Source organism: Periplaneta americana, chromosome 3, assembly GCF_040183065.1.
Source record: "Periplaneta americana isolate PAMFEO1 chromosome 3, P.americana_PAMFEO1_priV1, whole genome shotgun sequence".
NCBI classification, from domain to species: domain Eukaryota; kingdom Metazoa; phylum Arthropoda; class Insecta; order Blattodea; family Blattidae; genus Periplaneta; species Periplaneta americana.
The window spans coordinates 127,367,123-127,439,211 of NC_091119.1; the positions used below are offsets into that span (position 1 = coordinate 127,367,123).

Genomic DNA, 72,089 nt, shown 5'->3' on the forward strand with positions numbered 1-72,089 from the left:
AGTAAATTGTCAAGTTCCTATGACATACGAAACATGAGGTGTCAGAATTTCATGACAATTCTACAAATATGTCGAATTGTCAACAAATGAATTGACACTTTTCTGTTTCATAAAATAAAATATGTCAGAAAAGTTTTGACAACTTGTAAACTTTGCCTGTCATGGTAAAACTTTTATGAAACAGGAATCTGAAAAATTGTCGTGACAATTCTACAGTCGGAATGTTTTATGAAACAGAAATTTGACGATTTGTTGGGTTGTCATTTGTTACTTGTCAGAGTGACTTATTTACAATTATCAAGTTTTATGAAATATGCCCTAGGATGTGCTGGGAGTATGTTTTTGTTTGTTTGTAAATTTAATGTTGTTCTAGAATGTCAAGTTTCTGGTTTTTTGGATGGATACGTAGTATTATTATGTCAATGTCTATGTTACTGTAGTTGTGATTGGAGTTAGATCACACAGTACACCACATACAACTTGAAAGGAGCTATAATACACACAAATAAAATACACAAATAAACCAGAAAATCAAAAAAGGGATAGAGAAACAGAATAACATCACTAAAAGAACAACAAAGTAAACATACCACAAGAAAAACAAATTCCACCCTAGAATATTTAACATAACCAACCACGACGAAACCAAACTTCTTGAAAAGGGACTAAATAACACAGCAAAGAAGTTGAAAAGATAATTAGTGATAATCATATAAGTGTTGAAAGTGAGATTGAATTATGTGCTTAAATTGTTATATGTCTTTCATCTTTACTTTAAAATAACACTCCTGCATCCGATGACTGCTATGTCCGGTCCCAGATTCTAGTAAATAATATAATTATATTTTCTCTAAAAATAATAAAATTAGCCAAAGGTAGGGAAATTTTACGTGTTAATCACACTAGTCCATTCATTCATATTCTGACAAGTCCAGATGCGAATGTTCTTATCAAGAAGGCTCTGGCATTATACATTGTTGTAGTATATTTCTTAGTATATCAGAGTAAATTATCAACGGCCAATAAAATGAAAATTGTTTTCAAACCTGTTAAGCCTACATGTAGTTTTCGTACTAAAATTGTAGATGAATTCATATTAATAGTAGTAATTCAAGAAACATGAATTTTATGAAAATATCCATTTATACATTTGCCATACTAGGTTGTGTTTTCATGGTCTCAGGTAAGATATTTATAAACCAAATGCTCAATTAAAATATGGTATAGGTATGCTACATAAAGTGTTTTACTTTCTCATTATGCATATTATTAACTTATGAGAGGAATAATGAGATGCTGCAAAACTTCGGTTTTGAGTTTTTCTTAAAAAAACGCACAGTTCAATGTTTTGTGCACGTCTTCTCTGTGCACAGCAATTTATCCAAACCATTGAATATATTCTGTTCATATTTCATATATGTCAGTTATTTAATCGGAAACGATGCACCGCATATAATGATGAAATTGTTGAATCCAGTAACGGTGATACATGTTCTGGTGATTTACTAGAATGATTCACTCATATTCGACGTTAAAGCCCTAAGCGGCGCAAACTCAAGAAATAACTTATGTTCACTGCATATAAATAAATTTTCCTGAACCTAAGACTTCAAAACTACCTTCAGTTATCGATAGTTTGGATCCAGAGCGCATGCATTCTTCGTTGAGAGAGAGCCAGTCGACAACTTGCTGCAAAAGTTCAAGAAATAACTTATCTTCATTTCATTCAAATACATTTATTCATACTTTAAATATGGCGATTAATGTAACAATGATTTTAACGAGTTTTTTTTGTATAAATGCTTTGATTTTAATACATTTTATTCTTAATTTAGATTGAAAAACTGTAATATTTAACTATCGTGTTTGCTCAAGTAAAGTTCGCACTCTTTTTCCCTTTTGGCCACTGAAAAACTGGGATACATACAATATGCGGATTTTTTTTAGTGGTGGATTTAATCTAGGTTTTTCCTTGTATAATTGAAAGTTCCGAAAGTTATGTCAATTTATTACAATTTCGTAACAAATCTTGATTTAGCGATAATTAAAATTATTGTAACCATAATGAATGTATTGTACGTACACCATAATCTATTCTTGACCGTTATTTAAAATTATTTTGGGTCTTACAAGTCAGTGTCTGTAAAGGAGGTATAATTATTTTGGATCACACACGAGACTTTGACTATGGAGGGACTACCCTGGTGAGGGATCAGCTCGACACAGGGACCACTTTCTAAAAACAATACGTATATATATATATATATATATATATATATATATATATATATATATATATACAGGGCTTTCATTTCAAAATATTCCAGTCTAAATAACTAATTATTTAAACTGAATTCAATTTTAACAAAAAATACGTCAATTTAAATATTGAGGGGGAAATCTGAAACCAGGCTTAATTGCATTTTATATTTCACGCCCACTTCCAGCCAACTCCCTTTAGAAATTTCAAATGGCACGCCTATATTTTTATACTGAAATATGAAAGAGCATTCAATTATTTTTACAACTCATTCATTTATTTCACATCTCTTGTTTTATATCGTTGTCTGGCAACCTCGATTGTTGTTATTGTTGATTACAGTAGAAACTACAAATACCATTGAACATTTCCTGTAATAGTTGTGCATTATCACCTTCATCTCATTCGGACGCTAGATAATCATATCGGTTGATAAAGCGTCATAAAATAATCAATTAAAATAATGAACGAACGAATGAATAAATGAATGAATTTGGCGTTTTCACGAATTGGTGATGATGTGCTGAGCGTTTACCACAATATTTAACATAGGGATAATTTTACTTAGGCCTATATAAATTTCTGCCTTCATATAACCTAGCTAATCCATGCAGACCTTGAATTAATCATAATGTTCAAATCCATAATTATTTTCTCGTTATGTTATATTGTAGATGTTTTAAATAGTTAACGAAATGACTAAATTTTCCATATTTATTTATTTATTTATTTACTTACAGAGTTAAGGCCATAGGGCCTTCTTTTACACTCTACCAGGTCACAAAGTATACAAGCAGTGAAAATTTAACAACGTTAAAGGACAGAATACTAACATATTACAAAAAAAAAAAAAATAACATAACAAAATCGACAGTAAACAACATGAAAATAATACCATAATAGAAAAAAGGAAGTAAAATACAGATCTAAAGATTGGAATATAAGAAAAGATACTCAGTTAGTACAAATAGTTAATAGGGAAAACGTAAGGAAGAATACAACAAATTCAATGTAATAAAATAATAATAAGAAAGAAGACCAAAATACGAAAATTAAATAAAATCCACAATAAAAAGGGTAGGATAATAAATTTATCTGGTGATCAAGAGAGAAAAAAAGGAAAAGAAATGACAAGAAAAAAAATGTATATCTGTGTATATATTTTACAAAACTAACGCAGAGAAAAGGGCTTATAATTGAAAGAAATCTGAATTGAAAACGTGCAATTTTAGTTTATTTTTGAAATTATATAATGTCCGACAGTCTTTGACATGTTGTGATAGTTCCAGAAATGAACTGCAGAGACGGTGAAAGATGAAGAGTAGAAGGATATTCTGTGTTTAGGAATGGAGAGTGTGATAATATGGTGTTGTGAGCGAGTATCTATTTCATGATATGAGGACAAATGTTGAAAACGAGAAGCTAAGTAGCTAGGGTTAGAGTTCTGAAGAATATTGAAGAGTAAAGTGAGAGAGTGAATAGTTTTCGGTCTTTGAGAGAGACCGAACAGCATATTGAATGAGATAAAAGATAACAGCTATCTTTAATGTCTCTAGCTTTTCACTTAGGTTCTACTTAACTCTTACTTAAGTAACGAGCTTTGAATAAAACATTTTTCGACTTTCACCAGCCGAAGTGAGAGATGAATGAGCCTTAAGTTTGAGCGATGACTCTGAATACGACGTTTAATGCAACTGAAGATAGGGGAAAGAGATTTATAATTACTCTCTGGAAAATATTGTAATTTAGTATGTCTTTTATAGGAACACAAAGACTAAAGTGTAAGATTCATGGGTTATTATCTCTAAAAGAATTTGGATAAAAATAGGACATCATGATTTTTGTGTCTGGAATATGATTTGTTATATATGAAAAAATCATTCACAAGTTTTCTCATAACTATTCATGGAGTTACAGTGCAGGAATCTACACGAACATAACGATATGGATTTGCATTGGATACTTTAAAATTTAGTTGAATTAGTTGTTGCAACAGAATTCCAGACAGCGGTTACATATAAGAAGTTTCGATAACACTAATGCTAAGTAAATAGCAATAGTCTACTAATAATAACGACAATATAGGGTTGTTTCCGATCTCTGATAACGATTTTAGAATGACGCCATGTGCGTGAGGAGTCACACGACAACTACTGGTCTGTCACCTCTGGCCACAGACCAGTAGTTAGTGATTTCATAGTCAGAGTGCACGGTGTCTCACAGCACCAATGCCCAAGAAAATCGAGTCTTTTTACGAGGGGTACATTAAAAACCTTTCCGATGCCAAGTATCGTTAAATGAAAATCATAGGAGCCTGCAAAAAACGTGGTTTCGTTATTTCCAAGAAAGACATCTTCTGTGTACTTAATAAGACTGGTAAAGCTCGGATGGGATTAATTTGTATCATCTTCTGGGGTAGTGCGGCTTGTGACGAGGGATGGATTTCCTAGCTTTTTTATCTCTGGAATTAATCTCATTCAAGATTTGTCAGTCGTATTAAGTACACAGAAGATGCCTTTCTTGGAAATAACGAAACCACGTTTTTTGCAGGCTCCTATGATTTTCATTTAACGATACTTGGCATCGGAAAGATTTTTAATGTACCCCTCCCAAAAAGGCTCGATTTTCTTGGACGTTGGTGCTGTGAAACACCGTGCACTCTGACTATAAAATCACTATAGTCGCGACGTTGTTATTCCCGGCGTGATTCCTCCTCTTTGCTTACGTCTTAGGAAGTCAAGGCTCTATAATGTCTAGGTAGGTAGTATCGTTCGCCATTTTTGTTCTTTCGTTGCCGAGCTACTAGACGAGGGATCTATTTGCCACACCGTTAAAAATTATCATGTCGTAGCTCCTATGATAATAAATCAAACGCACTGTAATTCAGTAAATAATTGAGCGGCAAATAACGTCCTCGTGTGCTTTCTGCAAACGCCAACGAAAGAGCCAAAATGGCGGGCGATTATATTAAGTATTTATCCAGCCTTAGGAAATGCTTAACGTCTTCATCAGCGAATCACAAGACGCACACGTTTAAATGTAACCGACCTGCAACGTGATTGGCTGCCGGAAATTAGAGCGACAGGACTATAACTACTGGTCTTGTCACCTCTGACCACAGTTCAGTTGTCGTGTGACTCCTGACGCACATGACATCATTTAGAAATCGTTATCAGAGATCGGAAACAATCCTGTATATGCAATAAAGAGTGAAAATATTTATATTTCAGATTCTTGGGTCCCAATACATTATGCCAACGGTTCAAAGGAGAAACTTACCCATCTACCTTTCCAGAAAGTGGTCGGAGGTACAGAGGTGCATATACGTGATTATCCATTCATTGTACGTACGTGTCATTTATTACTATTACTTTTTAGACACGTGAGCGTTCACAATTTGAAAAGATGGCTTCTTTCACAGATATTTTCATAATTTCAATGCGAAACACAAATCAGGTTTTCGTTTACCCTTTTTAGTCCAAGTTGTTATAAAAATATTCACTATTCATGTATACTGGCCTTCGATGCACTGCCAAATTGTCTTAAAGCTTTGAAGGGCCAAGAGAAAAGGTTCAGAACAAAATTAATCAAAATCATACCTTCTACTCAACTGATGAATTAAGTTTCCACTGAAGAATTTCTCGATGACATTGGGCATCTATAAAAAATTGCTCTAGAAAATCTCTTGGGCGTCATGGTCAGCAAATTGGAATTTCATTAGTCGATACCAGAAATGTTTGGGATATAAAGGAAATTAGTTCCAACATTTCCTTGAGTGACACGGGCGAGAAGTGAATATGTTCTTTTAAATTACAGTATTATGTTTTTGTGATATTATTAGCCAGTGTCTCCAGTATTACGTTGTAGTTTGGTAAAGCGCGGAATCGTGTTGCCATGAGTAGGGGAGATGGAAGCAGGTTGGCTACAGAGGCACGTTGGCACACCTGTTTTATTTCGGTAGTTAAGCAACAGATTACAGCACCACGCAGACAATAGGATCCATGCTCTGTAAAGCACACTCCACGGAAGCGAAAGTTCTCTGTGGAAAGCGGTAGAAGAAGAAGACATACAGTTGTTTTTGCAGCAAGTTAAGTAAGTTTTCACCATCTCTTGAATATTTTTTTACAGGGTACATATGTAATATTAGGTGAACTTTAAATACATCGTTGAAAATTACATTTAAGTGGCTCTGTTTCATGTTAATTTCATTCCGATCATTCATTAATCTAATTCACAAATTAAATAACTAGACCTGAGGTAAGCTGGTACAATTTTGAGAGGTCAGATTGCTACTGTGTGTTAACCTATCCCGCTATATTAACTTACTTGAAATTATTACATAAATTGTAAAATATATTATTTATTTATTCTTAAAATTAGTTATTATATAACTTCAATTTAATTAATTATGAATTTTAAAAATATATTTTCATGCAGCGAATGAGAAAATGAGCAATTACAAAAGTACGAGTAAAACTGATAGAGCAACTACTTCTGCTGATGTGATGCTACGATGTAAAGTTAGGGCTGTAAAGTTAGAAAACAGAAGTGTGTCCATGGATTTTAATATCCCATTTCGGACTTTCATTCGGTATTGTAGCAAAGCTATGAATGAGAACATCATTATCTACTATGATACTTACTGACTCACCTGTTAAAAAAGCCTGTTAGAAGAGAGTAAATCGAAAAAAGATTGAATTTGTTCAACAAGAAATGCAAGAGGAGACTCTGTAGCCGTGAGAAAAGGAATCTCAAGACCAATCGAAAGACAAAGAATAATTCAAGAAGGGAAAGTAACGAATAAGATGAAGAGACATATTATGGTGTATGTTGTGTTGAATCCTAACTCGGGATGTGAACCAGGTGAAGGGCGGTTACAATACCTGGAGTGTAAATTATGGGCACATGAAAAGTGTACAGATGGAAACAAACTTTGTTTGCATAAACTGCTTTTCCGATATCTCTTAATAAGACAATATAATACGAGTATATAGTCATTTACAATTTTAAAATTAATTTTTCTACTTTGTTTTCTAGGATTTAGTTCTTTTATGTGAATGTTTAACTCCATGGCTATATTGGTATATGTGTATGTGTGTTCATAATCCTGAATCCTTTGCCAGTGTAAAGAAATAAATTCATAATTGAAAAAAATAAAATTATACAGTGTATGCAGTTTGCTCTTATTTAACACGTATCCAATTTACCTCACACCATGTCCCAACCTGCCTCCAAGACGGGGTAAATTGACTCAATCTGCATATTTCAAAATAATACAAAATGTAAATCGTGGTGAAATATAAATTCAAATATTTCTCCACACAGCCAAAGAACCACGTTTGAGAATATCATCAAGTATAAAGCTAATTAAAACATAAAATGAAACGCAAAATTTGAGCCAACCTACCCCCCTCTCTCCAACAGACTCCACAACCCAAGTAGCCCCGCGCGTAGCACGGAAAGCTCATGATCTATCTACCCAGTATAATGATTTATTGACTGAGATACATATGTTTAACAAAAATATATTAATAAATGGTTCATATTACGATATTTGAAGTTCTATTTCATTGAAAAATTATACATTAAGTACGAGATGGTAAGTTTTGTTAATTACATTATTTTTGTGTCGCTGCGGAGGTTTGTAAAAATTCCCTGAGTGGTACCGAGTTAATTTCACGCTAACAGATGGAAAGACAGACATTATGAAAAAATTATTTGTTTCTCTCGTGTAGTCTAAATATAGAATGCACCCAAAAATAAGATTTTTTTGTCATTAAGTCACTGCGTTATTATGTGACAATGCATAATTTGGATTTTCTCATTTTCTTTTGTAGGGCTCAATCCAAACACGGAAACGATTACACTTATGTGGGGCTACCTTGATAACTTCAAAATGGCTACTCACCGCAGCACATTGCCTTAAGAGTCCACAGTAAGTTGTACAAAAAGCTATTTAACAGCGAATTCAATGACAACAGAATGATATTCTTCAAAACAAGGTGTATATTATTCTCTGAGTTGTCCAATGCCAGATCAGTGCACTGCCGGCATTTTCGGAAAACAATCTTGCTCTTCAGGCATGAACTTTTCTCTGAGTACACGACTTAGTTCATACGTCTCATTTTCTCCATGACTATAACAGCCTATCTTATCTGGGTACATGTAGGCCTATTATTTAAATTACCACCATTAACAACGACTAAATCTTAACAATACAATAAGTTGAGGTTGCTTGAGCGCGAATGAATCGTGTTGTTCTGTACGGCTAAAAAGCCATGACCACCATGAACTAAGTCGCATGAAAAGGGGCAGTGGCGAAGCGTGTTATACTTACTATATGTACTTACTAGAATAAACAGTAGCATTTTAGTTTATTTTACCATCATTACTGAATATTTTATACAGGTGTTAAAAAAAGTATCCAATGTTTTACGAGGTGACAGTATGCATCAAAACAAGAAAATGTCTAATAAACATGGGTCCTACAACACATACTTTCTGAGATCTGAACACTTGTTCATAGGAGCTGCTCGATGTGACGTCCATTCATGGCAATGCATTTCTCTGCCCTACAATACAGCAGCCTACCAGATAATCATACTGTAGTTGACTCCCCTGGCATGGAATAATGATACGTCGCAAGAAATACTGAAAACAAAAGTCTGGTTGCGGATATGAGCGATGTTCAGCAGAGACGGTGTTGTGAATTTTCGTTATCACCATTTGTAGGCTGATGAAAATCCCCATGTAGTTGAAGAAACAAGGCATAAGCACCGATTCTCAACTTATGGGCAGGCGTTCTTGGTGATAGATTAATAGGGCCATACGTCTACCACAGAGATTAACTGGGGATCGCTATCAGGACTTTGTTAACACATTAAAATAAATTTTTAAGAGTGCGTGATTCCTTACGCCGAAGGGCAGAGGAATGCATTGCCATGAACGGACGTCACATTGAGCACCTCCTATGAACAAGTGTTCAGATCTCAGAAAGTATGTGTTGTAGGACCCATGTTTATTAGACATTTTCTTGTTTTGATGCATACTATCACCTCCTAAAATATTGGAGACATTTTAACACTGTATAGTGAAGTTATGATTAATAAAATCTATACTGCTACTGCTGCTGGTGCTACTGCTACTACTACCACCACTACTACTACCACTACCACTACCATACGACTAACACTACCACTACCACCACTACTACTAATAATAATAAGAATAATAATAATTAAGCTGCGGATTTTAGGCACTATAAACAGTTGAAATAGGCAGGCAAAATAGGCATTAAAATGCTAAAATAGGCATTTAAAAAGGCACTAACAATTTCTAATTCTTAATGGCTAACACGACCATAGTGTAGCATTATACACTAGTTTCTATAGGAATGTCATTATGACAGTGAATAACTAGCCTAAGTATTCGTCCAAATGTTGTAATGAGAACTGATGTTTATTGTCTGTAAGAATGTTCTTAAATTTGGAGAAACTCCCTTCCATTTCATATGAAGTGATGGGGCAATACTTCAGGGATCCAATCTCAGCTGGGAACCAAACCAGTGGGAACGCAGTAATGTCAATGTATTTTCCAATCAGTACTTCTGTTGACTTTTGCTTTAGCATATCTCCACGGTATACTTCACGTATTACAGCAGAAAAATCAACTCCATACTCAATTCACAAACTCACAAAACGGATACACAGTTTAAAACAACTTCCCTAGTCAACTACCACAATGATTCATGCGGCTTTCGAAATACATTTTTTTCTTATTGGTTGATTTCAAATTATTCGATTTCTCCTCGCTCTGGTGGCAGTAAAACGTAATACACAGAATTATCGATAGTTCTGCATTACTTCCCTCTGCTGGATAAAAAAAAAAAGCAAATTACAGGTTCAAAAAATATCGATAGAATGATAAGTAAATTCAAGTATAATATATAATACGGATATTTAGGCAACTTTCAGGCATTTATAAGCAAATAGGCATTTACTAGTGAAATAGGCAATTATAGGCACTATAGAATTCGCATATAATACAATGTCTCAAAATGGATATGTAACCTAAAAACTTCCGCCTTCAGACGATGAAGGAGTAATGGAACGGAGAAAAATTCTCTCCGGCGCCGGGAAGGATTAAAATAGGCATATAGGCATAAATCCGCAGCTTAATAATAATAATAATAATAATAATAATAATAATAAACTCGTATAATATATTGTAATTAATTTTAATTTCAGTGTTATGGTGCCGGTAATACAATTCTACTTATTTGCTTTGCTTACAGATTCTCAGTAAGTACTATAGCAAAAGGAAATGCAGAAATCTTTAGGGCCTATCTTTTAATTTTTACATTTTACATTAATTAATTCACTATTTAATAAAATAACTTCGATGATCCTCTCTTTCATTTCTGCAAAAATGTCTATTACTCTGTCTTTGAATTCTTGCAGTCTGCTATGATTCCACTGTAGTTCTTCTTCTATAGGGAGCATACTTAAATTCGAGAGTCTTTCGTTTATCACAGAGTTCCTTAAATATTCACTAGCCAACCTATTATTCATAATAACAAAACACTAACAGATAGTAGAGATATAGCAAACGCATTTAATAAACACTACTCAAACTCTCACAGATTACATCCCAATACCAAAAAAACTGACAAATTTATCAAAAGAGAATTACATAAAAATAATAAAAACAATATTACTAGTACAAAACCTGAAATATTTCATCAAAATTTTATTTCCAAAGAATTAACTCTAGCTTTACAAAATTTAAAAACCAAGAAATCTCCTGGCCCCGATAACATTCATTCCGAATTTTTTAAACATCTGGGAGAAAAAGCCAAGTCTGTACTTTTATCCATTTTCAATTTATCATGGAACACCTCAGTTCCTGCAGCTTGGAGAAAAGCAATCATTGTACCAATTCACAAAAAAGGGAAACCTGCTCATGATGTTAATAGTTATCGACCAATAGCACTATTAAGCATGATAGCAAAAACCATGGAATCCATGATCTCCAACAGATTAACTTGGTATTTAAAATCCCAAAATCTTTTATCACCAAGACAAGCCGGCTTTCGACAACTACACTCTACCAATGAACAAGTCATACGCCTCGGCCAAGAAATAAAAGACAGTTTTAACAAGAAAGAAGATACCTTGGCAATATTTATTGATTTCATGTTGTATGATTTATCCGATAAGCAAGCTGTAATACAATGTTAAAATTGAAATATACCGTCTATACTTATCTAGTATTATATGATTAATTATAACATAAACGTTTTCGGCACTAATGTGCCATTTTCAAATGTATGAAAGTTTGCCTAATTACATGTTCAAATAGGTGCACATGAACTGTGTGAATTAAACATATAATGTGTACCCTGGTAATTTCATGTCACAATAAAACACTCTGTTTGTAGATAATTAATGATTAAAAATTAAAAATTAAAACACACACTTATTACTAAAGATTTAATTTTTTTTTTTTTGTTTTCCTGCTGCAATTATCCGTCAATTTGTGGAACACTGACGTATTGTGTGGTCAAATGCAGTTATTCGTTTACTTGAAATGTTGTGACCTTACACTAAGATATTCACTGTTAAAATATTAAAATTCTTTTTGTTGATTCGTTATTATTGCACCAAGGCTCCTTGTTGTTTGTTCACTTTTCACATATTGGAGCACTTTACCATAACCGAATGTGGTGTGTAATATAAGTTACATTGATACCTGGTTGTTGTTTTCCTTTGGTTGCTGTAGTTGGATTATTACATATTCATGGTTGTCATCGTCCGATTATCAGTCAAGCCTTTACACTGCGAACATAAAATTTGTTGTTACGTATATGAATATGCTGAAAGTTAAATGCATTTAATTAAACTAGTGACTTACGTACAATGGCTGGACATGTTGCGTGCTCGACGTTGGCCAGGCTATGAATGAGAATCGTTCGATGCTCACAGTGGTTCTTATCTTAATGAACATCTGGCGGAACCGGAAGTAATGTGGGGATGGGGGGATGTGATGTCATAAGCTGAGATGATGTAGTCTGTTTTTTTTAAACTAATTTAAATAAATTGAATAATGGGTTCTTGGGGTTAACTATTTGCTCGTTTAAAAGTTGGTTCCCTTTATTAAAACTCTTTGCTATGTAATATTGTTCTGCCGTGTCTATTATGGGGCTGTTAGTGACTTTTATGATTTTTAGTGCATCTTTTATATTGCATAATTCATAGCCTTCTTCAATAAGGTGATGGGCATATTTCGACTTGTTTCTGTTATATTTAAAATCTGTAGCGTGTTCTTTGTATCTTATTTTGAAATTACGGCGGGTTTGATCGATGTACTGTTTGGTGCAGTTCTTGCATTGTAATTGGTATATACCACTGCACCAAACAGTACATCGGTCAAACCCGCCGTAATTTCAAAATAAGATACAAAGAACACGCTACAGATTTTAAATATAACAGAAACAAGTCGAAATATGCCCATCACCTTATTGAAGAAGTCTATGAATTATGCAATATAAAAAATGCACTAAAAATCATAAAAGTCACTAACAGCCCCATAATAGACACGGCAGAACAATATTACATAGCAAAGAGGTTTAATAAAGGGAACCAACTTTTAAACGAGCAAATAGTTAACCCCAAGAACCCATTATTCAATTTATTTAAATTAGTTTAAAAAAATCAGACTACATCATCTCAGCTTATGACATCACATCCCCCCATCCCCACATTACTTCCGGTTCCGCCAGATGTTCATTAAGATAAGAACCACTGTGAGCATCGAACGATTCTCATTCATAGCCTGGCCAACGTCGAGCACGCAACATGTCCAGCCATTGTACGTAAGTCACTAGTTTAATTAAATGCATTTAACTTTCAGCATATTCATATACGTAACAACAAATTTTATGTTCGCAGTGTAAAGGCTTGACTGATAATCGGACGGTGACAACCATGAATATGTAATAATCCAACTACAGCAACCAAAGGAAAACAACAACCAGGTATCAATGTAACTTATATTACGCACCACATTCGGTTATGGTAAAGTGCTCCAATATGTGAAAAGTGAACAAACAACAAGGAACCTTGGTGCAATAATAACGAATCAACAAAAAGAATTTTAATATTTTAACAGTGAATATCTTAGTGTAAGGTCACAACATTTCAAGTAAACGAATAACTGCATTTGACCACACAATACGTCAGTGTTCCACAAATTGACGGATAATTGCAGCAGGAAAACAAAAAAAAAAAAAAATCAAATCTTTAGTAATAAGTGTGTGTTTTAATTTTTAATTTTTAATCATTAATTATCTACAAACAGAGTGTTTTATTGTGACATGAAATCACCAGGGTACACATTATATGTTTAATTCACACAGTTCATGTGCACCTATTTGAACATGTAATTAGGCAAACTTTCATACATTTGAAAATGGCACATTAGTGCCGAAAACGTTTATGTTATAATTAATCATATAATACTAGATAAGTATAGACGGTATATTTCAATTTTAACATTGTAATATTTATTGACTTTCAGCTAGCATATGACTCTGTTTGGAGAAATAAATTATTACTAAAACTCCAGAAATTAGGTATCTCCAGCAATATGTTCAGAAGGATATCAGAATTCCTTAGTCAACGATTCATTGCCACTAAATTCAATAACTCACTTTCTAGTTACAGACAAACATATCGAGGTCTACCTCAGGGTGCTGTCCTTCATTCAATATTTATATAAATGGCTTACCCTCCCTATTTGAGGAATCAAACATGAAAACAGCACTATTTGCAGATGATATAGTTTTGTGGACTTCCGGATCTTACAGACATAGAGACAAAATTCAAAATTCTGCTCTTAAAGCTCTAAATCAACTACATGAATGGAATACATCAAATTTGATGACACTCAATTTAAGCAAAAGTAACTACCAAATATTTTCACTTGGTAAAAAAGAAAGAGAATTCAATATCCAATACAATGGCCAACACCTTCCTAGGACTTATGAATCCAAATATCTTGGAGTTATTTTCGATAGTAAGTTAACATGGAGCAACCATTTGAAATACATTTCTGAAAAAGCTCGTAAAAGATTCTCCCTTCTAAAACGACTAGCAGGAAAGAAATGGGGATGCTCTAGGAATACTTTGAACACTACATACAAAATGTTTATACAGCCAGTGCTGACATACTGCGGAGAAATTTTAATTACTTCACCTTTCATAAACGAAATAGAATATGTTCAAAACCAAGCTCTCAGACTCATTACTGGTGGAATCAAAACAACTCCAATAGATTCTATGAGATTCCTCATTAATATTAACAGCATCAAAATGACAATAGAAGAAAAAGCACTGATTCAATATGAAAAACTTATTAGATTACCAGGAAACAGTTGGCATTCATACAGTCCTCTCTGTAGATTGAAAACTCAAAAAAGTTTCATATCCATTGTTCAAGAATTAAAACAGAAAATCAATATCCCGAATTTAAAAGAAAACCTACAAATTAAACCAAACCCTTTAACTCTATTAAATATGGAATATAATCTAAATTTAACAGAAGAAATACTGAAATCAGAAGTAAACAATGAAATACTAAAACAATTGTCTTTAGAGACAATTAATATTAGATACCCTCCACAAAATTGGCTTCATTTATACACTGACGGATCTTTGATCTCCAGAGAACAAGGTGCCGGTGCAGGTGTTACGTGCTTTCTCTTCTCACTTTATAGATCTCTTGGGTATGGAACAACAAGTTTTGATGGAGAAATCATTGCAATAAGTGAAGGTCTCAGGAATCTTCTATGCCACATCAGTAAATTTAAAAATGCAGTTATATTGTCAGACTCCAAAGCAGCTATTCTATCAATAGTCTCTAAACACACACCTTCATCTCAAACAGCAGAAATAACTAAAATGCTCTCTCAATTAATATCACTCAATAAAAGAATTGTATTCCAATGGATTCCATTTCACTGTGGAATCCTGGGAAACGAGAATGCGGATGCTTTAGCAAAGAAGGGCAGCACTGCTACTTACAGACCTGTTACTAAATCTACATATTACTCTGTGAAAAGATTTATTAAATCTACATACTTAGACTTCAACAAACAAAATTTGATAACACAATCCCAAGGGAAAAAATGGAACTCTCTGCATCAAAATCCACAGTTAATTCCCGATTTACCACGAAAATCGTCTGTAGCTGCATTTAGATTGGCAACAGGCCATGATTGTTTGGCCAAACACCTGCATAGAATTGGAATATATCAGTCCCTTAACTGTCCATTGTGCAACTCAAACCAAGAAATGGATTCGGAACACCTCAAAATCTGTGCTTCAGTGGCTGGTCATGATAATATCTTTGAAAAATAGTGGAGTGCAAGAGGTCAAATGACTTTATTGTCAAACGCCTGGCATTAGAAAACAACAACAACAACAACATATTCACTCCTTGCACATTCATTGGAAGCAGAAGTAACCGGGATGGACAACAGTAACTATAATAATTTTGTGAATTCTTTGTAAATTTACGAACAGATTTTTCCATCTTTCTAGTATAAATTTCAACTGGGTGTATTATTATTATTATTTTTTTTTATTTTTTATTTTTTTACTTTTTAATATGATCTTTTATTTAAGTGTTAGATTATAAAAGCTGTTATTCAATAATTACGCCTCAGGATCTAAATCAGGACTGTTAAAATCACACGCCATTGCATAACCAATCATTCCACACATAAATGAAAATTAAGGAACTGCTCAGAAAGCTTGCTGTCAGTGACGAGATTGTTTAGGGGGGGGGGGGGAAACTAGTAGCGTCATAGGAGACAGGAGACACGTCCTTTGAGTGTCTTAAATCACGTGCTAGCAGTCTTGAGACAGCAGAGTTGTGTGTCTGTCCTACCTGCTTCTTCTTATTCAATAGGATTTGGAAAAGGATTGTGATTCACTCAAACGCGTCGTCTTTTCTCACCGGCTCACAGTAATAGCCTAATATCACAGTCTAGTATATACAGTCACGAAGTTTGAGTTGTGAGGGTACTAGGAACAATAGACTGTGCAGGTACTATTCGCATTGTCTGTAATGAGGCGATAGTAGCGATCCTAGTGGTTAGCAACTATCTATGGATGCATATTTACTACGTATTGAGCTTCGTGACTGTATATACTAGACTGTGGTGATAGTGAGGGATCTATTTTCATCGAAGCAAATAAAAAAGTAACAAATTAATAAATAAAATATTATTACGAACGCACATTCTACTTTACTTTTAGGCCTATATTAGCATAATTTTAATGTCTTAGACAACTACTACGGGATAGGTAGACTGCTTGCTATTGAAAAGGAGTACAATTTTGTATAACTTTTGTAGCATATGTTAAGGATACCACCTTCTGTGTTTTTCGGCATGCCATTTATTCCTTCTTCAATAGGGGAAATAATAACATTATCGCTTCTTTCAATCCCTACCTTACAGCAGGCCTATTTTCAATAAAAAGTTTAACAATTTAAGTTCCAATTCAAAATCTGTAATTGTCAATAAACCTTGTTATTCAAAGTTAGTGTTTTGAAAAAAAAAAACAAATTCAGTTCTGAGGATTACTTTTAGTAAATGATGCTAAGATGTGATATCGTAATATCGATGCAAAATGTATGAATAACAGAAATTCAATAAGTTTTCAGATTTAAATTGAAGGTAGTATACCAAGATTTATCCCAAATGTATTCGACTGTTTCCTGTAATGCACGCTGAAATTGAATTAACACAGACAACTCTAAAGAAAAGTCACGTTACATACGAGGGTGCTTCAAAATGTAAGGTAACAAGCGCTGTCATGGACAAACTTTATTTCACAGGCAGATATACTGATACACAGTAGTAGGGCACTGGTACGCATTACTTTTTCAACGTAGTCATTATGCTTATCCAAACACTTGTTCCAACAGTATACCAAGGCATCGATGCCGGCATAGTAGAAATCTGCGTCAATCCCTGAAGTCACGTCATGATGGCTTGCTGAGCAGCCGCATCGGTGTTGAATTACCACCCGGTTGCATCTCCAGCCGTCCGAAGAGATGTAAATCACTGGCGGTCGGGCTGTAGGGAGGATGGTCCAGTACCTAAGTCAGAAGCGCCGTTTCGCACCGTACACCTCAATAAGTTGACATGAATTTCTACTGGTGAGGTGGCCTTCAGACACAAAAACTCAATCACATTACGCACGTCCACGTTTGACCATGTTTCCGTGCGCGCAGCCATCTTACAACTGATATTGCAAGGGCTTGACGCAACATATGCGCCGTCTAATGTCTGTGTGATAAAGCTGTGATCTGCTGCTGCTGCTGCCCGGACGAAATATTCGAAGAAGAGGGAGCTTATGTCACCCGTGAGAGCTTTTGTTACCTTACATATTTTTAGTCATTCTCGTATCACGTGCTGTTGTTTTTTTATTAATTTGTTATTTTAGGACGCATTATCAACTGCTATGATTATCTAGCGTCTGAGTGAGATAAAGGTGATAATGCCAAATGAGTCCAGAGTTCAACGTCGAAAGTTATCCAGCATTTGCTCGTAATGGGTTGAGGGAAAACCCTGGAAAAGCCTCAACTAGGTAACTTCTCCCAACCAGGATTTGAACCCGACCCCGCAAGTTTCAGTTTAGGCAGGCTAATCGTTACTCCACAGAGGTGGACGCGTGCCTGTTTGTTAATATGTATCAAGTGTATAACTACTTTCATGTTTATTTCAGCTCCACGTCAACAACAAAACCCAACAGATGTTTGGTGGTGATGGGGACAACAGACGTGAGGAAAGGGCGAGAGTCTGGAACCGTGCAGATTCGGGTTCCGGAATCATTCATACTTCACCCGTCATTCTCCTCCTACGAATTCTATTGTGACATTGCGCTCATAATGGTTAGTGTCAAGTGCTGATTCTCATTAGGTTGTGTTAAATATCCAATATTGCTGCTTCACGAACATTCTTTTGTGTACCGGTATGTACAGTGTTCTGTAAGCGGTGATCAGCAGTGCCACAGCTACTAGCTGCTCATGTTCTATCCTCTGCACATTCTGTGACATTATTTCTGCAGTGCTTGGAAAAAGTGACACAAGTCAGTTTCCACAAACCTTTTTCAAAATTTATTGACAACTTACGGACATCTGCTCGCTTGGAAAAAAATTCATAAGTATTCCTCACAGAAAAAAAATCAAATCGACATAAATCAGTATAAGTTGTCAATAAATTATCAAAAAATATTTGTGGAAACTGACATATCACTTTTCACGAGCATTGCAGATTTCATATTGCAAGAAGTGGTGATTGAGCAGATTTTCCGAATATTTTACTTTTCTTTCTTAGTCAACTACTGCTCCGTAATGACATCCTTGTTCAGCTATTCTGAATAGCGTCCTGGTATAAAAGAGACGTTAATTATAAGGAATAGTCTATTTATTGATTTATTTATTGATTCACTTATTCATTGATTTATTGATTCAGTTATTTATTGATTTATTCACTCACTTATTTATTGATACACTTATTTATTGATTAGTTTACATATTAATTCACTTACTTATTCGTTCGCTTATTTATTCGTTCACTTATTTATTCATTCATTCATTCTTTCTATTTTTCATTTAATCAATTATTCCAGTCACTCATTCATTCACTTATTATTCGTTCACTTGTTTATTCATTTACTTATTTCTTCGTTCACTTATTTATTCACTTAATTAATGATTCATTTATTTTTTCATTCACTCATTTATTTATTAGTTTATATATTCACTTATTCACTTACGATCATATGCGGAGACTAAGGGAAAGGCAGAAAATATGAAATATTGGAGAAGGCTGGGTTTGCAGTGAAAGACCTGCCCTGGGCAGAACACTTATGTATGTATGTATGTATGTATGTATTTTATTTTTTTTCTTGGGTTATTTTACGACGCTGTATCAACATCTATGTTATTTAGCGTCTGAATGATATGAAGGTGATAATGCCGGTGAAATGAGTCCAGCACCCAAAATTACCCAGCATTTGCTCGCATTGGGTTGAGGGAAAACCCCGGAAAAAAAACCTCAACCAGGTAACTTGCCCCAACCGGGATTCGAATCCGGGCCACCTAGTTTCGCAGCCAGACGCGCTGACCGTTACTCCACAGGTGTGGACGTGTGGACGTATGTATGTAAGTATGTATGTATGTATGTATGTATGTATGTATGTATGTATGTATGTATGTATGTATGTATTTTGTTCGAAATGTTATTATGTAAATAATTTAAAATATTTTTTATTATCTTCACAATTCGTTCTCATTATTTCGTATAATAAGGTGAAAATGGAGAACAATCATTTCGAGAGATTGTCACAGTTTAGATAGCTGAAATAATTTGTTTCAATATATTAAATTTGTGCAGCTGTGTTTATATAATATACAGTTTTCTCCCTCCATTTCTTAAATATACTTTTTTGTGCCATATTTTGTGTATTTTAGTTTATAATTTCAGTGAAATAAAAAGGTTTGAAACCTTGATCATATGTGCCTAAAATGGTTAGTTTTACTAAAACAGAGCCTAATTTACTAAATTTTGAGCTTATTTTAGGCATGTAAACTTCAAATTTTAGTGCCTAAAATCCGATGTCCGCAGTCAAGACTCTACCGAGAATTCGGTGAATGATTGGTTTTAATTCATAAACTGTATGGTGACGGTGGTGGTGATGACGACGACGACAAGGAGAAAAACAGAAACAGTGCGATTCCTCGACTGAATAATTTCAAGGAAAATTTGTTCCGCGGCCGGGTATCGATCCCGGGATTCTTCGCTTAGCGCACGCATGCTCTTCCGACCAGGTTCCTGGGGTAGCTCAGTCGGGAGAGCATTCTGGGCTAAGCGAAGAGTCCCGGGATCGATACCCGGCCGCGGAACAATTTTTCCTTGAAATTATTCAAACCTGCTTTACAAGGAGCTACTACCTGAAAGCTAGACTTGCAGATTTCCTCGACTAACCTGCACTCTTTTCTTACAGGTGAAAGTGGAGTTTAAAATCGGATTACATGTGCGTATTCTGAAGTTACCCAAAAAGGCTGATGTTGCTGTTAAAGCAGGGGATAATTGTTCAGTCCTGGGCTGGGGTTACCTGCATGAGGTGAGTAGTAGAGATCGAACCATCTAGAAAGATGTCCCAAGAGGAGAAATGGGCGCGTGAGAGCGCTAAGATGTGGGAGTGAGGGTGCCTGAGTTTATCTTAGCGAATAGGCTTTGCATTACTTATCACTTTAAATAGCCTATTTCATGGCTATGTGATCAGTTAGACTACCGCACTGATTTTTAAGACCTTGCGATGAAGACTAAATTTATTACTTTCCGTACTTTCATAAAAGCAAAAGAGCACGTGTACCGAGTCCTATACTATAAAATAAATAGACAACTGATAACATCTTGTACTAATGTGTACTTTTGGGTAGGACTATGACAAGAGTGCACTGTCGTGCAAAGCAATGTGGGTGTCTGTCAAAATGTATTTTCTTATGATATGAATTTGCCAAAAGCAATAATCTTGAGAGTAACAAAAATTCTTATTGAAGGGGCCATTACAGTTGAAGAACGTGGAGGAGATAAAAAATAATTATACATCTTGATTACACAACTTTTAACACTGTATCACTTCGGAATATGTGTGAAAAGAACTTTCTTGTGTTAAATTTTAACGTATCTTGTTAAGATGTTTCGACCTATTTTTGGTCATCTTCGGAACTGGTCGTTGTTGGTCTTGGCGCCTCTTGTTTCCTGTGTGGGTGCGTTCGTAGTGTACAGTCAAAGAGTGTATGTGTTTTGAAATTGAATTGTGTGTTGAGAATATCGTTGGGTTGTGTTTTCGTGTGTCTTTATAATTTCAATCTCCACAAAAGAAAAATGCTGTACTTGAGTTCCTAAGAAAACTGAAAGGGAAAGAATCACTCTCTGGCAGGAATAAAAGCCGACATACATGTATGTTCATTCATCATTGTCAATTTCAAAGTCATAATGAAGACAAATGTCAACAAGATGAAGACTATCGTCATAGGAAGAAAATTAAAGAAGGTAAACTTGCTAATTCTAAATGAAGCAGTAGAGCAAGTGGACAGCTTCAAATACTTGGAGTGTACTATAAGCAGTAACATGAGCTGCGGCCAAGAAGTCGTATTTGAATCGAGCTTGAATTGTTGTCACCTTTCCACCTTTTCTCCTAAAAAAGCAACAACCTTTCCTTTCATCTCATCAGTAGACAGAGTAAAAAAAGTCATTCGGATATGAAGGTAACTACAACGCGACTATTTTATCTCGTCAGAGGGTTGTTGTTTACGTAAGCACAATAGGTACACTAGAGACGCGTGCAGGTATAGGCCGGGGAAAATGTAAATTGACACACGGAATAATCACTGAATATTGGTTGTACTTTGATATAACTATTGTAATGGCATATTTTGTGTACTTTTCTATAAACACTTTAAAGTGAGGATTGTTCAACGTTTTGAATGGAATATTGCAACTTATCATTCGACATAAATCGTGGCAAAAATCATATTTCATATTTGAGGCGGAATTTGAACTTGATAATAATAATAATAATAATAATAATAATAATAATAATAATAATAATAATAATGACCCTTATTTTCGTCTAACATACGAGCAACATTTTTCATGTGTTTCTGTGTATTACAGTGTTGTTCTATCGATTGTTTTGTTATCTTTTTTTAATACATACACACGCACATATATATATATATATATATATATATATATATATATATATAACCGACACTTAATTGTTTCACCAATATCACTACTAAAAATGTGGACACCATATTTTATATTAAAGAATACACCCTATGTTTTTTAACATGTCTTCGGCGTTATGAACACGTCACTGAACACAAATGAATAATATGTTTACGTATCTTAATATTCACTGTTCACGTACGGACGAGGACTGACTGAGAACGTAGACTGGCAGTTGTTTTCGGTGTTTGCATGGTGCTCTCTGCGGACGGTACCGTGTTATACCTACTTGCAATGTGTGCATACTTCATGCCATAGTCTATGCGTACAATACTTGTAAACCGTAAACTTGACTTTTATTTGACTTTTTTCCGCTGTCTACTCATCAGTAATGGCGACAGTTGATCGAGCTTTGTTTTCCGGCTAGGGCACAAGTTCTGATTGGGATGATTCGTCTTCGACTTCAACAGACTTGGCTGACTATGAAGACGGGCTTGTATCTGTTGCTATCTCGTTGTCTTCGTCGAATATCTTTCGAATCCGCAGTATTCGTTCTTTAAACTAGGTATGACGGAGCGGGCTAGCGCAGCGGTAGAGGGCTGTCCTTGCATTCGGGAGGTCCGGGGTTCGATGCCAGGGGCCGGCAATCCTAACTGAGGTTTTTCATGGTTTCCTCAGTTATTTTCAGGCAAATGCCGGGATTGTAACCTCTTGAAAGTCCGGCCATGGACGGCGATCCTTCCCTTAATCCTTTCATATATGTGAATGAATGCTGTGTAATGTCTTAAATGTTTGTGTTGTATCGGAGGTGGCCCTGGCACTGAGCTGATCCCTCGTCCGGGGAGGCCCTCCATGTCCTTGTGTGGTAAAAAAAAGAGTATGTATGTGATCCACAGTTTAATTCCTCTCCCGATAGGTCGTCTGACTGAGGTCAGATGACTATTACTGCATTCGAATTGCCAAACAAGTTCTGCTTTCGATTCGGTTTGCGAGAATGTGTTCATTGAAAGTCACCGACACAAATCCGATGTTTCTGGTTGTTTGGAGCATTTTCTGTACGATGTTACTTCGATTGGACTAATGTTTTACTATTGTAACAATTACATACATAATTGTATACAAAACGTACCGAAGTGTAAGTATGATTTCAGTATAAGGCAGTAAAAATTCTGATGTTTCTTTTTAGATTCGATAAGTACATCATTAGATCTTGGTAATGATGCAGAAATATCCAATATTTCTTTCTGGCAACTCGAGTACTTCCCTTGTAAGACCATTAAAATTTAACTGTAATACCACAGACTAGTATATAGTCACGAAGCTTGAGTTTATGAGGGTACTAGGAACAATAGACTGTGCAGGTACTATTTCGCATTGTCTGTAATGAGGCGATAGTAGCGATCCTAGTGGTTAGCAACTATCTATGGATGCATATTTACTACGTATTGAGCTTTGTGACTGTATAAACTAGACTGTGGTAATACTACTTATTTTTATATATTTTGCACAATAATATATATTTTAAAAGTAAGTACAAATTTTACATAAAATTAACATCTTGCCACATATCCTTTAAACTCCTTGTAAACAAAATCATCAATATCTAGCATAAATTAAAACGAATTTATAAAAATATTATACAATTTTAAACTCAAAGTTGCCATGATACACTTATATTGTATCATCAATCCGGACAGGACAACCAGCGTATAGTGAATTATAAGTATGGACACTTCGCGTCGGTATCTTTGATGTAGCATGACTGATATCAATGACCTTCAAATCAGCTTGAGCGTGAGATTTCCCTACTAGAGTTGGCACTGACATCACGCCAGCTAGCAGTCGACACAGCGGAAATATAACACAATACATGCAATTAATATATCTATAGTCGCGACGCTGTTATTCCCGGCGTGACTCCCCCTCTTTACTTACGTCTTAGGAACTCAAGGCTCTATAAAGTCTAGGTAGGTAGTATCGTCCACCATTTTTGTTCTTTCGTTGCCGAACTACCGGACGAGGGATCTATTTGCCACATCGTTGAACATTATCATGTCGTAGCTCCTATTATAATAAATCAAACGCACTGTAATTCAGCAAATAATTGAGTGGCAAATAACGTCCTATGTGCTTTCTGGGAACGCTAACGAAAGAGCCAAAATGGCGGGCGATTATATTAAGTATTTTTCCAGCCTTAGGAAATGAATGACGTCTTCATCAGCGAATCACAAGACGCACACGTTTAAATGTAGCCAACCTGCAACGTGATTGGCTGCCGGAAATTAGAGCGACGAGACTATAGGTAAATTACATACTCAAATAAAATAAATTTGACAGATGAAATAATAAATTCATTATCTGTAATGTCTAAACTCTAGAGTTTTTTTTATAATGATAGTTGAGACATTGACCACATCGACAATTAAGGCTGATTCACAATAAACCGGGAACGGAAACGGCAACGAGAACGTGAACGGAAATATTGTTAAAATAAATGTATTTAAATGTGAGCGTTCACAATAGTTAATTGTGAATCCTCACATTTAAATACATTTATTTTAAGAATATTTCCGTTTTCGTTCTCGTTGCCGTTTCCGTTCCCGGTTTATTGTGAACCAGCCTTTAAAATGCGTAATGATCTGATAGCGCTGAAAATGGAAAAACATAATTCCTATGAGAAATAAAATCATATGTCTTTGTTTGTATACAAATATTAAACGAATCTGATAAATAATTTTTAATGTATTACATTATTTTATAAATAATTTATTATATACAAAGCATACAACATTATTATTACAGCTAGATTATAACTGAAAAATAAGGAAAAGCTGTTAACTTGAATTTATTGGAAGCAAAGCCGTTACTATATTATGCAACAAGGTAGGCGATGTTTGGATCATGTGTCTCAAATCTTATATTCAGTTTTATTATCGAGGCACTATTGCGTGTCCTCGATTACACTAACCTCTAGCGCTTGAAAATGAAACTAAACGCCGAAGGAGCGCATGAACATAGAAGAACAGAAAATGAAAATTCGCTCAATGTCCATTCTATGTAATCTCTATTCGCTGAGGCAACCACTCAATTGTAACCAGGTAGGCCTATTTATTTTGTTGCTAACCCTGCCGCCTTGCATTTTGTTCACAACTCTGAAAAAACCTAGGCGATTGATGTAGTGACTTCATGTCATTCCAGTGTCTGAAGGCAGCTCAGCTTTTATCTTCGTCTTTTTTATCTGGTGTCTAGAGAGAAATAGAAAAGGGCTCGTGTAAGGTACATCCTACAACTTAAGGAGGTACGTTCTGTTGTACTGGACAGTGGCTTTACCTTATGTTCCAAAATGTATCTGGCTGCTTCGCAACGTGCCTTACAGAATTCTAAATTACGTAAGAAGTAGCACATATCGACTGCAACTTCAGCTGGATTTCCGGAAGAATTGAAAAGTTGGAAACTGTCGGACTTTCATTCACGTGTTGATGGAAATCATTTATGACGCAAAAAATGAATTCGAAGTCGGGAAAAAATTCTAAGCAGTCCTTGAAATAAATCGGGGTTACACCAGTTTATTTACTGTTAAGGCCTTTTTACAATTAAAATTAAACATAACGTAAACGTTAACTTAAAAATGTAGACGTTACGGTAAAATCAAGAAGTCATTCACGATTGTAACATAAACATACCCGCAAAGATACTTGGTAATCATGAAACATAACAACGACGCCATTTCCTCATATTCAGTCGTATATTTCAGCGCTTCACTTGTGTGCTGTTTGAAAATCACGTAAGCATAAGCATGAAAGTTTGGAGTTTGCAAATTTTCATGTTAACATCTAACGGTAATGTTAATGTCAGTGTTTATGTGAATCATTGTGAATGATCCCATTTGGTAACATTACGCAAATTTTGTCTTTAATTTTCGTTGTGAATGGGTCTTTAGCCAGACCCTCAGCGCAGAAACGGGGAACCTTCCAGAAGACATTGCCACACATATTTGTATAACATACACCAGTAACCTCATGCGATTCGGGAGATCGTTTTCTATATATGTATAAGAACATACTTTCCGACGGAATTTAACTCCTGAACAAATTGAAAAATATCTTTGGCACATTGTGATTCTTCCCTTGATTAACTTTAGAATTGCACAAAAAAAACTATTATTGTCACATATAAATGTGTAACTTGTATAAAATTAAGTTTCTAATATCTATATTTCAAATAAAAATATATATAATATAGTCCACACCTGTGGACTAACTGTCAGCGCGTCTGGCTGCGAAACCAGGTGGCCCGGATTCGAATCCCGGTTGGGGCAAGTTACCTGGTTGAGGTTTTTTTTCGGGGTTTTCCCTCAACCCAATGCGAGCAAATGCTGGGTAACTTTGGGTGCTGGACTCATTTCACCGGCATTATCACCTTCATATCATTCAGACGCTAAATAACCTAGATGTTGATACAGCGTCGTAAAATAACCCAATAAAAATTAATATATAATATATTTTTTTAAATAAATAACTTTTAACTGCCTGTGCAATTTTAATATTACGTATAACGTACAAATCGTATTTTGATGTTTTAATCGCATATTTGTGCACAATTTTTATTATGAATATTACACACAGAACAAGATGGGATATTAGTCCAAGTCTCCTATTTTTAGGCTATATTTACGGGATTTATATACTGTATTTGCTTGACAATAAATTATCGCAATGGACAGAAATTCATACATGAGTAAGACAAGGTTGTGGCTTTTCACCGTTGCTGTTTATTGTACATATGACTCAAATAATTAGAGAATGGAAGCAATTATCTCATGGATATATACAAGTCAATAGACATTTACAACTAGATCCATTACTTTTTGCAGACGATTTAGCTCTGGTGGCATCCAGAAGATGAATTACAACGTTCAATTTTTAATTTTAACAAAATTGGAATTAAATAAGTTATGATATGAAAATCAATAAAGAAAAAACTAAAATTATGGCCTTCTGCGGAAAATACCCTGTGCCTGGAAAAATATGTTTAGATTAAAAAATATTAGAAAGAGTAAATTATTTTACATATCTCGGATACACATTATCTTTTTTCGATGAAGTAGACATTTCACAGAAAATTTCTAAACACACCAAAACAATGGGAATAATTAACAACATTATGAAACCTTCCCTAGTACAAAAGCATACTAGAATTTGTGTATACAAGACCTTGGCGAGACCTGTATTTTGTTACGGCAGTGAGACATGGACATTGAGGAAGAAAGACGAAAGCAGAATAACGGCTAATGAAATGAAATTTATTAGATATACAGCGGGATATACGAAATGGAATCACAAACGCAATGAAGACGTAATGGAAGAATTACAACTAGAAACTGTAATTAATCACGTAAAACATTATCGGAACAACTGAATAAATCATCTGCATCGCATGCGTAGAGATAGAATCCCAAAAGTCATGCTCCACTATCGTCCAAACGGGAAGAGATCTCTCGGTCGTCCAAAGAAGCGCAGGATTGAAAATTCAACTGTGAGATCGTAACAGGTCCTATGGCCTAATACTTGAAGGGAAGAAGAAGAAGATGTATTTGCCATTTGTTATTTACTGTATTTGATTGAAGATTTGTAGTTATTGATCATATATCAATATACCAACCATTAGATATAAATAGATAAATAAATAAATAAATAAAGTAATTAATTAATTAATATTACATAAAAATCCGAAATCTACTAGAGTCTGTGTGATGTATCTTGTCTCACTGTGAAAAGAGAGAGAAAGGAGATATGTCTTACTTCGTCTGTATTGTTATGGCGATGGGGGAATGGAGCGATGCCGTTCATCCATCCAGTGGCGGAAGGGACCAGTTGATACATTCTGTAGCGCAAAATAAAATTACAAAATATCTCTCTTCGTACTGTGTAGTTCCGTCACTGAGCTTGTCTTTCAAGAAATTGAGTTCCGGTAGCCTGCACAATAACAAGGTTTTGAAAGGAATACTGAAAATGTACAACCCTCCTATAATTTCCACCCTCATTTGAAGGGACTTAGTTTTATTGCTACTGAGACGATAAACCTTACCAGGTATTATAACGCTTTTAATTTTATTCACAGGGAGTTCCCACCACCCCTATACTGAATAAGGTGACCGTGCCGGTGATAGACATCGAGCAGTGTCAAACCATGTACGAAACAGAAACCATCTTCCCTGAGGTAAATCTCTGCGCCGGAGCGAAGAATAAAGACGCCTGCCAAGGGGACTCAGGAGGACCCTTCATTTGCCACGGTACACAGAGGGGCATAGTGTCGTGGGGCGAGGGTTGTGGGCAGCCCAAATTCCCCGGCGTCTATACTCTTGTCGATCCTTTCCTGGGCTGGATAAACTACGTATTGACTACAAAATATTCCCAAAATTTGCAAGAAATCACTACTCAACATTCTACTGCTTCCAGTAATGGCAACTCCGCTGCTGTTCTGTCTGAATTACAATTCATGATTATTTGTGCTAAGTGGATTTTCTCGTAATATATTTTGATAATTTTATAACTTGAAATAAAATATTTTAGAAAATAGAAAAGTGTAACCTACTACTGAATGTTCATTTCAAAGTGTGTTATGACGTCGCTGTTGATGAGTCAGCGATTTGAAGCGAGTTTCAGCTTTTGTGTCAGAGAAGTTTCCTATTAATCAAGGCGTTCAATCTGAACTTGAGAACGTGTACGGTATAACTTGAACATCGTAGCAACAGATGGCGGTCTGTACGATCTTTGTTTACCATAACCTCTTTCGAACTGTGTTTTGCGCGGCCAAGTCGTACGCAGGGTATTTGTTATCATCGGTTGCGTACGGCAACATTCCACAATACAAATCAAATGCTCCGTGTCCATGTTGACCGTCGAAGTTAATGTCAACAAATACGTAAGTAATCGTCTTAACCCTCTCCCCATATCCCGACAGTAAGAAAAAACTCACCTCAGTACGTGTTTCGAAACAGTTCACATTCCTGCCACTACCGGCATTACCGTACGTATCGGCAAGTACTCTTCAGAATGAACGCCGTACTTGCTAGGCAACTTCTCTGGCAGATAAATAATACACCTCTGCGGAAGTGTAGGAAGATTGAATTCTCTAGGCTCATCGACTAGCCACGTGACGGCATACAGCGAGCCATGACATACTTTGAACTGAACACCCAGTAGTTCTACAAACTATAACACACTGTAGACCTATATTAACCCCTTCAGACCTGAATTTATATTAAACAAAAAAAAGAAGAAGAACTGGTCACATAATTATTCTGGGGATCCAAAATTCCCAAATCAGGTCTTCACAGAAAATAAAAATTTGGGGACAATTTTGACCCCTGGGGCCCCAAAATTTTAAATTTTATTTTTAATTCAGTTATAGAAATGTTTCAAAAATAATATTCTCCATTTCTATCATATTGAATTTTTCAAAATGTTTAAAAGTATCGAAGACATTCCAAAAAAGAAAAAAAGAAACAATGTGTACTATAATATACAGCAGGCCTGAAGGGGTTAAGAACTCTTGGCAGAGTTTTCCAGAAATTCCGTATACTTTACCTTGCCTAGAAAAATTAATTTCTTCCAGACGTATAGCAGATAGGCAAACAAAATCTTCGCCAATTATAAAACTGACCTTGCTAAGTTCATTGATACTCAGAAAAAGTAACTTTTTTTAATAACACTTATGCCACATTTACAATCTGTCTGCAATAGACAATAAGTAAATATTATAAAAGAATATGACATGAGTGGAGATGTTATCCCATGGCAACTAGAAAAAGTAACTGGTATTAATTTCTTTCAGTTAACAATAGAGTTAAACACTAAAGTGACAATATTGTTGAAATTTTTTGTTTATTTTTCGTCTAGTACTATTTTCTAAAAAAAAATTGTCATAAATTTATTAATAATTTTATACACATTGTTTATTAAAAGTTTGACACTGTAGATGAAAGTTTTTTTTACATTAAGTCTTAATTAGTCCACCACTGTGGAGTAATGGTCAGCACGTCTGGCTATGAAACGAGAGGGCCCGGGTTCAAATCCCGGTTGGGGTTTTTTCCGAAGTTTTCCCTCAACCAATTGAAGCAGAATTCCTGGGTAATTTTCGGCGTTGAATCTCGGACTCATTTTGCCATCATTAATTCACATCTCATCATCCATACAATAGCCCGGGTTAAGTTCACGTTGCGGCGTGCTATACTTGTAGAAGAGCGCGGCCGTTCGGCTACCCAATCATTGACAAGAATTGGAGCGGTAAGCACAATAGGCGTCAGGTTCCAGTATAAGTCTTCGGGTCCTTCTTCCGTACAAAGAAAAAAAGGTTTTAATTATTTTTTAATTATTTTTTTTAATTTACATAGCATAAGCTTCATCATAATTTTTATTGCTAGCTACTTATTGTAACTATAAGCTCAGCAGAGTCTGTTTCATTCATTATGGCCTCGTAATGGTTCCATTTTTCCACTGATATCTAGGTGGAACTGCTCTTCTTCTTCTTGCTTCAAAGTAATCCAGACGATACTGCGGTTCTCTCCGAAGCATGTGAGCAGTGGGCTACTCAGGATGTTCTTCCACGATTCTTTTCATTGTAGACTTAATAACTTCTGTTTCGGCTTTCTTACGATTTGGTGCATGTAAAAGATTAAAAATTTTTGTAATCTGAATATCTTCACCAACGTGAAAAATAACTATTCACCCCTTACGTTCATTTCTTTTGGACCTTACACATTGTCAACAAGCTTTCCTCCAACAGGCGGTCTTGCTCTGTAGTAATGTAACTACTAACGTTCAATTATTATGATGTTTTTAAGAATAAAAATTGATATAGACCCTTTATACAATACGCAGTGATTTCATCGTACGCTTCAAACTGTAAAAAATGCAGTCTATTTGGCTCGTTTCCAAACCCGAAGACTTTATATGAAGAGAATAGCTAGATAATGTTCATTTTATCTTGTCGCAGACTGTACTCATAACTAATATTACACTGTGGAATGAATCAGGTCTGCTATCTGGCATCAGCGTCTGTACAGCCACATACATGGGGCCCTCTGGCACATGATCGCAATATTGTTATCAGAAAAGAACATAATAACATTTAGTATGCATACCAATAAGCTAGAGCCAGAATATTTTGATACTCTCTTTTTTTTTTATCCCTTTTGGGTATAAAATAAACTCACTGCATAAACTCAATCCCGTACTAATACCACAGCAATGAAGCGCCATTCACTTGAAACTACAAGTAGCTAAGTCCAATCAGTTTATGCAGAGTGCAATCGTTACTTTTGTTATTATGGGTTAATCGTGGTTATATTTTAATTTCAGTTGTTTTTCTCTGCCGTACCAGATACCTATTCATAAGACTCTGATATATCGCCACGCTTTAGAGACAAGTAGGAATTGAATAGGTTGTACTCATTTCAATGATAAATCTATTTAGGTTTCTTTCATAATAATTTACTTCCTGGTATTCAGCTTTAAAGCTACAATTATGACCCAGTAAAAGGCTGGTTCACAATAAACCGGGAACGGAAACGACAACGAGAACGAAAATGAAAATATTATTAAAATAATTTATTTAAATGTGAGTATTCACAATTAACTTCCACGTTCCCGTTCCCGGGCTCCGGAAAGCTTCTCATTAATTGTGAATGCTCACATTTAAATACATTAATTTTAACAATATTTCCGTTCTCGTTTCCGTTCCCGGTTTATTGTGGACCATCCTTAACTTATTTAAAAGCGCTTCTGGTAACTAATTCAGCCGATCTCGAGTCGATTTCCCGTATGGAAGTAGGCCTACTGATATATTACACAGGTGGCCCGGGTTCGAATCCCGGTCGGGGCAAGTTATCTGGTTGAGGTTTTTTCCGGGGTTTTCTCTCAATCCAAAACGAGCAAATGCTGGGTAACTTTCGGTGTTGGACCCCGGACTCATTTCACCGGCATTAACACCTTCATATCATTCAGACGCTAAATAACCTAGATGTTGATATAGCGTCGTAAAATAACCCAATAAAATAAAATAAAAATAAAAAATATATTACATTGCTGACTTTGTGTTAGTAATGTACTGTTATATAAGGTGGTCTGTCCGCCGAGTTAGCTCTGTGGTAAAGCGTCTGTCTCCAGACTAGCCGGCCCGGGTTCGATTCCCGGTGGGGTCTGGGAGAGATGGCGGTACACAACTTCTAATCACAACTAGATTGTGCACCAATATGCCTGGGTTAAATCCCAAATCTCTCCGCAGTGCATATGAAGAGAAGGCATATGTTACTGTTGATGGTGATTCGTCCGTCGAATGGGGTTTTTCAGCCTGGCGGTCTCCTTGGTGCTATTCGACAGGAGTAGACTACGTGCCGGCTCCGGGTTTCCCTTTCTCCCTTCCTCATCTTCATCATCCTCACCCATTCCCTACAATACACTTACACATACACTCACCCTAGTACACGACATAACTCTTCACAGATACACATCATGCATAACATGGCCCGCCGAAGTGATGTGCAACTTGAAAATGGGTCACAGTCCTGCCATCTATCCGCAATATATGAAACCCGAATCACGTTAAGCATTAGACACAGACACACACACACACACACACACACACACACATAGGCCTATACGGTGGCCTTGGGGGCAACATGACTAAATAACTAAGGAGCAGTGTGTATTATTCGCTAATTCGGAATTCACAATAATATTTTTTTACACGAGACACTTAGAGATTAATATTTCACACATTGACGGGAGAAGCGACTGCAACGACAGAAAAATGTGGTGATAAATTCAAATTATCGAACATAAGATTCATTTAGATAGGCTAGATTAATTAAATTTCTGGATTGCAACCCGAATTATCAGAAATTGTTTTCTTCAAAGAAATGTCTCATTATGTACATAAAGAACAGCAGCGCAAACAGGTTCAGATAACACTTAACTCTTTCTTTAAATCACATTGTGAAAATTTAAAAACCAATACTTCGTGTGCAGTAATTGACTTGGACTAAAAAACTTCAAACTCTTTTTTTCTTTTCATTAATTAATGTTTCGTGTTCCATATGTTTGTAAAACAGAATTATTTTAACACTAAGTTAAAATTAAACAACTATACAATATCATTACTTTTTCAATTGTCCAAATAATCATAAATTAAAATCATCAGTACCAGTTGCAGAAGAGATAGCTCTGCAGCATATATTGACTACACCCCAACTCTGGCTACTAGCAACAGGCCGATCAAAAACCCCTAATTTCTCATGGAAGAGAAGAAGTGAAAAGACTGCAGTGGACTATAGCGGACTTTATGTTGTTGGCAAACAACTGGATACATTAAGAATATTGAAATAATCCTGTTTCAATAAATTATCTATAATTCGGTCTTTCATTAATTCATAGTGGGTTTTCCCTCAATCATTCTTTTAAGAGGTTATTCTATGAGATATTTCAAACAAAAAGGTTTGATACAATTTTGCTCTTTTAATTCCTAATATGATCAGTCAATTTAAGAAAGTAATATATTATGATAATAAATAATAATTGAAAGAATTTTAGTTTTATTCTTTACGTGAAAGAAATTTGATGCGAACAGACGTACGAGTATAATAATTATAAAATTCCTTTGCAAAACGAAAAGCTACTTTTGTTCGGGTCAGATTTCTGCACATTTAAAGGACAAAACTAAAATTCTTTCTATCATTTATTATTACAGGTTGTAAGGGGTATAAGTGCTGTCCTTTTCACAGTCGTCGGGGACGGTCTACGGGATCAAAAAATGTCCATACAATATAGGATCAAAATTTGATAGTTTTCCCAGAAAAAACATTTCTTTCCTTATGTTATTCGCGTTATACTGCTTATATCGTGAGTAAAATTACGAAAATAATTACATCAGTACTTATACCTAGCAAAGAGTTAATATTAGTTTAAATAAATATTTAAATATTTGTGTGTTCTATTACGTTTTCGTGAAATTAACTAAAATTGCATGCTTAAATTTGTTAATATTCTGGTGTGAGAGACGTGGCAACGTGTTTAGCAGGAATCATGCTGCTGACAGCAGTCTGCACACACGTAGCTGAGTTCAAGCTCCCTGTCCATAGGTAGGCCTATTCGATAAACAACTGGCAATTTCATTCACAATTCAGGAATATCATTATATGTTATTAATTTATGGAGAAAATATTTGTAAGAAGATGTACGTCAACGTTTTCCGCAAAGAAGGTTACTTAATCGGCGAACTTTTGTAGCAGTTTCTCAACGATTATTAGAAACTGGGAGTCTCTTACTCCGTTTCGAAAATCACACAAGCAGAAATTTCTTTTTAAAATTATACTGCTTTACGGAAGCGGGAGAGATAAAAATGTTGCTTTAGAGGAAAAGTTCATGTGATTTTCTGCAGTAAACCATTATTGTTTGTATTTTACACGAACAATAAAACAATTGAGCAATACTGTTAACTAAATGTAAATTTAACATAATGTTCTATTAATGACATTAAAAGTTTGTATTTGCTGCTCGTTTTGTGTAAAAACAATTTCCCTTTCCGCCCCGGCATTAGAACAGAGCATCTATTTTGTACCGGTATGTCTGTACCCGCTTGAGCTGTACTGTGTATTTGTAACCCCCTCCTCTACATCCAGCAACGTTGCTAAAACGTGTAATATTGTAAACTTTAATAATTAGTTAAATAGTGCAATTAGAAAAAAATTGTGAGGACTTTTTTCTTCCTTATGACATGAATAATTAGTTAAAATAATGGCACTTATACCCATCACACCCTGAATAATAGAATGATCTCTTAAATTGACTGAACAAGTTTGAAATTAAATCAATGTCTCTCTCAGAACACGTTATTAAATATTTCATATTAAAACAATTTTTATTTCGAAAAGGAAGTAAAAACGAGCAAACTTGTATTGAACTTTTTCGTTTAAAATATCTCAAAGAATAACCTAAAATTAATTATATTACTACGGTTCACTCTGTACAAGGTGTAAGGGGTAGAAGTGTCATTATTTTAACTGATGATTATTCATGTAATAAGGAAGAAAAATGTCTTTACAATTTTTTCTCATTGCAATATTTAACTAATTATTAAAGTTTACAATATTAGACGTTTTGCAACGTTGCTGGATAGGGAGGGGGGTTTATAAGTACACAGTACAGCTCAAGCGGGTACAGACATACCGGTAGAGATGCTCTGTTCTAATGCAGGAGCGGACCATGATAATACCGTTGTTTACATAAAACGAGCAGCAAATACAAACTTTCAGTCTCATTAATAGAATATTATGGTAAATTTACATTTTATGTAATAATATTGATCCATTTTTATTGTATGTCTAAAAAATAAGCAATAATGGTTTTCTGCACAAAATCACACGAACTTTTCTTCTAATGCAAAATTTTAATCTCTCCCTCTTCCGTAAAGCAGTATCATTTTTAAACAAATTTCTGGTTGTGTGATTTTCGAAACGGGGTAAGAGACTCCTAGTTTCTAAAAATCGTTGAGAAATTGCCACAAAAGTTCGCCGATTAGGTAATTTTCTTTGAGGAAAACGTTGACAGAAAATCCTACTTGTCTCACTTGAATTACCACGACTTTCTCCATAAATTAATAAAATATGATATTCCTGAACTGTGGATGACGTTGTAAGTGGTTTATTGAACATCCTGTACTGAACTGTCATCCGCTCGGCAGTATACCTATGGACAGGGAGCTTGAACTCAGCTGACTCGTACTTACATCTGAGTAGAGTACTGCCTGCTGAACACGTTGCCACGTCTCTCACACCAGAATATTAACAAATTAAAACACGCATTTTTATTTAATTTCACGCTAACGTAATAGAACACACAAATATTTATTTAAACTAATATTAACTCTTTGCTAGATATATCTACTGATGTAATTGTTTTCATAATTTTACTAACGATATAAGCAGTATAACGCGAATAAAATAAGAAAAGAAACATTTTTTTTGGGAAAACTATCAAGTTTTGGCCCTATCTTATATGGACATTTTTTGATCCTGTAGATCAGGCCTGCACAAACAGCGCTCGACGAGCGCGCGCTCCTTCAGAGCGGGAGAGCGGTGTTTACCGCTCGCAGAAACGGAGAGGAAGATACGTCAGAATGACATAGACTTGCTGTAGGTAAAGGAGAGGGAAACGACCACTTAGCTGTGCAGTGTGTAGGCCTATTCTCAGTAACTGTTTCACGTTGCTTACCTACTGCTACAGTACAGTATGGAGGAATCTAAAAAACGGAACATAACATTTAACATAGATCGTTTGAATAATACTACTAGCCTGGTTGAGTTTTACAAGACTAAACATTAGCACTATATCCACGACTACACAAGCTGGCTGTGAAAATGATTGCTATGTTTGGCTCAACATTTATATTTGTGAGCAACTGTTTTCTATAATCAATTTTAATAAAGGCAGACATCGAACATCTGTAACTGATGTTTCATTACGATCAGTAGGCTACTGTTCCTTTCAGCTGCCAACAGCATGAAACCTCGTTTTGATGTACTGATAAATAAAAATATAATAAAATGATATTGTACATTTAAGTAGCTATAGAATTTCTATTACTTCTGTAAAATAAATATTTCTTTATTAATTAATAATAGTCCAAGATAGTTTTGCAAATACTGAACGGGAATTCATTTCATAAACACTCGTAATAGTAGTTCCTTTTGTGTATATTTTGTACGAGATCACCCCTTCTTCCAGTCCATCCTTATGCAGAGCGCAGCTAATATCTGCTTCCGCTCATGAGCTGTGAGCCGGCTCGGAGAGGGCAAACCTTGTGCAGGCCTGCTGTAGATCGTCCCCGACGACTGTGAAAAGAACGGCACTTTTACACATTACATAGCTCCAGGAGCTGCCCCCTTTTTGCAAAGAAACGATTGGGAGCTCAGCTCCAATCCCACTTTAACTTACTACCAAATGCTCGTAATGACACCGTTTTTGCACTAAAAGATCGAGCATTTTTTTAACGTATGAAACTGGCAAAAATTAATTTGGCCAAAATGTAGAGTCACCCCCTTTTCGCAGAGTATTTTATTTTCATTTTTAAACTGCAGTTTATTGCGCCTTACGAGACCAGTCTTGTAATGTGACGTTAGCACAGTCTATTTTAACAGCATGCGGTCGGTAGGACGCGATACCGATCACATCGATGTCTCACACGGATGCACCGTCCGGCTTCTCTGATGGGCTCGTAACTTCACTGCGACGCGCTTCACGTAGCAGCAGGCCGTGCAGTGATACGCGCATTAGCAACACTGATGAGGCTCTGATAGCGCGCGTGACCACGTCAAGGATACGGGAATAACGGAACCTGTGCGTCCCTACCAAAACATTCCTTTACCGTCATGGGTGTACGTTATAACACGAACACAACAACGTGAAATTCTTTTCTACGTAAGCTGCTGAGAAATTAATTGAACGCATATAAGTAGGGACCGTAATTTTCTCTTTGTCTTTCCCTTACTCTTGTCTCTTCATTGTTTTCCTTGTTTTTCCTTTCTTCTCTTTTTTCACCTTGCTCTCCTTGACTTCCCCTTGTTCTCACTGTATTGCCCTTGTTAACCTTGTCTTCCCTTGTTCTAATCGTCTTCTTCATGTTCTCTTTATATTCCGCTTGTTTTATTTGTTTTTCAATTGATTTCCTTGCCTTCCTCTTGTTCTCCTTATATTTCGTTTATTTTCTTTGTATTCCAATTGCTCTCTTTGTCTTCCCCTTGTTCTTCTTATATTCCCCTCCTTGTCTTTGTCTTCCCCTTGCTCTCCTTGTCTTTGTCTTCCCCTTGCTCTCCTTGTCTTTCCCTTGTCCTCCTTGTCTTCCCCTGGTTCTCCTTATATTCTCCTTCTTGCCTTTGTCTTCCCCTTACTCTCATTGTATTTCCCTTGTTCTCCTTGCCTTCCCCTTGTTCTCCTTGCCTTCCCCTTGTTCTCCTTGCCTTCCCCTTGTTCTCCTTGCCTTCTCCTTGTTCTCCTTATATTCTCCTTCTTGTCTTTGTATTCCCCTTACTCTCCTCACCTTCTCCTTCTTCTCCTTGTCTTCCCCTTGCTCTCCTTATACTCTCCTTCTTGTCTTTGTCTTCCCTTTACTCTCCTTATCTTTCCCTTGTTCTCCTTACCTTCCCCTTCTTCTCCTTATATTCTCCTTCTTGTCTTTGTCTTCCCCTTACTCGTCTTGTCTTTCCCTTGTTCTCCTTGTCTTCTCCTTTTTCTCCTTATGTTCTCCTTCCTGTCTTTGCCTTCCCCTTACTCTCCTTGTCTTCCCCTTGTTCTCCTTTTCTTCCCCTTGTTCTCCTTATATTCTCCTTCTTGTCTTTGTCTTCCCCTTATTCTCCTTGTCTTCCCCTTGTTCTCCTTATATTCTCCTTCTTGCCTTTGTCTTCCCCTTATTCTCCTTGTCTTCCCCTTGTTCTCCTTATATTCTCCTTCTTGTCTTTGTCTTCCCCTTATTGTCCTTGTCTTCCCCTTATTCTCCTTATCTTCCCATTGTTCTCTTTATATTCTCCTTCTTGTCTTTTCTTCCCCTTACTCTCCTTGTCTTCCCCTTGTTTTCCTTATATTCCCCTTGTTCTCCTTATATTCTCCTCGTCTTTGTCGTCTCCATACTCTCCTTGTCTTTCCCTTGTTCTCCTTATATTCTCCTTCTTGTCTTTGTCTTCCCCTCATTCTCCTTGTTTTCTCCTTGTTCTCCATTTTTCCCTCTTGTTATCCTTTTCTTCGCCTTGCTCTCCTTGTCGCGCCTTGTTCTCTTTGTCTTCCCTTTGTTCTCACTGTATTCCCCTTGTTCTAATCATCTTTCCCTTCTTCTCTTTGATTTCCTTTTATTCCCCTTCTCCTCTCTGACTTCCTTTTTTTTCTCTTCTTTTTCTCCTTATATTCTTCTTGTTTTTATCCTTGTATTTCCCTTGATATCTTTGTATTCTCCTTGTACTCCTTGTCTTTCACTTATTCTCCTTTAATTTTCTTTGTTCTACTTACCTTCCCCTTGTTCTTTTATTTCCCTTGTTCTCCTTTTATTCCCCTTGCATTCATGTTCCGCTTGTTCTCCTCGTGTTCCCCTTGTTTTCCTTTCTTTTCTCTTGGTCTCCTTGTCTTTCCCTTGTCCTCTTTTTGTTCCCCTTATATTCCTTAGATTCTCCTTGTTTTCCTTTTATTCTCCTTGCACTTCTCATGTTCCGTTTGTCCTCCTCGTGTTCGCCTTGTTCTCCTTTTATTCTCTTTATTCTCCTTGTATTTATCCCTTTCCTTGTCTTCCTCTTGTTGTTTATGTTTCCATTAACTCTGTAGCGTGCCGTGATATGTCGTCCAATAAATGATGATTATATACATAGTCTCTCTTCATTTTTCTTACCACTCATGGGTAGTTATACATAAAAGGTCTTACTAATAAACTGTTTACAGTTTTTATAAGAGAGTTATGCAGAGTTTTGGACAGAAAACGTTATTATTAAACCATGCATAAGCGGTGGATGTATAAACAGTCCGTAACTATACATGGGAATTGCTTTGCAGTAGTTAAATACACTAAACCCCTTGTTCAAGCGTTGTATATAGAGATAAAATGGCCGCCCCTCTAAAAGCTGTTTGTATCGAGTGTAATTTTATGATGATGGTTGCCTTGTAACCACAGAAGAACAAACCAAACAGCACAGAATAATTAGAATAATATTGCTGCTACAGCAACTCTTTGACCAAAATATGCCGTGGTACACGATCAGACCCAGTTGTACTATCGATACTTGGCGAAGAAAACTAGAGCTAACTATCGGATGCAATAGAGAACCTCAGTTATTCGTAATAACGTTATGACGAAACTCTGACGTAGCTGTGTAACAGTTGTACTGTTATACACAACGTAGCCTATGTAGTGATTATTAGTAAGGAATTTACACCAGACTAATAAACGAGCTATTCACTATGTAAGTATAAGACAGTTAAACATCTGTATAAGAGTTTTTATCAGTAAGACCGAAAGATAATAGCACACTACATAAAGCAATGTCCTTTTCACATTTATTTCTGCTTTCGACTATTTTTTTTGTATTAAATCTATTTTTGGAATATGATTTATTTACGACTCTAATGAAAGCGATGGATCAAAATGATAGCTTTTATAGCTGTTAATCGAATCCGGGATCGACTACCGACAGAAATTGGAGACATCTTAAAATCATAGTGACTGGATGAATCCCCATTGCTTTGGATTTATTCTACGTTGCCTTAGGCGAGGCCTTCTCTATGTTGACCAAAAAGTTCGGTAGTATGTGTGTGACTAATGTTGATTCATAACCCTAACATGAGTGAGAGCGTAAAGGTCCGAAAACACTATTCCTGAAAGTAATGATAGAAGGCGTTTATTCTGAAAACCTAATAAAAGATGAAGTAAATCTCTGAGAGGTCAATTGCATCTAATACATGTCAGAAAGGAGAAGAGAAAAAATAAGAAATGAAAACTTTTAAGCAGCTTTGAGCACGTATCTTCTGAGTTTATTTTGCGCTTAATTAGGTTCTGATGGAAAGCAACAGAATTAAAATACCCACGCAACAAGCCCTCTCCGTTTCAGGAAACTTCGAACTTAATTACATCTGCTGCTAAGATGAGTAGGTAAGACGCACGCTGCCCACAGGTTGCTAACCAGTCTATCACGATCGACGTGGTGTTCTCTGGGAACGAGCGCAGTCTAGAAAAATGTAATAACACGTGTGGCATAGAAAATGTAATGAAACTAGCATAATCCAGTTAGCAGCGAAATTGATAGTTGGCGGATTCTGGAAGCAGATTTAAAGATCGTGAGAGAGAAATGATTTGAGATGGGATATCCCAGCTTCGAACCCCCGCTAATACCAATCAGGCTGAATATTATTCCGGTACTTGCTCTTGTATATTGATACTGGCACGATGTACTATTTGCACAGGGTAACTATTACTTCTAATGTAGAAGCATGCTTGTGTAATTGTATTTTTTTCATAAAAGTACTTTTTAAACAACGGAGAATACTTAAAGGATATAAAAAATTGGCATTACCATAATAAGGTAATGTTGGTTTGAGAATAATGAGTGGGAAGTAGCAGTGTCTGTGGCTTAGCTCTAGCGCGCTGATCTTCCACCCAGACGGGCCGGGTTGGATCCCCGGCCAGGTCATGATGCAATTTGTTGTGGACAAAGACTTTGCAGAGGATTTTCCTCGGGATACTCTTGTTTCCTCTACCAATGCAACAACGCTCTTCATTTCCTCTCATTTGAAGGGTTCAGAGCCATAGTGGGCCAAGCGCCATTTATTACAAATGGAGAAAGCAAGGGTTAAAGTTAAGTGAATACCATAGTTTAATGAAGATTGACATATCATTTAGTTTTAAAGTACATACTTTATTTTACTTGCTAAATGTTTCCATTGAATTATGATAATAACTTCATTTTAACCCTAGTTTTCTACGGTTTTAGTAAATGGCGCTTGGCCCACTATGATTCTGAACCCTTCATTTTATCTATCATTTGTAGTAGTTAAAGCAGACTGAGGTGAAGTCCTTAGGGTAGTACGGGTTTCCGATGCTGATATTGTAAGGGCTTGGGATTCAGGACCCTGGGGCTTATTATAGACTCGTCTGAAATTGGACCTGGCTCTGTCAGGCCTGAGGTAGGGTGGCCCACCTGTAGGAATCGAATTTAGGAATACCACCTATCGGACTGGAACTATTATCGCATATATGACGCACAATGGATCAAACTTAAGTGCATGGATAAATTCTGTATTCAGTCCTCGAAAAGACTTTCGTTAGGTCAATCGTTTCTTATAGATGTGAAGTCTAGACAATTAGAAAAAAAGTGACAAGGGATTCATAATATCCCTGTAATTGCGTTGGTTGGGTGTCATTGTGATATTTAGATCTTCAACGAATTGGTTCTTATTTATGAGGATTGTGAACATTATTTGGATTGAAATTAATTTAATACAGTATAAAGAAATAGGTTTGGAAGTAAATCCCGAAAAGACAAAGTATATGATTATGTCTCGTGACCAGAATATTGTACGAAATGGAAAAATAAAAATTGGAAATTTATCCTTTGAAGAGGTGGAAAAATTCACATACCTGGGAGCAACAGTAACAAATATAAATGATACTCGGGAGGAAATTAAAAACAGAATAAATATGGGAAATGCCTGTTATTATTCTGTTGAGAAGCTTTTATCATCCAGTCTGCTGTCAAAAAACCTGAAAGTTAGAATTTATAAAACAGTTATATTACCGGTTATTCTTTATGGTTGTGAAACTTGGACTCTCACTTTGAGAGAGGAACATAGGTAAAGGCTGTTTGAGAATAAGGTGTTTAGGAAAATATTTGGGGCTAAGAGGGATAAAGTTACAGGAGAATGGAGAAAGTTACATAACACAGAACTGCACGTATTGTATTCTTCACCTGACATAATTAGGAATATTAAATCCTGACGTTTGAGGTGGGCAGGGCATGTAGCACGTATGGGCGAATCCAGAAATGCATATAATGTGTTAGTTGGGAGGCCGGAGGGAAAAAGACCTTTGGGGAGGCCGAGATGTAGAGGGAGGATAATATTAAAATGAACTTGAGGGAGGTGGGATATGATGGTAGAGACTGGAATAATCTTGCTCAGGTTAGGGACCAATGGCGGGCTTATGTGAGGGCGGCAATGAACCTCCGGGTTCCTTTAAAGCCAGTAAGTAAGTAAGTAAGTAAGTAAGTAAGTAAGTAAGTAAGTAAGTTATGTGTTGAAATATTAATGTTCATTTTTCCTTTATTTCTTTATTGAATATATAGGCTACCATTATATCTGTACAATGTTTTACAATGGAATTATTGTGTTTCGTCTGAATGATCCGTTGCAAAGCAAGTGACGTTAGAATAATGTTACGTAACCCATTTCCGTTGGTAATCAACTGACGTCAGATATAATTTTCGTAACATTTTAATTATTTGACACTCGATCATAAATGTTTCACTTTAACAGAATGGAATACGCCTAACAACAAGGAAATGAGATGTATGGTTTGGCATATACCAAATGGGACCACAATAGTAAGTTTTCCACGATCGTGTTTTTTGTTGTATTTACAGCTATTGCTGTTAGGCCTTGAAAGTTAGAATTCCCACAGAGAAACCTGTTGCTAGGGAAACCATTCTTCATAACATAAAACTATATTGAAATAGAACCATTACAGTGCACTTACTGTTACTTAGTTACCATTACGGTAGAATTTTGCGAAGGCTTTGGAATAACATTGCTCTAAATTTACAATGTAAATTATATTGTTTGCAATTTTTGAAATATGATCGTGCAAAATAGTAATACAATACACGTTTGTGAATTGCATTACAAAATTTCGGAAATTCAAAAACTGGCTTTGCTCGTTTTTTAAACGTTTCCTCGATTTTGTAAAAAGCACTTCCCAATCTTGTATCCTAATTGTCGAGTCTTCTCTATTTCCGAAATTCTGTCATGCACTTAACACATGCATTGCATACTATTTTTTGGCCGATCTTAATAAAAAATAAATTATTATTAATCATTTTTAATTTAAGTAAATAGTTTGTTTTTGGACGCTAACATTTTATGTGTGATCGCCGTTTGTTATTTATCGATAGGTGTCATTCATTTGTTATTATTCGTATTTGTCGATAGGTGATTTCGTTTGTCATTTTTCGGCGGCGATTATGAAAATGTTGTAATAAAATAAATTATAGAAAGTTCAATTTTGTCTTCAAAGAAATAGCTAATTATACATCAATATAAATAAATAGCATATAGAAAATGTTTGTACATGGCACATTATTTATACATCACTGTAAATAAATTGCATGCCGGTATAGGTTAATGCTTGAATACGTATTTTACTCAGTGAATGTTTTCGTGTTCAGCCACGACCCCACGAATGGCGCTCAGAGCAACAGCAGGAAGTCGTCAGAAATAGTTTTCATGCTTAAGTCTTATCTACATTAATTCCTGTTTTCTTATAAATCTTCACTTCAATAAATTAATTTAGAAAGAGTGCAGGTATAATAAGACATTTAGTTATTTTCTCATAGCACATAGCGGTGCGCGACACTGATAGTTCGTACTTTTTAAGTAACTAAATAAAAGTTGGTTTATGTACTTACCGCACGTGTGTTGTAAGTTTAACTTACAAGGCCTACCAACAACATCGGTAAGGTTGTTAAACAACACGATCGGCCAAAATATAGTATTACGATATGAGTATGGCAACGTTTCATATTAGCCTACAATACGAGTTTGCTAACCAATTTAGTATTGCAATGTGAAGCTGCGGTAAGTATATCGTACAATGTTTTATCCGTTTTGATAAAAAATTAATTTTTAAATAAAAGTAATTGTGTTATTTTTATTAGTTTTGAACGTGTCTTTTGTGGAGAGCGATTGTATTATTATTGCATTTCCATTATTTCACTCTATTTCTTCCTTTTTCTATCGAAATGGGTTCTATTTATAATATTTCCTGGTACCATTTTCATTTTTAATCCAGCTTTTTAGTAGAACTCTGATTTGTACTAAATAAGTACAGGGAAATTATTTCATACTGACGTAGAAGAGATGACTAGTGTTAAAAAAAGAAAATAGATTTCTATGTTGCTGTTTAGTCAACTGTCCGAAGACAGATTTGATCCTCATAAGTAGGCCTGAGAAATATATATCGTTATACTACCAGTGCGCTTCGTGCGCCTCTGACCTTGAGTACGTCTCAGAGTCGGGGTGAGTTAACGCAGTGTCTTTCGTTCGTTTGAACTCATGCTTATCATCACGGTAAGTTAGTCCTCAGCATTTGGGTGGTTGAAAGCCACTCCTTTGACTTCGAAACACAACTATCTGCTAAAGAAAATTTTAAAGATATTATTTTCTTTGTTAAAGAAAAATTTTAAAGACATTTTATTTTCTGTCTGCAGAAAATACACCCAATATAACATTGACAAGTATCAGCCTTTTTATTTCACTATGTTAATATGATGGTGTACTTACGTTTTCGTTTTACATAATTTTTCAATTCATATATTGTTGCAGTGAATAACAAACCACATTTTCAAATTTTCAAAGGAGAATGATTACATATGGCTAGAAAACACAGTCTTACATCTAAAAAAAAACTCCGTTCGTTCCACTTCTGCAGAAACAATGAGGACATATTATATGAAATATTTTACACAAGCATTACCTATCTCAAAATCTGTATCATTAGCCTATTAGGCCTAATAAATTTCCTCATTTGAAATTTTCATGAATTTTACATAGAGCTAAATATCCATACTGTTCATCCAGTTTTTTTTTTTCATCTTGTTTGCTACATTTTTTCCTATTTCGTGTTTCAACTATTCAGTTTCGTCACAACATCATTGACTACATGCTATTTTCTGTCTGTAGCGAACATACCTAATATAACATTGACAAGACGTATCAGCCTTATTATTTCACTATGTTAATATGATAGTCTGCTACGCTTTTGTTTTACATAATTTTTCATTTCATATATTGTTGCAGTGAAGAACAAACCACATTTTCAAATTTTCAAAGGAGAATGGTTGCCTGTTGATAGAAAACACAACCTCATATGTAGAGAAACTTCGTTCCACTTCCGCAGAAACAATGGGAGCATATTTTAAATGTTTTACACAAGCATTATTTATCTCAAAATCTGTATCATTATTACAAATTTCCTCATTTGAAATTAAGTCACAAATTTCGTCCTCGGCATCTTGCTATTATTCTTTACAAGACGTTGAATGTTGCCTGTTACGAATAGCAGTATTCGGTCGTAATGTAACCGATCAACTAAAGTTCAGTGCTGAAGTAAACACTCTGAAGTCCCCCACCTCAACGCAATTACGTGCTGGTACCTAAGTCAGAGGCGCATGAAGCGCAATGTAACGGCATACAATTCTTAGCCCTACTCATAAGTAGGCCTAACATCAATAAGGCATCAGTCATGTGGCAACTAAGCCGGCAGATAATGGGGTAGGATGGCTAGTTCCTTTCTCCCTCCATTGCATACACCACTGACTAGTTACATATTACACTAATCATACTTCAACTTTGAAATCTGGGCGTTTCCTCTTCCCCAAAAAATTGTCAACCACATTCTTAAATCCTGTCCAAGCCAGTCGTTCTTCATGGGTCATTAACGTTTACACATAGAAATTTCACTTCAAAATTATTATCATATGACTAATGCCTCTATGTACTTCTACACGTCGGCCTGGGTAGCGTAGTCGGTATAGCGCTGGCCTTCTGTGCTCGAGGTTGCGGATTCGATCCCGGCCTAGGTTCATGGCATTTAAGTGTGTCTAAATGCGACAGGCTCATGTCAGTATATTTACTGGCATGTAAAAGAACTCCTGCGGGACAAAATTCCGGCACAACGGCGACGCTGATATAACCTCTGCAGTTGCGAGCGTCATTAAGTAAACCATAATTATAAATTACTTCTAGACAACTCGAGAAGTGTCGATTGTTTCACAGTCGATCGTGTTCAATCACTTTATGATAGATGATATCGATTGCAGTATAAGGTTACGAAACGGATTTCGTTTTTGCAGAGAGAATGAAAAATAATTCAAAATAACTCTTGTTATGTAAAGCGCCAAAACATGGCAACCTGTGTTATTTATCCACTTTGTTGGTTTTTTAATGTCATTGGAATTGGTGATAGATAACATATGACGAGTTCAGGCCGAAGATTCACCATGTGATTATTCGCTTTAGAATTGAGAAAACTTCTGAAGAACCCAACCACAAGCTCAAGCGGGAATAAAACCCACTCCCGAAAACAGCTCTGTATCAGTAGACAAACGTGCTGTAACTTAGCTACATGGATGAAGGAAATTCACTTAATGCATATCGTCGTTGTTCCTGCAATAACTCCTATGTGACATATTTATTGATTTTCAGATTTTTGCCCTATTAAATAACTTAAATACTGATATAGCAAATAATAAAATCTCCTATATGTAATTATATATCTTTGTTTCGAAAATGTAAGAATTCACAGTCTCCTATGTACCGCTGTCATAGGACGAATAAATCTGTTTTTGCTTCCTCCTGAAAGATTTTATATTTTACACATACAGTTTTTGCAGAAACAACAACGATATTAAAGTGATCTAGGCAGTCCACAATGTGATTTTATGGGGCTAATTGGTAAATCGATTCGTTTCGAATTCAACAAAGATCCATCGAATGTTGACAATGTGTATGAAATCCATTTAATGTTCCCTTACTTTATGTACCACATCACGTGGAATCTTCTATTAAGAAAGGGCGAATAAAAATGGCAAGTTCATTACATGATTATAGCGTAGAGCACCAACATGCCATTTACATCGGCTATTCCTTATGAAATAACTGTCGCCATGGAGACCAACCAAATTAGAAAATTATTCACGTAAATGATTAGCCGAGACGTATTAACAGATTGCAAAGGAAGGATGACACTAGGGGAAGGGATAGAGACGCAAGAAGAAATTTAGGGATTCTTTCAAAGTCCCACGGGGTGGGGGAAGTCTTTTCCCTCTTTCGCAAAATTATTTTTTTTTTCCGTGAAGAAAATTGCACATATAAAACTTATACACGTATGCGATAAAACCTTTAAAGTATAAGAGAAGGAGAAAGAGGGTAAAAAAAGCTTACTTGCTGCCGAGCCAGTTTTGTTCACCGTAGCGGATAGACAGACGGACGGACGGCAACGGCCCCGCTAATATCGACTAGAACCTAGTGAGACTCTAATCTATAAGGTAGGCGTGTTATTTCACGTTGTTTGCCGTGCTCCAGGCTTTTGTTTTTTATTATTATTTTTTATTACAATATCTTTTAAGAGTTCCCGTTCCAAGCATAGTACCTATTAATCAAAAACCTTAAATAGGAAAAGACATATCTACTAACCACTTCGCTAATATCAGCCCGTAGCATATGAAAATATTAATACACAGCTCGAGTAGGAAGAACACAAAAGTTAATATACATCTTTTCAACTGGAACTATTTATAAAAAATTGTCTTCTATCTCAACCTGTGTGTTTCCCCCTCCTCTTCACTGCTATAGAAGACTTGCTCAGATTATGGTTATAGATTATTCTGCAATAAGGGCTATACTCCTTATTTCCTGGAATTTGGCACGTGATGGCTTTTTGGGAAGCTAAAATCACTAACATAAAAGGGTGTAGGAAATATTAACTAAAGGTAAATGAGTTTTACATACCTTCTTTTTTTATATAACTTTTAAGTCACGATTCTAGAATAAAAAAATACCCAATAACTCGTGTTCGTATCTGGTTTGGTGATGATGTCACCACCAATTCCTTTAACAATCGACTCATAAGAAGGGTCTTATTATAATAACCTGTATAGACGTAAACCTATATTTAATGCATACACTTTCTCTTTAAATACTATGGAAATCAAACGTCTTATCTGTAGTCAAGAATTATTTCGAACAAGGCCGAAATTCTTCACTAACACAAACTTCCTTATACGAACAACAGTATTAGCAGAGAGTATTTCAGGCAATTAGCAAAACGATTCCTTAAGAGATTTCAGACTTTCACGATTGGTTTGTGATTAATTTTTTCAAGGATACTTAAATTCAGATGTAATTACAACTCTTCATTTAATAGGCCTACATTACTTTCCACCACGACCACGATTTTGCCCTCGATAGTCTTTCAGCTAACATGTTGATCATGAGATCTGAGGCTCGCGAAGTCGAACCCAGCTGACAGCGGTGGTTTTAAAACCGATAAAATAATTAAAACACTGCGATTTCTTATGGAAGGGAAGTAACGCTCGGAAACTCATGTCGTAGATTTACAAACTGTAAAGAAATCTTTTTCTTGATTGGAACCTCGAGAAATAAATTTATCAGTCATTTCTCGTCCGCATTGAATTTCGACCCCGAATTAATTTGCAGGTGAAAGCGTTATTAAATGTAATACTGCTGGCATAATCATCGCCGTCGTGAAAATCTTTAGCATTGCCATGCATAAGAAGAATTTGGAGTTTCTAACTATGTGTAGAGTCTTAATAATCTAAAACGTTTTATCATGAGATGTCAAATCGAAATCATAATCATTCTTTGTCTCGAGCATCGAGAAGATGTTATGGATATAGTCAAATTATAATGCTAGTTAGTCGAATACAATAATTAAAATTTTATATTTACAGAAGTGCTATAAAATTCTTCAAGATCATAAAAAAGACTTTGTCTGAGCCACCTAATCAAGGAACGACCATTCACATAAATTGAAGGAAAGAAGACAAGAGGACGGACACTGAAAAGTTTTCTTTTCTCAATCGTACTATCAGGGACTGGAATGCTTTACCTGCAGACTTACTAAAGGCTTTACCAATAACCAAAAATGTATTTAAAAATAGGCTTAAGGGCTTTACTAATAGACGGTAGCATATTATGCACACTATTTAAAGGGTGTAATTGATGTTTTGTTATTTGAAGTGTTGTATCACTGAAGAAGTGTGTTGTGTCAGTGAAGTGTGCTATGTCAGTGAAGTGTATTGTGTCAGTGAAGTATGTTGTGTCAGTGAAGTGTGTTTGTGTCAGTGAAGTTTTATAGTTTCTAGTGGTAGAGCAAAGTATTTGAACAGTGAAATATTTCTGAAGTGTTAGTGCAAGCAGGATAGTATCAGTAAAATGTGTCGTAGTACCAGTGCAGTGAGTGATTTGACAGCGAAATGAGTGTAGGGCTGAAAGGTACAGGGACATCATTTTATTTTTACTTCAATTTTTATTGTACCTGAGTTTTTGAATGTACTTCACTCCCACCCCTTCTACTAATGAAGTTCAACCGTCCTCCACACAGATCCAAGACCGCATGTACAGTCATAGTAGCCTTACAGTACGGTCATATTAAACAGTACGTTCCAAAAATATGTTCGCGTTTTCCAGTGACGAAAGAGCTTTCAATTTTGCATCATTTTCGCACAGGTACTGTCGTCCACTTGCCTACGTCGTATCCCAGTTTCCCCCGCCACCTTTTATTCGCCAGCTAGTGGCTGGGCTGTCTTAGCTCTTTTCTGAGAACATTAACTTCTGTTAGAAATTGGACGTCTACGTGATAGTATACAACTGTTTAAAATAACTTAAATAAAAGGGCCTCGTTAAGTAATTAACTGTCACGTGATTTCCTCCCTTTCTACGACCATACAACATAACCACTTGGACGGACAGTAGATAGCATGTCTGAGTAATTTTATCTTTTCGGATCGGGCAGAAGTGAAGATTGAATTTACAGTACGTAAGGTACTCTTTTATAGAGTAGGTACAGAATTATTTCAACATGAGTTACTAGTACGAAGAACGAAACTGGTAATTGGGATTAGGTACAATAGTCTATAGTGCGATAATATGCTCATTAGAACTGAAGCCTGTATCGAAATGAACGGCCACCATTTTCAAAAATGTGTTTAAATATCCATATTATGATTATTTTTCAATTTAACTTCATTCTCTATATTGTACGCTAATGTGCTGTAGACAGTATAATATACACTGCATAATGAATACGTCCGCATGGACAGCTCAGTTCGTGAGTAAAAACACTCATTGTTAATACTGTACTGTATTTTGATTAAACAAAAACCTAATGAAAATGATCAAACTCAAAAGCGCAATATTTCCTAGTTTACGTAAATGCATGAACTGCTTTTCTTCCCTCCTATACCTAGTAAAGTGATATGTTTGTATATTACCCCAATATCATCGAACTCCAGTCTTGGAAGGGGGTAGCCAACAGCGTTGATCCAGAGGTATAGGCAAGTTAATATTTAAAATGTTAGTAAAAATAAAATGATGTCCCTGTACTTGTGCAGGTATGAGCATATCATGCTCGTCGGTTTTAGTTCGAATGTAGGATCAAGATTTACTTTAAATGTTACTTTAAGTGATCGTGCTTCCTTTAATTTAGGATGCTCCTTGTTAATTGTATTATACTATTGTTATTATTTATTACTGTTATTATTATTATTATTATTATCATTATTACTATCATTTATTATTAGTATTATTATTAAATTATTAATTGTATTTATTATTAATTGTATTTATTATTAATTGCCTTTATTGAGTGTAATTAGTTACCACTGCCGCCAGGTATTTACCCATTTGCAGTGTGAATACATACATACATGCACGCGCGCGCGCGCACACACACACACACATACACATACATACATACATACATACATACATACATACATACATACATACATACATACATACATACAGTCGACCTGGTTGGCAAGTTGGTATAGCTCTGGCCTTCTATGCCCAAGGTTGCGGGTTCGATCCCGGGCCAGGTCGATGGCATTTAAGTGTGCTTAAATGCGACAGGCTCATGTCAGTAGATTTACTGGCATGTAAAAGAACTCCTGCGGGACAAAATTCCGGCACATCCGGCGACGCTGATATAACCTCTGCAGTTGCGAGCGTCGTTAAATAAAACATAATTACATAATTATATACATACATACATACATACATACATACATACATACATACATACATACATACATACATACATGTATCCTTGTCTAGAATGAGCCCAATAAACATTTTATACAGAGTGAATGCTAGATACCGTCTTCGAAGAACCAGGGCTTAATAGACCAAAACAAAACATGCATAAATAGCATAGGAACCAATATTCTATCTTGTAATTTGTTTCCAAATATCTATTCAGGCCAGTATTGTTTCCGTGGGTAACGCTTTTGTACCTGTATGCATGGGTTTAAGTTTAGACTGCAACTCCCACATGCCCTCGTCGAACATCCCGTACTTCCAAATTGCACTTTTGTCATTCCAAATGCTACTCACACAGGTTTGCTTGTTGTTTCTGTTAGAGGCAATATCTAGGAGTAAAATGGGTCATAGCCTAGTTACTTTTGATCTATAGCGCATATTAATTGTATTTAAATGTCGACAGCAACATCAACCAAATTTCTTGGCTTATAAATCGATAATGTGTTAAATTGGAAAAATCATATTAAAAAATTACCCTCAAACTAAATTCAATATGATTTGCTATTAGGTCTATGCAAGAGATAGTAAATATCAATACATTAAAAACAATTACTTTGCATACTTCCACTTGGTAATGAGTTTTGGAATAATATTCTGGGGAAATTTCACAGATAGTAACAGTATATTCCTACCACAAAAAAGAGTAAATAGAATAATAGTAGGTGCCAAATCTAGGGAATCGTGTAGGACTATTTAAAAAAACTACAAAATAATGTCCATGGCTTGTCAGTATATTTTTTTATTAATAAACTTTCTTGTATAAAATCATGAAAACTTTGTTAACTAATGCAACAGTTCATATCTTAAATACTCGTCAAAAAATGACTTTCATACTCCATCGGCAAGTCTATCGTGCTGTCAAAAAGGAATGCGTTATATGGCAGTAAAAATGTTTAATAGCCTCCTTGTTGATATAAAGATCAAACCCAAAATGCAAGATTGTTTACAGCCAAATTTAAAAGGTACCTAATTTCTCAAGCCTTCTATTCTGTAGGTGAATTTATGACATTCAATAACGCTGCATAAATACTTCTGTCTTATATTAAGTATCAATACTAACCCCTTGTGCTGTACTAGTATTCTGTAAAACTGTCCTGTATACTATATCCAGAGTGTAAGGGGTATAAGTGCCGTCCTTTTCACAGTCGTCGGGGACGGTCTACAGGATCAAAAATGCCCATATAACATAGGGTCAAAACTTCATAGTTATCCCAGAAAAAATATTTATTTTGTTATTTTATTTGCGTTATACTGCTTATATCGTTAGTAAAATTACGAAAACAATTGCATCAGTAGGTACATCTAGCAAAGAGTTAATATTAGTTTAAATAAATATTTGTGTGTTCTGTTACGTTTTCGTGAAATTAAATAAAAATGCATGCTTGAATTTGTTAATATTCTGGCGTGAGAGACGTGGCAACGTGTTCAGCAGGCAGTACTCTGCACAGACGTAAGTACGAGTCAGCTGAGTTCAAGCTCCCTGTCCATAGGTATACTGCAGAGCGGATGACAGTTCAGTACAGGGTTTTCAATAAACAACTTACAATGTCATTTACAGTTTAGGCGTATCATATGTTATTAATTTATGCAGAAAGTCGCCGTAATTCAAGTGAGACAAGAAGGATTTACCGTCAACGTTTTCCCCAAATAAGGTTACTTAATCGACGAATTTTTGTAGTGGTTTCTCAACGATTTTTAGAAACTAGGATCTCTTACCCCGTTTCGAAAATCACACAACCAGAAATTTGTTTAAAAATTATACTGCTTTACGGAAGCGGGAGAGATTAAAATGTTGCATTAAAAAAAGTTCGTGTGATTTTGTGCAGAAAACCATTATTGTTCATTTTTTAAACATACATTAAAAAATGGAGCAATATTATTACATAAAATGTAAATTTACCGTAATGTTCTATTAATGAGATTGAAAGTTTATATTTGCTGCTCGTTTTATGTACACAGCAGTATTATCATGGTCCGCTCCTGCATTACAACAGAGCATCTGTACCGGTATGTCTGTACCGCTTGAGCTGTACTGTGTACTTAAAAACCCACGCCTCCCTATCCAGCAACGTTGCAAAACGTATAATATTGTACTTTAATAATTAGTTAAATATTTTAATTAGAAAAAAATTAAGGTCATGTTTTCTTCCTGTGACATGAATAATCATCAGTTAAAATAATGATACTTATACCCCTTACACTCTGTATATAACTAGACTGTAACTATAATTAAAACTTTATAGTACTATTAAGATTTTTTTTGCACGTTCCATATTCTAGTTGTGAAGCGATGTACGAATACCGTGGAATGTAAATAAATACAATACATTACAACAGAAAGTGTCACTAGACGTCTCGAATGCCAAGAGCATAAATTAATGTTTCACGTTAATGACAGTATCGGTGTTATGGAGATTGCGTACCTGTATTTTAATAACAATTAGGCAAATAAATAAATGAAACAAAAATCATCTTACACTTTAATGGATTAGTCTGCTTGGGCAGTTTCGGTCTCTCGCTTGTGAGGATTGTATAAACTTAGTAGAAATTAAAAAAAATTATCTCTCAAAAATGCATTCTGAAATCATTACAACGGCTTTTTCCTAATAACAATAAGTTATTTCTAGATTTAACTTAATTACATTAGTCAAAAGTAGAATTTCCTAAAGAGCCACAGTTATTTCTAGATGTAACTGAATTACAAAAGTAAAAATTAGAATTCCCTAAAGAGTTTTGTTAAAACTAGAATTTCCTAGAAACTTCGGGTTTTGACGAATTTCACGTTTTCTGTAACATATACATATAATAGAGATAAAGACATTTAACGAATTCATCATAAAATGATAACCTTATTATAAATATACTTCAAAATCAAAGTGGTATAGAAATTTGAGTTTTAGTGCAACTCCAGTTAAAATAGAAGTTCTTACTTACTTACGTACTTACTTACTGGCTTTTAAGGAACCCGGAGGTTCATTGCCGCCCTCACATAAGCCCGCCATTGGTCCCTATCCTGAGCAAGATTAATCCATTCTCTATCATCATATTCCACCTCCCTCAAATCCATTTTAATATTATCTTCCCATCTACGTCTCGGCCTCCCTAAAGGTCTTTTTCCCTCCGGCCTCCCAACTAACACTCTATATGCATTTCTGGATTCACCCATACGTGCTACATGTCCTGCCCATCTCAAACGTCTGGATTTAATGTTCCTAATTATGTCAGGTGAAGAATACAATGCGTGCAGTTCTGTGTTGTGCAACGTTCTCCATTCTCCTGTAACTTCATCCCTCTTAGCCCCAAATATTTTCCTAAGAACTTTAGTTGGAACAATACTATAGTTAAAAAGAAGTTTCCAGTTAATATTATTCTGGCTCAAAAATAATTTCTAGTAAAAGGACTTCCTTGGTTAAAAGAGAAGTTTCAGTTAGAAGATTGCCTCTCTTAAGAAACAAGTTTTAGTTAAAAGATTAGGTTGGTTCAAAAAGAAGTTTCAGTTCAAAGATCACTTTGGTCAAAAAAGAAGCTCCAGTAAAACTACTCTAACTTACGAAAGAAGTTTAAGCTCATATACTACTCTGATTCAAAACAGAAATTTCAGTTGAAAGATCATTTTGGTCAAAAAAGAAGCTCCAGTAAAACTATTCTAGCTCACGAAAGAAATTTCAGCTGAAATACTACTCTGATTCAAAACAGAAATTTCAGTTCAAAGATCACTTTGGTCAAAAAAGAAGCTCAGTAAAACTACTCTAGCTCACGAAAGAAGTTTCAGATTAAATACTACTCTGATTCAAAACAGAAGTTTCAGTTCAAAGATCACTTTGGTCAAAAAAGAAGCTCCAGTAAAACTACTCTAGCTCACGAAAGAAGTCTCAGATCAAATACTACTCTGATTCAAAACAGAAATTTCAGTTCAAATATCACTTTGGTCAAAAAAGAAGCTCCAGTAAAACTACTCTAGGTCACGAAAGAAGTTTCAGATCAAATACTACTCTAATTCAAAACAGAAGTTTCAGTTCAAAGATCACTTTGGTCAAAAAAGAAGCTCCAGTAAAACTACTCTAGCTCACGAAAGAAGTTTCAGCTCAAATACTACTCTGATTCAAAACAGAAATTTCAGTTCAAAGAGTGCTGTTATGCAAAGAAATTCCAATCAAAGGATTACTTTAGTTCGAAAATAAATTTCAGTTAAGAATATTTGTGCTAAAAAGATCCCATTATAATAAATATACTGTATATTCGTTCACAATTAATGGGTTCCAATTAAAGACTACCTAGGCTGGAAAGATGTTCCAGCTAAGAAAGTACCTTTGTTCGAAAAATAAGTCCCAATTAAAGACTACCTCGGTTAAAGATATACTACTTACGCTACATTTCCATCTTCATGTTCTTCATGCTATGAAGACTATAAACTTGCCTTAGTAACCTACAAGAGTTTATGACTTAATATATTAATACACTTAAGAGTTTCGATTATCCAACCTTCGGTCATTCTAAATTCCATATTATCCGTCACTATTCATGGTAGATCTCGCAGCGAGAAAACGTCAATCAGCAGGCAAGCAAACATTAATGGCACTTTTTTTTATATCGTAGCCTACTGTAAACGTTTATAATATTATTGTGGGCCAACTGTGTTCTCATTGTTCATTAACGTTTTGTTCTACTTTTTTATTCAGTAAGCAAAATATTTTACTATAACACGTATTTTATTGTATTCTTTGTTATTCTACATTAGCCGACATTTTTCCTTATCCGACCCCTTTGAGGTCCAGTTTAGGTCGGATAATGGAGACTACTGCATAGGCGATCAGGAATCGGGCATGTCCTGGGATAGGTGGACGGGTACTGGGCAATTGTTGCTCTTAATACGAGGCAAGAGGAGTTCAGTGGCGGCCACTCAGTCGCTAATCTCCTAGTGCAGTGGTTCTTAACCCGGGTTTCATGGATCCTTTGGAAATTCATAGATGAGCTTCAGGGAATCCGTGGAAGTCACATAAAAATTAACATGTATATTCACTATACTATTTTAACGTAAAACACAGAAGCGTATCTAAACATGGTTGCCACTTTTTTACATTTCTCTAGAGAGAAGGTCATCAGATTTTAAAAGGGGCCCTTGATTCACAAAAGGTTAAGAACCACTGTGCTAGTGGGATTGGCAAGAATATGTTATCACTTTATTTCAATATTATGTCTTTTAAAATTAGAGACTTGTATTTATAATATATCTGTGCTACCTAAACAACAAACTGTTTTGCTTTAAGCATTTTCTTTTATGTTTTTGACAATAATATTTAATTACTTCATTTCAATTTGACTTTTCTAATTAGAAAGTGGTTTGCAATATATTTACATTATCTGCACAACGAATTATGATTTTCCTTTATGTATTCTTTTCTGTGTTTTGAAATGAGCAGGGAAATGTCTGGAACAATACTGTACTTTCCTGAAACAACATAACACATTGACGACGGATTGCTTTAAATTTTCTATTACCTACTTGCATACACTCATCTCCAGCAGTATCATTATATGTTTGAACATGGCTGGTGTTGTAATGGGCTCAACATTATATTTTTTCCCCACAACAGAGTGTCCACATACTAAGCGTTTGGCACGTTCGCCAATTTGAACAAAAAGAGTCGCTTTAAATGTAATGTCGGTACTTGGTTTGTTGGTCTGGTGTGCAGAGATCTGGTTTTTGGCGGATGGAAAGTCTACCATTTGTTTCGTTTACACTGGGTCCAATTCAAAGAGTGAAAGTAGTCTAGTTTATGCTTTTCTGCTTTAAATATTTGCATAAATGATTTTTTTACTTGGCTATTTAACGACGCTGTATCAACCACTAGGTTATTTAGCTTCGATGGAATTGGTGATAGTGAAATATTATTTGGCAAGATGAAGCTGAGCATTCGTCATAGATTACCTGGCATTTGCCTTACGATTGAGAAAAACCTCGGAAAAAACCAACCAGATAATCAGCCCAAACGGAAATCGAATCCGCACCCGACTGCAACTTCGGATCGGTAGGCAAGCGCCTTAGCAGACCCATTTACGACGTTAGCGATAAAATTCTTGACTTTGTGTTAATACATTTAAAAGTTTTCTTACTGTGACTGCTATCACTTAACAACGTAAATGACGTAGGCTAGGTAATAGAAAATCGAAATAATAGATCCTTTCCAATATTATGTTTAAACTTAATAATACTGTGAAAGTAGTATTTCGCTTTTTCAGCTGAAATTGTAATATAATAAATTCTGCATTGATTTATTTAAACTGGATATTATTACAGACTTTTAGAAATTAATCTGAGTTTTAAAACGTTACAGTTTTAATTTTAATAAAGTAGGTTAGTTCTCCTTTATTTGTTTTGTACTATTTGGTAAAAATATTTCGCTTGAATTGTACCAAAGGGAATTGAAATATACAATTAGCCTTGGACAACTAATTTAAAATAAAAGCGAAATGGAAAGAGTAAGTTTCATAAATAGAAAGCCAATTTAAGCTTATCAATAATGTATATTTTTTCCAAAAGACAATCGTGGTATTACCTCGCAGTTACAGCGGCTATAAATTTAATAGGCACTGGCGTAGCTCAGGCGGTAGAGCCTTTTTCTGCTGATCCGGAGTTGTGCTCGGACGTGGTTCGATTCTCGCCTGGACTAATTATTTGGTTGGGTTTTTCCGAGGTTTTCTCAAATCGTAAGGCGAATATTAGGTACTGCAAGGCGACTCCTCGGCCTCATCTCGCCAAATACCATCTTGCAATCAGCAATTCTATCGACGCTGAATAACCCGGTAGTTGATATAGTGTCGTTAAATAACCAATTAAAAGGTTAATTGAATATCAGTAGAGCAAGTGAACAGCTTCAAATACTTGGGGTGTAGGCCTACTATAAGCAGTAACATGAGCTTCTGCCAAGTTAAGGGGAGAGGATGGTATCTTTTTAAAACTTTTTTCCTATTTGGTGTAAATTATTAATTTTTTTGCATGTAGAGATCTCATAGCTGTGGCAATTCAACCAAATAAAAATATTTTGAAAAAAATTATTTGGGGGCCCAAATTTGAAAAAAATATATACCCAATGCAGGGTTGTACTAAAACCGATATATCTAAACCGTTTTAAAAGTTAGATTCAAACAGTTTTTGCAATATATTCGCAAACGTATGTTCTACAAACTGTCTGTAACAGAATTTTGATATTAGTCCCTACGTTTGTAAAATAAACAATTAAAATTTAGTAACAATTTTCTGATTTCCTTTCTTGCAAACAAACGGACGTATTTTTAAAATGAAATCAATTAACAAAATTCTGTTACATAGAAAAGTTTCCAAATAGTCTAAAGAATATGTGTTCTAAATTTCATGCATGTATCTTTAACAGTTCAGAAATTATATCCATTTTATCTGGCAATGTAGCAAAAAAAATGAAGTTACTGGAAACCGATAAAAGCGGCCGTGTGATTTAAAAATCCATAGCGCAGGAAGTTTAAAAATGACGTCTCAACATCCGATAAGGGCACAAATACCCACAAAATGTTATGCAATGCATTCCACACATATCAAAGAGTATTTAAAGAAAAAAAAATTGAAAATTTAATTTACCGGAAACAACAATAAAAGTGGGCGAGTGATTTAAAAATCTATAATGCAGGAAATTTAAAAATGGCGATCCACACATATGACAGACTATTTTAAAGATTTTTTTTAATTTAGTCATTTTTCATCAAAAATACCATCCTCTCCCCTTAAAAGGAGAATAGCAATGGCCAAGGAAGCTTTTAATAGAAAAAGGAGCATCTTCTGCGGACTTCTGGAGAAAGATCTAAGGAAGAGACTAGTGAAGTGCTTTGTATAGAGTGTGGCATTGTATGGGGCAGAAACATGGACATTACGACGAAGTGAAGAGAAGCGAATAGAAGCATTTGAAATGTGGATATGAAGAAGGATGGAACGTGTGAAATGGACAGAGTAAGAAACGAAGCTGTGTTGGAAAGAGTGGATGAAGAAAGAATGATGCTGAAACTGATCAGAAAGAGGAAAAGGAATTGGCTGAGTCACTGGTTGAGAAGGAACTTATGCACTGGAAGGAATGGTGAACGAAGAGAGGTTGACAATAAGAAAGTCACATTTTAATATGAGGCGCTCAGCGCGCAAATGGCTAACCCACAAAATTATATCTCCATTTTACCTCTTTGTAACAGTGCGAGAAATGCGATACACAAACTAAGAGGAAGACAGAAAATAGGATTTACACTTTGAAGACAACAATATGAGGAGCTCTTCAAAGCAATAAACTCAGTATGCAAATTTTGTGGATTGGGCCATTTGCGCGCTGAGAGCCTGTTATCACAATAACGATATTTTAACTAACAGGTATAGAGGAGTCTATATTGAAGGGGTGGTTGGACTGATCCATTACATGGAGTATACTACTTTAACATGGCAATGTTTGTGTAGAAAAACGATTAGAATAATATACAGAATAATGGATATTAATGGACAATATATGAAGAGAAAATATCAAAGGAAATAAACATTATTTTTCATTAATAAAGGGGGTGTATAGCCAAAATTAAATAAAAATGCCCCAAAAATGGCCGAATAAAACAAAAAATGCTCGTATGAGTTGAAACAGGCAAAAAAAATTTTAAAATGCCGCAACAAATATGCCTTAAAACATTTAGTTTATCACATAATATATAAATACTAAAGCAGCGATGTTTCTGTCTTACTAGAAAAAAGATGCAATTTCATCAAAATCCTAGCCCTATTAATAACCAAGGAAATCTTTAGTTTATGAGATTGAAACTGAAGGAAACCATCAAGTTGCAGTTTTTTTTAACTCCTCAAGAATACTGTTCTTATGAATATATTCTCTTTTTTATTTCTGGAAATTTCAAAGTATAATTTTCTCTTACTTATTAGCAAGTTAATTAAATAAATTAATACAGACGTTCAGCATAAATTTCTCTGTGTTCCCACTTAATAATAACAGACTTATAATCCATAGCATTTGACATCAGACACATTCATTGGTCATAACTAGGGACGACACTTTGTCCCAGTTCGCCACGAGGTTCACTGGTACTGGTGTATAGAGTACCTGTGTTTACTAGTTGATAGGAGCATCCAGCGACAGCACGCGACTGTTTGCTGGTATAGATCGGCGGAACAAAAATGCAATGTTTCTACAGGTTACCACTGCCATATAATATGAATGCGCGTAGCATATCCCTTGATTAGTTGCATTTTTACAAAATTACTTACACATATTTACACCATATACAACAACCATGCAGATGGCAGAAATAACTGCAAACGTTCACAATGGTTTTTCGTTTCACAGTGCTTTTGCAAATCTTTACGAACTTTTACGTTTAGTTCTGTGTTGCACATTTTACAGCGTATGTTGTCGCCCTCCACACTAAAATACTCACTTCCAATCGCAGTTGCAATTGCATTCAGTTTAGACTCTTGTCTGACTACATTGTATTATGTTTACACTGCTGCACACAGAGTCACGATCACCACCACCTTGCCATTAAGTGACAACGGCACCATTAGTGCGTAAGAACTATAGGCAAGTCACTACAATGAAAAACAAGCAGGCAGCGGCAGAGAGCAGCATAGGTTCGAATCCTAAACAAATCAAACGTCCGTTCGTTCTTCGGCGCAGCACACACAGGTTGCCCTTTCCTGTCACAGTGCAGTACCTTCGAACCCATGGCCTCCGTGACGTCAATATAGGCAAGCAACAACCAACCTAAAATCCGTCCATGATCATAACACTATTAATGATATCATTCAATATTACAAAGAAAAATGTTCTGCGATAACACTAATATCATAAAAAAATGAGTAGGATAATCAATCAGATTTATGATGAACAAGTGCTGGGAGAGTATTTTCCTTCTGAATTGTTGTGTTTCTCCAGTTATGCCCTAAAGAGCCTCCGAGGTTGAAGAATAAAGTTAAATAAAATTGCCCAGAAAGCCATGTGTTTGTTTAGCGAGGCACTTGTGCAGCTCTTCCGCGCAGCGTCGCGGAGTCCGAGTGTAAGCGAGAGAATCTCGGAGTAAGTCGTGGTCGGAACAGCCCACAATCTTCACCACCGAGCCGATACAAACTGGAACGAAATTATTATTATCTGCCTTGTCCAATCTCCCCCCTTCCCGCTTCTTCTTGGATTTCTTCCTCATACCCAAGTACAACATCCTCTGCATCGCTCCTCATATTTTTGGCGTTTTAGCGCCGCTTCGTAGGGATCAGCGGTCACCAACAATTCCCACGTCGCACTTGCAGTATTGCTTGCTACGTCTCTCTTCCTACTCTCTCTTTTCTGATTCAATATTGCCCACTTTTATAATATTCAACATTTGTTCAAGTGTTAAAACTATTACATTATTATTATTATTATTATTATTATTATTATTATTATTATTATTATTATTATTATTATTATCATCATCAGCTGCTTCTCTATGCGGATGACGTGAATATATTAGGAGAAAATCCACAAATGATTAGGGAAAACACGGGAATTTTACTTGAAGCTTGTAAAGAGATAGGTTTGGAAGTAAATCCCGAAAAGACAATGTATATGATTATGTCACGTGACCAGAATATTGTACGAAATGGAAATATAAAAATTGGAGATTTATCTTTCGAAGAGGTGGAAAAATTCAAATACGTGGGAGAACCAACAGTAACAAATATAAATTATACTCGGGAGGAAATCAAACACAGAATAAATATGGGAAATGCCTGTTATTATTCGGTTGAGAAGCTTTTATCATTCAGTCTGCTGTCAAAGAATGTGAAAGTTAGAATTTATAAAACAGTTATATTACCGGTTGTTTTTTATGGTTATGAAACTTGGACTCTCACTTTGAGGGAGGAACATAGGTTAAGGGTGTTTGAGAATAAGGTGCTTAGGAAAATATTTGGGGCTAAGAGGAATAAAGTTACAGGAAAACAGAACTGCACGCATTATATTCTTCACCTGACATAATTAGGAACATTAAATCCAGACGTTTGAGATGGGCAGGGCGTGTAACACGTATGGGCGAATCCAGAAATGCATATAGAGTGTTAGTTGGGCGGAAGGAGGGAAAAAAACCTTTGAGGAGGCCGAGACGTAGATGGGAAGATAATATTAAAATGGATTTGAGGGAGGTGGGATATGATGATAGAGACTGGATTAATCTTGCTCAGGATAGGGACCAATGGCGGGCTTATGTGAGGGCGGCAATGATCCTCCGGGTTCCTTAAAAGCCAGTAAGTAAGTATTATTATTATTTTTGGTAGTAGTATCTTGATCAGTATTAAATTACCAAATCTACCACCACCACCACCACCACCACCACCACCACCACCACCACGAGTGAGACTGCTATAATTAGGGACCGGATTTGTAGGTTTTTAATAACTTCATTATAGGTTATCGGGATAAGTGAAATAGTTTTTCTGTTTTTTTTTATTCAAACTGTGAAAGGGGTCGCAAAAATTCCCTGATTGCACTGAACAACAAATTTTTACATTTTGCTTTGCTCCGAAATAAAAATAGGTGAATATTACTAATATGTGTGTCCTAAATCTGAACTGAAAATCCAAATTGCCCCGTCACGCACCATCCGGGGAAAGTGAACTGAATTTTTTTATAAAAAAGGACTTATTTTATTTTTCACTGCTACTGATAAAATCACAACACACTAGGGATTCAAAGCGACTCATAATACTTGAAAAATGTTTATTGGATACAAAAATGATAGTACATAGTTTAAAACACAAAAAAACGCAACGACAATAAAATTAGTCCATATATATATAGACAAAAATCTCGGAATTTGAACTTAGCAAATAAAAGAATTTTTTGGATGACTTCCGTTTATACCCAGACCCGGGACTGTCTTTCACAAGGAACCAACAATAGTCTGTAAGCATGCTGGATGATGAACTTCCTTTATATAGCGTTCCATTTCAGATATTTCTTGATGAAATCTTTCCCCGTGCTCATCGCTTACCGCTCCAAAGTTACAGTAGAAGGAAAGAAATCCGAATGTGAATGTAAAAGTGTATTTTGAGAGACATATTGTTATACCCCATTTTTTCATATGCACTTAACATGGTTTCCACAAGTTCGATTTAATTGTCTGTCCTATAATTTCCAAGAAAATTTGAGCAAACAACTTTGAAAGCGCGCCATACTATTTTTTCTGTAATGGAAAGTTTTTCTCAAACAAAAATTCAGCCATAACCTTGTGAATTTGTCCATCGATGAAAATGCCCACTTTTAATTTGTCTTAACTCAAACTGTTAAACTTTTTTTTCAAATATTGAAAACCACACCCTTGTTTGTTCATTGCGTAGACCTCACTTTGAACTATTATGAAATTTATTGAATAGAAGGGACCAATATCGGTTTATTAGAAGTACAAAAGGACATACCAACAACCATAACAACCCGGAAATAGATCATAAACTCATAAAATGCATTAGCTTTTGTTTTGTTTACAACCCCAACCCGCACCAGATGTTTCCTGGGGGAGAACTTATCGAAAAGTGGAATCATAGTTTATCTTAAAAACCTTACGTGATACGAAGAAAAGAGATGCATTTTCGGATTCAGCGCACATCAAACCATAAGGGGCACATTATTTAAGTCGCAGCAAAATTCATGGTGTTCAGTGTTATTAAAAATGTACGCTTACAGTAGATTTTAAATAACATAACTTTTCCCTCGGTGGTAAAGATGGGATCATTCTCAATTCACTGTCGTGAGAAATGTAATTTAACTTGTTTTGGCATAGCTCAACAAAACAAAAGATATAAAATTTCAATGTTAACACCAGAAGCATCAGAATAAGACAGACTGTACAGATACCCCATAAAAGTTCACAGTTCGTACTCGCACATGCAAATAACAGACGTCTATCAGGAAACATGCCGGAAAACATACGAATTTCAACAATGCGATTTTTTCGCAGTTCACTCACCTCAAGAGAAAGCACAGTCCCTTCATACCCTTCTACTGGCATATCACATCAGCATTCAGTGGAAATTCCACAATGCATACAGTTCCAATCTGTGCCCTTGAGAGGGTGAAAACTCTGAAGGACGCAAAACAACGAAAGACTGAACGGGTAAAGACCGCTTTCTCTAGTGCAGAAGAGAGTAAAAATTGTAAGGTATATTGAAATTTCTAAATACACATATATAAAACACAGTAGGCCTAAATATACATAGACAAATACATATTAATTATGGTTTACTTTTTTCAGTTCTTGGAGTCCAATTCTTTTTTCTTTTGGGTTCAACAGAATTTACATACATAACTCTTAAAACTAGAGCTAGGAAGAAGGTACCAAATCTGTTAAGTTTTGTGAGCTTGGACTATATCTCTACTGAATGAAAAGTAATAGCGCATCTTTCAATGTCACCATCAGTATTACACTACTAATGCCAACGTGAGTATTACTTTCAACTTTACCATCAGTTTTACGCTACTAATACCAACATGAGTATTATTTTCAATGTCATCATCACTATTGCGCTACTAATGTCAACATGAATATTACTATCAATGTCATCATCAGTATTCCGCTACTAATGCCAACATGAGTATTACTGTACTATCGATGTCACCATCAGTATTGCCCTACTAATGCCAACATGAGTATTACCTTCAATGTCACCATCAGTATTACGCTACTAATGTCAACATGAGTATTACCTTCAATGTCATCATCAGTATTGCGCTACTAATGTCAAGATGAGTATTGCCTTCAATGTCACCATCAGTATTGCGCTACTAATGCCAACATGAGTATTACCTGCAATGTCACCATCAGTATTGCGCTACTAATGTCAAGATGAGTATTACCTTCAATGTCATCATCAGTATTGCGCTACTAATGTCAAGATGAGTATTGCCTTCAATGTCACCATCAGTATTGCGCTACTAATGCCAACATGAGTATTACCTGCAATGTCACGATCAGTATTGCGCTACTAATGCCAACATGAGTATTACTTCAATGTCACCATCAGTATTGCACTACTAATGCCAACATGAGTATTACCTTCAATGTCACCATCAGTATTGCGCTACTAATGCCAACATGAGTATTACCTGCAATGTCACGATCAGTATTGCGCTACTAATGCCAACATGAGTATTACTTCAATGTCACCATCAGTATTGCACTACTAATGCCAACATGAGTATTACCTTCAATGTCACCATCAGTATTGCGCTACTAATGCCAACATGAGTATTACCTTCAATGTCACCATCAGTATTGCACTACTAATGCCAACATGAGTATTGCCTTCAATGTCACCATCAGTATTGCGCTACTAATGCCAACATGAGTATTACCTTCAATGTCACCATCAGTATTACGCTACTAATGCCAACATGAGTATTACCTTCAATGTCAATATCAGCATTGCGCTGCTAATTTCAACATGAGTATTACTATCAATGTCACCATCACTATTGCGCTACTAATGACAGCATGAGTATTACCTTCAATGTCACAATCAGTATTGCACTACTAATTCCAACATGAGTATTACCTGCAATGTCACCATCAGTATTGCGCTACTAATGCCAACATGAGTATTACCTGCAATGTCACGATCAGTATTGCGCTACTAATGCCAACATGAGTATTACTTCAATGTCACCATCAGTATTGCACTACTAATGCCAACATGAGTATTACCTTCAATGTCACCATCAGTATTGCACTACTAATGCCAACATGAGTATTGCCTTCAATGTCACCATCAGTATTGCGCTACTAATGCCAACATGAGTATTACCTTCAATGTCACCATCAGTATTGCGCTACTAATGCCAACATGAGTATTACCTGCAATGTCACGATCAGTATTGCGCTACTAATGCCAACATGAGTATTACTTCAATGTCACCATCAGTATTGCACTACTAATGCCAACATGAGTATTACCTTCAATGTCACCATCAGTATTGCACTACTAATGCCAACATGAGTATTGCCTTCAATGTCACCATCAGTATTGCGCTACTAATGCCAACATGAGTATTACCTTCAATGTCACCATCAGTATTACGCTACTAATGCCAACATGAGTATTACCTTCAATGTCAATATCAGCATTGCGCTGCTAATGTCAACATGAGTATTACTATCAATGTCACCATCAGTATTGCGCTACTAATGCCAACATGAATATTACTTTCAATGTCACCATCAGTATTACGCTACTAATGCCAACATGAATATTACTTTCAATGTCACCATCAGTATTGCGCTACTAATGCCAACATGAATATTACTTTCAATGTCACCATCGGTATTGCGCTAGTAATGCCAACATGAATATTACTTTCAATGTCACCATCAGTATTGCGCTACTAATGCCAACATGAATATTACTTTCAATCTCACCATCAGTATTTCGCTACTAATGCCAACATCAGTATTACTATCAATCTCACCATCAGTATTTCGCTACTAATGCCAACATGAGTATTACTATCAATGTCACCATCAGTATTAAGCTACTAATGCCAACATGAGTATTACTATCAATGTCACCATCAGTATTGCACTACTAATGCCTACATTAGTATTACTATCAATGTCACCATCAGTATTTCGTTACTAATGCCAACATTAGTATTACTTTCAATGTCACCATCAGTATTACGCTACTAATGCCATCATGAGTATTACTTTCAATGACACTATCAGTATTGTGCTACTAATGCCAACATGAGTATTACTATCAATGTCACCATCAGTATTACGCTTCTAATGCCAACATGAGTATTACTTTCAATGTCACCATCAGTATCGCGCTACTAATGCCAACATGAGTATTACTTTCAATGTCACCATCAGTATTACGCTACTAATCCCAACATGAGTATTACTATCAATGTCACCATCAGTATTACACTACTAATGCCAACATGAGTATTACTTTCAATGTCACCATCAGTATTGCGCTACTAATGCCAACATGAGTATTACTTCAATGTCACCATCAGTATTGCACTACTAATGCCAACATGAGTATTACCTTCAATGTCACCATCAGTATTGCGCTACTAATGCCAACATGAGTATTACCTGCAATGTCACGATCAGTATTGCGCTACTAATGCCAACATTAGTATTACTTCAATGTCACCATCAGTATTGCACTACTAATGCCAACATGAGTATTACCTTCAATGTCACCATCAGTATTGCACTACTAATGCCAACATGAGTATTGCCTTCAATGTCACCATCAGTATTGCGCTACTAATGCCAACATGAGTATTACCTTCAATGTCACCATCAGTATTACGCTACTAATGCCAACATGAGTATTACCTTCAATGTCAATATCAGCATTGCGCTGCTAATGTCAACATGAGTATTACTATCAATGTCACCATCATTATTGCGCTACTAATGACAGCATGAGTATTACCTTCAATGTCACAATCAGTATTGCACTACTAATTCCAACATGAGTATTACCTGCAATGACACCATCAGTATTGCGCTACTAATGCCAACATGAGTATTACCTGCAATGTCACGATCAGTATTGCGCTACTAATGCCAACATGAGTATTACTTCAATGTCACCATCAGTATTGCACTACTAATGCCAACATGAGTATTACCTTCAATGTCACCATCAGTATTGCACTACTAATGCCAACATGAGTATTGCCTTCAATGTCACCATCAGTATTGCGCTACTAATGCCAACATGAGTATTACCTTCAATGTCACCATCAGTATTGCGCTACTAATGCCAACATGAGTATTACCTGCAATGTCACGATCAGTATTACGCTACTAATGCCAACATGAGTATTACTTCAATGTCACCATCAGTATTGCACTACTAATGCCAACATGAGTATTACCTTCAATGTCACCATCAGTATTGCACTACTAATGCCAACATGAGTATTGCCTTCAATGTCACCATCAGTATTGCGCTACTAATGCCAACATGAGTATTACCTTCAATGTCACCATCAGTATTACGCTACTAATGCCAACATGAGTATTACCTTCAATGTCAATATCAGCATTGCGCTGCTAATGTCAACATGAGTATTACTATCAATGTCACCATCAGTATTGCGCTACTAATGCCAACATGAATATTACTTTCAATGTCACCATCAGTATTACGCTACTAATGCCAACATGAATATTACTTTCAATGTCACCATCAGTATTGCGCTACTAATGCCAACATGAATATTACTTTCAATGTCACCATCAGTATTGCGCTACTAATGCCAACATGAATATTACTTTCAATGTCACCATCAGTATTGCGCTACTAATGCCAACATGAATATTACTTTCAATCTCACCATCAGTATTTCGCTACTAATGCCAACATCAGTATTACTATCAATCTCACCATCAGTATTTCGCTACTAATGCCAACATGAGTATTACTATCAATGTCACCATCAGTATTAAGCTACTAATGCCAACATGAGTATTACTATCAATGTCACCATCAGTATTGCACTACTAATGCCAACATTAGTATTACTATCAATGTCACCATCAGTATTTCTTTACTAATGCCAACATTAGTATTACTTTCAATGTCACCATCAGTATTACGCTACTAATGCCATCATGAGTATTACTTTCAATGTCACCGTCAGTATTACGCTACTAATCCCAACATGAGTATTACTATCAATGTCACCATCAGTATTACGCTTCTAATGCCAACATGAGTATTACTTTCAATGTCACCATCAGTATCGCGCTACTAATGCCAACATGAGTATTACTTTCAATGTCACCGTCAGTATTACGCTACTAATCCCAACATGAGTATTACTATCAATGTCACCATCAGTATTACGCTACTAATGCCAACATGAGTATTACTTTCAATGTCACCATCAGTATTGCGCTACTAATGCCAACATGAGTATTACTTTCAATGTCACCATCAGTATTACGCTACTAATGCCAACATGAGTATTACTTTCAATGTCACCATCAGTATTGCGCTACTAATGCCAACATGAGTATTACTATCAATGTCACCATCAGTATTACGCTACTAATGCCAACATGAGTATTACTTTCAATGTCACCATCAGTATTACGCTACTAATCCCAACATGAGTATTACTATCAATGTCACCATCAGTATTACGCTACTAATGCCAACATGAGTATTACTTTCAATGTCACCATCAGTATTACGCTACTAATGCCATAATGAGTATTACTATCAATGTCACCATCAGTATTACGCTACTAATGCCAACATGAGTATTACTATCAATGTCACCATCAGTATTACGCTACTAATGCCAACATGAGTATTACTTTCAATGTCACCATCAGTATTACGCTACTAATCCCAACATGAGTATTACTTTCAATGTCACCATCAGTATTGCGCTACTAATGCCAGCATGAGTATTACTTTCAATGTCACCATCAGTATTACGCTACTAATGCCATAATGAGTATTACTATCAATGTCACCATCAGTATTACGCTACTAATGCCAACATGAGTATTACTTTCAATGTCACCATCAGTATCGCGCTACTAATGCCAACATGAGTATTACTTTCAATGTCACCATCAGTATTACGCTACTAATGCCAACATGAGTATTACTTTCAATGTCACCATCAGTATTGCGCTACTAATGCCAACATGAGTATTACTTTCAATGTCACCATCAGTATTACGCTACTAATGCCATAATGAGTATTACTATCAATGTCACCATCAGTATTACGCTACTAATGACATTTGAGTATTACTTTCAATGTCATCATCAGTATTGCACTACTAATGCCAAGATGAGTATTACTATCAATGTCACCATCAGTATTGCGCTACTAATGCCAACATCAGTATTACTTTCAATGTCATCATCAGTATTGCGCTACTAATGCCAACATGAGTATTACTAACAATATCACCACCAATATTGCGCTAATAATGCCAACATGAGTATTACTATCAATGTCACCATCAGTATTACGCTACTAATGCCATTTGAGTATTACTTTCAATGTCATCATCAGTATTGCACTACTAATGCCAAGATGAGTATTACTATCAATGTCACCATCAGTATTGCGCTACTAATGCCAACATCAGTATTACTTTCAATGTCATCATCAGTATTGCGCTACTAACGCCAACATCAGTATGACTTTCAATGTCATCATCAGTATTGCGCTACTAATGCCAACATCAGTATTACTTTCAACGTCATCATCAGTATTGCGCTACTAATGCCAACATCAGTTTTACTTTCAATGTCATCATCAGTATTGCGCTACTAATGCCAAGATGAATATTACTATCAATGTCACCATCAGTATTGCGCTACTAATGCCAACATGAGTATTACTTTCAATGTCACCATCAGTATTGCGCTACTAATGCCAAGATGAATATTACTATCAATGTCACCATCAGTATTGCGCTACTAATGCCAACATGAGTTTTACTATCAATGTCACCATCAGTATTGCGCTACTAATGCCAAGATGAGTTTTACTTTCAATGTCACCATCAGTATTGCGCTACTAATGCCAACATGAGTATTACTATCAATGTCACCATCAGTATTACGCTACTAATGCCAACATGAGTATTACTATCAATGTCACCATCAGTATTACGCTTCTAATGCCAACATGAGTATTACTTTCAATGTCACCATCAGTATCGCGCTACTAATGCCAACATGAGTATTACTTTCAATGTCACCGTCAGTATTACGCTACTAATCCCAACATGAGTATTACTATCAATGTCACCATCAGTATTACGCTACTAATGCCAACATGAGTATTACTTTCAATGTCACCATCAGTATTGCGCTACTAATGCCAACATGAGTATTACTTTCAATGTCACCATCAGTATTACGCTACTAATGCCAACATGAGTATTACTTTCAATGTCACCATCAGTATTGCGCTACTAATGCCAACATGAGTATTACTATCAATGTCACCATCAGTATTACGCTACTAATGCCAACATGAGTATTACTTTCAATGTCACCATCAGTATTACGCTACTAATCCCAACATGAGTATTACTATCAATGTCACCATCAGTATTACGCTACTAATGCCAACATGAGTATTACTTTCAATGTCACCATCAGTATTACGCTACTAATGCCATAATGAGTATTACTATCAATGTCACCATCAGTATTACGCTACTAATGCCAACATGAGTATTACTATCAATGTCACCATCAGTATTACGCTACTAATGCCAACATGAGTATTACTTTCAATGTCACCATCAGTATTACGCTACTAATCCCAAC

General features: G+C 35.7%; 1 protein-coding gene across 1 annotated transcript; it reads left to right on the forward strand.

Moving 5' to 3' along the window:
- Positions 1–1,008: 1,008 nt before the first annotated feature.
- On the forward strand, positions 1,009–28,607 carry LOC138697053 (trypsin-like). Its single transcript, XM_069822648.1, has 6 exons — positions 1,009–1,183; positions 5,491–5,603; positions 8,098–8,195; positions 18,058–18,223; positions 20,341–20,460; positions 28,197–28,607. The coding sequence occupies exons 1-6, from the start codon at positions 1,120–1,122 to the stop codon at positions 28,605–28,607; spliced, it is 972 nt and encodes a 323-aa protein (XP_069678749.1). The 5' UTR covers positions 1,009–1,119.
- The last annotated feature ends 43,482 nt before the right edge of the window (positions 28,608–72,089 follow it).

Coding starts and splice junctions, on each gene's coding strand:
- LOC138697053 (XM_069822648.1), top strand. CDS start 1,120: ATGAATTTTATGAAAATATCCATTTATACATTTGCCATACTAGGTTGT. Junction 1,184..5,490: donor TTGTGTTTTCATGGTCTCAG/GTAAGATATTTA, acceptor TTTATATTTCAG/ATTCTTGGGTCCCAATACAT. Junction 8,196..18,057: donor CATTGCCTTAAGAGTCCACA/GTAAGTTGTACA, acceptor TGTTTATTTCAG/CTCCACGTCAACAACAAAAC.